General features: G+C 36.4%; 4 protein-coding genes and 1 long non-coding RNA gene across 5 annotated transcripts in view; all 5 read left to right on the top strand.

Annotated features, from left to right (window-relative positions):
* Positions 1-3,809, top strand: part of LOC139148590 (low-density lipoprotein receptor-like) — a 4,060-nt gene extending 251 nt beyond the window's left edge. Inside the window, exons 2-6 of the mRNA XM_070720075.1 lie at positions 428-580; positions 901-1,005; positions 1,866-1,997; positions 3,221-3,328; positions 3,505-3,809. Coding sequence (XP_070576176.1) covers positions 428-580; positions 901-1,005; positions 1,866-1,997; positions 3,221-3,328; positions 3,505-3,809 — 803 coding nt within the window. The remainder of the gene's footprint in view (positions 1-427; positions 581-900; positions 1,006-1,865; positions 1,998-3,220; positions 3,329-3,504) is intronic.
* An 11,166-nt stretch (positions 3,810-14,975) lies between these two features.
* LOC139148769 (amiloride-sensitive sodium channel subunit beta-like) lies at positions 14,976-18,845 on the top strand. Its single transcript, XM_070720224.1, has 7 exons — positions 14,976-15,058; positions 15,319-15,424; positions 15,612-15,684; positions 15,992-16,049; positions 16,263-16,333; positions 16,871-16,946; positions 17,998-18,845. Exons 1-7 carry the CDS (start codon positions 15,056-15,058, stop codon positions 18,154-18,156), a joined length of 546 nt encoding a protein of 181 aa, XP_070576325.1. The 5' UTR covers positions 14,976-15,055; the 3' UTR covers positions 18,157-18,845.
* A 16,746-nt stretch (positions 18,846-35,591) lies between these two features.
* LOC139148767 (uncharacterized) lies at positions 35,592-39,667 on the top strand. Its single transcript, XR_011556003.1, has 4 exons — positions 35,592-35,689; positions 36,757-36,900; positions 37,318-37,455; positions 39,533-39,667. It is a non-coding gene; the product is annotated as an uncharacterized lncRNA (long non-coding RNA).
* A 387-nt stretch (positions 39,668-40,054) lies between these two features.
* LOC139148589 (amiloride-sensitive sodium channel subunit alpha-like) lies at positions 40,055-47,499 on the top strand. The gene is made up of 8 exons (XM_070720073.1): positions 40,055-40,110; positions 40,976-41,107; positions 42,323-42,430; positions 42,607-42,907; positions 44,614-44,720; positions 46,664-46,827; positions 47,026-47,115; positions 47,377-47,499. Exons 2-8 carry the CDS (start codon positions 41,089-41,091, stop codon positions 47,497-47,499), a joined length of 912 nt encoding a protein of 303 aa, XP_070576174.1. The 5' UTR covers positions 40,055-40,110; positions 40,976-41,088.
* A 143-nt stretch (positions 47,500-47,642) lies between these two features.
* Positions 47,643-50,199, top strand: LOC139148766 (acid-sensing ion channel 5-like). Its single transcript, XM_070720223.1, has 5 exons — positions 47,643-47,720; positions 48,027-48,084; positions 48,300-48,370; positions 48,912-48,987; positions 50,028-50,199. Exons 1-5 carry the CDS (start codon positions 47,665-47,667, stop codon positions 50,184-50,186), a joined length of 420 nt encoding a protein of 139 aa, XP_070576324.1. The 5' UTR covers positions 47,643-47,664; the 3' UTR covers positions 50,187-50,199.
* The last annotated feature ends 21,890 nt before the right edge of the window (positions 50,200-72,089 follow it).

The following is a 72,089-nucleotide window of genomic DNA, read 5'->3' as shown; positions in this document are numbered from 1 at the left end:
ATTTATTATTACATATTGGGGTGATACAATAACGAGATTTCATTTTGAAAAGTACGAAATTTATTCTAGTATTGGCGGATTTTCGTTCTTGTGACACCACTGCTGATATCATTTTCTAAATTTGCATTATCGATTATTTATTGGTATAGCTGCTAATTGAATAAATGCTTTAATTTGCACAACTACTTCAACCTCAAATGAGCTGTTTCGTGAACCTTTAGTTTCAAGCATGGCCAAAATCGTTGGTGTTGCTTGTTTGTGCATTTGTACAGTACTATATCTTGTACTCTGTACTCAGTACTTCCTCGCTAAGATAAAGTTCTTTGCAGCAGGGACATTAACATTTCGTTCACGAGCATAACATTTTACCGCACGACGCAACTAATTCTGTACATTAAATATGCATTTGGTGTCTCTTTTACATCAGCTTGTGCCGTGGGGGAGTTTGATTGTGGTATAAGTGGTCTAGACTGCATTAAAAATGCCCACATCTGCGATGGAACACCCAATTGCAACGACGGAAAAGACGAACATCCGTCCATTTGTAGTGATAATTCTACCGCTGCCGTCAACAACACAAGTAAGTGTCCATCCACCTAGCGCTTTCCTTTCGGCTTCAGCACCAAAGTGTGCATATTCGTCAGCAAGTTATTCAGAGACAAAATTCATTTAGCTTCCCTGTTAAATTTTATCCGCGTGTAGAGTATGAATACTGGTACCTGTAGAAAATACAGATTATTGATATTTGGAAAGCAAAGGAATGATTTGAATGATGATTTGACATTAATGAAACGTCTTTCTGTGACTTTGACACAGGCAAGAGTTCAACGTTTTCTCGTCTGATTTCTGTGCCTTTGTTTCGTTTTCGTATCACATTTATCTTCATACGTTTCTGTCCAGACTTGTTTGTTTGTGGAAATGGCAATGCGATCCCCTTATCATACAAGTGTGATGGCTACTCTGACTGTTCAGACGGATCAGATGAAGATGAAAGCACCTGTGAAGGTAAGAAAGTAAGAGAAAGTGACAACCAGAAAATCCAGTAGGTTGATCTATCGATCGCAGAAAATCGATATGATGATATTTTGTGGCAATGTTTGCAAACTTTCCTAATCACGTTAACACGAAAATAGGTCTCAAAAGTGTAGATTAACGAATCAACCAATCAATCAATCGTATGATCGTTTATTATACTGATTAAAAGTGAAAATGTGACATGTTTAACTAAAATGTTAGTACTTTATAAAGTAATGTTTCATGGTTCCTAAACATCTGTCCAACACATTGTCTCAAAGCTATTGTGTACCCACAACCTCTCTTTTACGATATCGTTAAAATTCCAGACAGCAAGGTTATTGCCAAGAGTTGTTTTCGTCACTTGCTGTGTTCGAAATTCAGTATGCATTGAGTTGAACGTGACTAGATAATTACCTTCTATAACACTCAGACGTTCTGTACTAAAAGAATGATCCGTGGATGAGAAAATGTACACGGGGTTTTTGAGTTTCAATGAATTAAGAGACGATATATTTTCGCATGTATCGCTTCGAAAGCTATTTTAACGACAATATAAACTACGAACTTGTGCAACCTGTCGAACAAATATTATTTGTGATTTAATAAGTAGCTCGCTGATGTCTGGCGCTGGCAGCCTGTTATCAATGTATTAATAAAATATATTTATTACTGACATGGTTGGGTTTAATGCATGAGACTAAAAATTAACGTCTGTGGAGAAGAATTAATCAAAGTTCATTAATATCAAAATCTAAGCGACTGTATGAACACAACGTTTGTCATGATGGCTTCAACGGCATTTCACAATATAGTCGTTTACAGGCCTTTGTACTTGATATCTCTTGTAGGTTTGATCTTCACTTGTGCAGACCATTCCTCCAAAATCAATATAGCAAAAAAATGTGACAAGTTCAAAGATTGTACCGATGGATCAGACGAAGCTGAATGTGGAGACGACACTATGTTCAACTTAACAACAGGTTGTTAAAATTCCATCTTTGACGATAAAATTTTCATTTTTTACTACCCTTTATAAAAGAAAGTCATGATACGCACATCTTATCGACGCACTCGCAACATCAAACACACACAAATGCAGACACCGAGAGAGAAAATTACTCATATTCTAAGTTGTGCAAGTAATCATAATAATGGCTGTTAAACGAACCTGTGTGATAATTTATTTACTTTAACTTGTACCTTATTGTTCTTAAAGAAGTTTCTTCAGTTTATTTTAGGTTACCCCTTCCCATCTGGGTTGTCTGTATTGTCGCCGATTTTTTTTTGCCTAAGTTGTTCTCTTTGTCATGCCATTTTTGAACTTTCATAATGCCGCTTTTAATGATTTCTGAATCAATAAATAGATAAACGAATAAATAAATATACATTTATTTACACCTTACATGAACGTAAAATATATCTGTCAGTCGTATGTATAAATTAACGAGTAACATCAAACGACTGCATCTGATTGTCTCGGCACTGCAGATTTTTCAGGCTTGAAAAGATGACTCATGTAGGGTTGAACCATCATCCCTCGAATTCAGGTCGGATGCTTTACCAACTAAGCTGACAAATCGGTTCACGTTGATTTCACGTGCACTGTCCTTTTTGCCCTTTACTTCCCTTTAGGAGATCTAATATTTAGGCAAAGAAAAATAAAAAGTTTGTTTCTCATTCTCGCGCGCGTCAATTCAGACCTACCGTGTCAAACTTTTTTGTGCTCATGAAGAAATACAATGGAAAAACCCACAAAAATACACAACGATAGTGCATAACACAGTGCTGTATAAAAAGATCTGTAAACAAAATAACTGACACTAACATTCCATGCAGAACAGTACACACATATGTCACTGTTATATTAAGCGGTCAAAACTGTGCATTTCTGCACTAAAACTTGAACACAGAACAGTTCCTATACAAATACACTGAAGCAAAACTGCTGTGCATTTATCTCTGCGGGCACTCCAATGATGTTTTCATGTTTTATTTGCGCGTTCTTGTTGGTTGATGAATAAAAAAAAATCGAGAAGAAAAAAAGCCGCGTCATTTTTGCGATATGTCTTGGATGAAAGACAAACTTTTAATTATATATATATATATATATATATATATATATATATATATATATATATATATATATATATATATATATATATATATATATATATATATTATATAATGTATATCTTTCTAACAGGTACTTATTTCCGGTGCACAAAGAGTGGGGTTTGGATTCACTGGAGTCAATATTGTAATAAAGTCGTTGACTGCGAAGATGCAAGTGACGAAACCAATTGCCAGAAAGGTAACATTTCCTTTTCTCGACTGGAGTTTATTGACGTTAAGAGGCCAGAAGGTGCATTTGTTGTTAGTATGGCGTGGAATATTGGTAGTAAATGAACGGTTAATTGACGTTGTGCTGACTCATTGTTCTGTTCTTTGTGTATAGTACATGTATTAATGAAGTTTTTCTGTCGGCAGGTCGAAATGCCTCTCACACCCCAACTTTCGAAGAAATATTAAAATTCTACCCCAGCCTGAAGGAGGAGTACTCTCTTTTCGAGGACTTTATGGAAGAGTACTATGACGACCACATGTTTGGCAGAGTTAGTCGGGAAGATCCCCCTGACTGGTATGGTTTCATAGCCTACAGCAAGACCGCTGATTACAGTGACCTGGAAAATGTTCTGAAACTTACTAAAGACGAAGTCAAGACACTCGGTCATCAAAAAGAGGATTTCATTCTTGATTGTACCTTTGATGAAGCTAGCTGCAGCGCACGGTAAATGCACAATTTGTAATATATAAATGTTATATGACAAGCGGTTTATTGTTCATTTAAAAGTTGGTGGACGGCCTACCTGCTGAGCTTCCGACTCCCTGACTCTCAAATCCAAAAATTGCACAACAAAGCCTATTTCTAACTTTTAATGCTCAGGAATAGTTAATCAAAACATCACATTTTGCATATTACGTTAAAACCCATATGTTAAACAAGTCTTTACCACAGACATATAGAAAGACATACTAGCAATGCGGCACGCCGTTTGTTTATGGTCGTCTCGATTAACTATGGCCTTTTCATATTAAAATGAGCTTCACAGGTGTTAGACTTTTCGAAGACTTCGTTCGTGGTTAATAATTGCACGAGATTTTGCGAAAAGTAGGACAAGATGGCATCGTGCTGCCTGTCGCGTAGGAACCATACTTACTTTCTGTGCTCTCAGGGCAGAAAAACTGCTTCACGCCAATCAAAACATAACACGCCAGCAGTTTCATAAACACTTCCTCCCATGACGAACTTGTAAAAGACGATATGACTGACCGCAAATCATTGAGTAAAATCTGACAGTATCGATAAAAGACTTTCAAATTTGGTTCAAGCACACTCATTATATATTCATTAAAATGTGAGAGAAATTTTTAAATTGGTAAAACTAACCTACCCAAGGCTAAAAACTTTCCCGTTTTTGCCAGCTCGCCAATAACGCTAAGCACCACAGGACAACACTAAAACGAACTTTGCCGAACATATTTTTACTTAAAAATTGGCGAAAATCCGGAAACTACCGAAGGGTGCAGGGTCGGTACCCTCCGGAAAAGAGAGTCGAGAGCTGCCGGAGGCGAGGCGTACTTTGATGGGTTACGTAACGGCTTCACACCTTGAACAATACCCGTTGCTAGTATGTCTTTCTATTTGTCTCTGTCTGTACTAACTGCATGTTATAGTTTTCATACAAACCAATATGTAAAAATCTCAGAGCCAAAGATTTATGGGGGTTGAATCATGCATTGTGTTTACCTCAAATGCAATAAACCCTATTCCGAACAAGACGTAAAGTTTTATTACATGTTTGATAAATTCAATATTAAAGACAACGTAACGTCACACTTTTATCTAAATGTTATTACATTCTATCAGTACTTTCAGGCAACACACTTCTTTATAATCTGTTGCGCGACCCAAACACACTGTGAAATTTATCGGCAACGCAGCGAGGTTGGTCCAAAGCTTGTAAAAACATAAACAGAAGTAGGAAGTGACATTTAATTAAACATTCTATCGATCAAAAATCAAAATATTTTCAGCAATTTGTAAATCAAAGATGGAAATATTGGTAGCGTTTGTTTTTTGGTTTTTGGTTGGGAAAGATCTATGTGCAAATCACCTGATTTCGTGGCTTCCTTTTTGTATTCCGTTTTCAATATTTTAGAGATTATAACTCCGTTCTCGTTGGGTCTCATTGTCTCAATGTTCACATTTCATTCTTGAAATACTATTCGAAGTCACTGTTTTCCTATATAAATATTGAATATCGAGAAATATTGAAAAAAAGTGAGGTGGTGCTGTGCAACGCCGCCTTGAAAGGAATTTCGTTTGCAGTGAATTCGACAGTCCGAATGAATGTTGACGCCCTCAACCTAAACCCTGTTTCATTAAATGGTACAGCACTAATACTTCCATCCAACCTTTATTGATTTAACTTGTTTGCCTTTAAAGTGATTTTATCACGTATCAAGATGATGAGTACGGGAACTGCTTTGGGTTCAATCACTTGCAAGGCAATAATACAGTCATCTATACGACAAAGTCAGGATCCGAATATGGTAAGATGCTTCTTTACTTTTTCTCCACCATGCCTTGCCAAAAAAGCTACATCATTTTACCGTTCTTAATTTTCAGAAAACCTACTTTACTCTAACTTCCCTAGGAAATATATAGCTGCCAATCCTGTGATCGGGAACCGCTGAACACAATTTGGTGAGATTTGCTACAAATGTTGATCACAATAGGATATATCAGCCGTGACAAATATAGACGGGTGGCATGATTTGCACATTTAGCGAACTTTAATAATTAGGGATATATATCTGGATTGATTTGACTAAATTGACGAAAATTGCTATATACATTATAGATACAACATTATTGTATTAGCAAAATACACTTTTACATTTTCATGTCAACTAATCGATAATTTGCATTTTTAATGAACATTCAAAATTAGGCACATTAAACTGGAATGGCTTGAGCAAAGCTTTTGAAAGTTGTTATGTCGGCTGATGGTAATTCGTATATTTAATGAATTCTTCAAAATTAGTGAAAGGATGATAAATGCATTTTCGCGTCGGCTAATTTATAATTTGCATATTTAATGAGCTTTCACTGTTTGGCATGTAAGTTTGAAAGGCTTGTCTGAAGGCGATTACACTTGCTATGTAAAATGATAATACAATGACAGCAGTCAAAGAAATTTAGTATTTCATTTCAGCTAATTACATATTTGTATACTTAATGATTTTCGGAGTAAATCTACGGTGGATATTGTTCACAATATCGATGTTGATCATACCATTTTCAATGAAGTTGCAACTTGGGGAAAATTTAAATTTAGAGACAAATGCGATATATACTGAAACACGGAAGCATTTTAAGTTCTTACTAGTTGCTCTAGCTTGGCATAAGCAAATATAGCAAATGAAAGTATGCACACTCTCGAAACACACAGACGCTTCTTGAATCAAAACGGAAGTTCTGAGCGCAGAAACACTGCGAAGAAGATAATGAAAACAATATCAAAATTACAGATATTAAAGGTTTGCCCCGGCTACGACGATCAAAAACGGAAAAGCACTTTTACTTCTCCATGATGAGTACAAATTTCTGAAGCGAACCTGAAGTAAGAATTGATCAAGTATAATAATGACGCTTTACAACAAACATAGCCTTAATCATTGCTCAGATGAGATGTGATGTGATAATGCTCTCAACAATTATTTTTCTAGCATTCCTAAAAAACTCGACGTTTCTGTCGATGACAATCCCGACTTTTTTTTCTTGACGGAGTATCTCGATGAGAAACTTGACGGATCTTCACTCGCAATTCCTACTCTTTCTGTTGACTTTGTAAAGAAAGCTTTATCAGATTGTAAATCTACGGGCACCGATAATGTAAGCGCAAAACTACTGCGCATAGGTGCTTCGGTAATTTCAGATTCGTTGACAAAGGTGTTAAATTTAAGTATTGACAGTGCAGTCGTCCCTGATATTTTAAAATGTGCAAGAGTTGTTCCTATTTATCAAGGTTCTGGTTGTGTCACCGAAATGTCCAACTATAGACCGATTTCAATTTTACCTGCTATTTCTAAAGTTATTGAAAGACATGCACATTGTAGCTTTTATGAGTTTTTGTCTAGTAAGGATTTACTTCATAAGACACAATCTGGATTTAGAAGACACCATTCCTGTCAAACAGCTTTATTAAGAATGTGTGATGCATTGCTAGAAAATATTGACAATGGTCAAATTTCTGGTATTCTATTTTTGGATTTGTCAAAAGCATTTGATCTAGTTAATCACCAAACCCTTCTTAAAAGTTATCTTTATATGGACTAGAAATTAATGGGTTAAACTGGTTTAAATCGTTTTAATCAAATCGTTCTCAAGTAGTTACTTACATGGGTAAAATTTCTAATATTCAAAAGGTGACTGTAGGTGTGCCTCAGGGATCATTGTTGGGACCACTACTATTTACTATTTTTATCAATGATTTACCATTCACTTTGCATAATTCACAACTTGATATGTACGCTGATGACCAGACCCTTCTTACCTCTGGTATTTCTGTTCCGCATGTTAATGAATCCCTTCAAAATGATATACTGTCGTCAAATAACTGGATACGTAGTAATGGAATGATCATAAATGAGGGCAAAACGAAAGCCATGTTAGTCGGATCTCGTCAAAAAATAAAAGACGCTAATATTTCTGGTGAACAATTAGACATCTCTATTAATGACGACCAAATTTCATGTGTCTCCTCTGAAAGGATACTAGGACTAACATTAGACAGTTTTATTTCTTGGGACAAACATATTGATAATTTGTGTCTCACTTTGAGTCGGAGAGTTAGACTACTTAGGCGCCTGTGTAATTGTATTCCTTTGCACCTTAGAAAAGTTTTATATTACGGTTTGATTCAATCTGCCATTGATTATTGCTCTATTGTTTGGGGAAATACGACTTCTAAAAATACAGATAAGGTTTATAAAATGCAGAAGCGTGCCTTAAGAGTGATACTTAATGCTGATATACCCCAACTGAAGTACTTTTTGAAAGGTTCAATGTGCTATCTGTTAGACAACGTATTTTTTACTTTACTTGTATCATGGTGTACAAATGTTTCAGCAATACTACTCCAAGTTATCTTATCGAAAAATTGTTACGCTGAATGACGTTCATGCTTATCAAACACGAGGAGCCTCAACTTGTAAATTATTACTGCCTAAATTTCGTACTGAAACGGGTCAAAGGACTTTTACCATGCGTGCAGCTCGAGCTTGGAATTCTCTGCCTGATGTGGTTAGATGCAGTACGAACATGAATAATTTCAAATCCCAGTTGAACTCTTACATCAGAGACAATGTAAGCAGATAGACTTTTCGCATTTTAGCAGTTTTTTATGTATGTTTCTATCTGTAGTCGCTGCTCTTACATTTTACTTGTACTGATTTTATTTTTTATTTGATTTTTTATAGTTATTTTCACGTTTAAAACTTGAATATTTTATTCTTTATGTCGGACCCCATGGTAGATTACAACCTTATATGAGTCTTTACCCCTGTTTGAGTATGTGAATGGGAAATCCTTTAATGTGAAATAAATAAATAAATAAATAAATAAATAGATGTATGTCGCATATGACCGAACAGTGTACAATTTAAAACTCCATTATCTGTAGTTTTTTATATTTTTGCCGTAATTTCGGTCTGTTTAGGATCTGCAATTTTTGTTCGTAATCCAAAATCATGTCGAAATCCCTGTAATAATACAACATATTTTAGACAATGCATCCTGTCAGCAAGCCTGGTACTTCTACGTTACAAAGATTTGTTATCGAACAAAATTAAACGAGAAAATATCAAGAATTACAGTTATCACCTCTTTAAATCAAGAGGTTCCCTACGGCACACACTTTGGATACTATCACTGATTGAACTGTGAATCATTGTTAATTTTGTGAATGTCATTCTTGTCTACCATCACTTACACTCTTATTTGCGTACTTGAACGATCGTGATTGGATGAATGGATTTTATACGTTGATTGTTGCTATCTCTAAAGAAATGCAACAAGGCGTCTCCCATTACATTATCCTTATGGAAAGCCATGCGTGATATATTCTATACACTTATGGTAATTTTTCATGTGTCGCAAACTTTCAATAATTTGAATGGAATAGACGGTCTTTGGTTTTAAAGGCGCCCTTCTCAATCCCAGGTTCTCGCATTAGCAAACGTGTCAACAGCCCATTAACAGCTTGTCATTCTTTTGTTTTCTATTGAATATTTCATCAAGTAAATAATATTTCTATTAGATAAATCTGATAATTGAGTGGGGGTTTTAAGAATATTTTAGCTTCTTATAGAAAAGTGATTTTGATCTCTCTGTCTCTGTTTCTCTCTCTCCCTCCCCCCCTCTCTCTCTCTCTCTCTCTCTCTCTCTCTCTCTCTCTCTCTCTCTCTCTCTCTCTCTCTCTCTCTCTCTCTCTCTCTCTCTCATAGTTTATCCTTTGACCGATATGGCCGTTCATAATTTTCATGTTAAACATATCTTGCATATTATCTCAGGATTATGTGGTGCTTTTTTTTTCAATACTGCAGGTCTGAAGTTAATATTGTACACAGAACAAGATGAATACATCAGCTTATTTGGACGGTACTCCGGAGCGCGTGTTGTAATAAAACCACCTGGCGTACCCGCCATCCCTGCAAGTGAGGGGTTTACAGTCTCACCCGGTACAATTTCATCAGTGGGAATTCGAGAGGTAAGCGGTTGTAATGTCGGGAGTGAAATAAAACACTGGAACCGACTGAGTGTGTTGATATGAACTTGTACTTTATTTGGTGTGCATGGACTCCACCACTTGGCGGGAACAACCCATAATATTTCAATAATTGCTATGGCAACTAGTGGGTGATATCATAGAGGGCGTAGCTTATGATTGACAGTTTTAAACCTAGTTTGAACATTACATCCCCTTCCTTGTAGATACTAAGTCTCTGTTGTACTAAACTGATCTGGTAGCATGATATGGGGATTATTGTTCATTGATCAACAAACATTTATAACAAGTGAACTGAACTATAACTTTCAGGTAACCCAAACTCAGATAAATCGTTATGCAACTGTTAAAGTTCACTGATAAGAGTTCAAAGTGTTCAACAATAGCAACGCAACGGATATCAAACACTGTGGTAACGGTAACAGTCATTTACAAATCGAGTATCTTGCGCGGAGTGCGTCTTCTGGTTGATCTGCGCAAGGTAGGCGCAGACTTCAGTGAGTAATCATCACTGGCTGGTATGCCTTGGGGTTGAGGACTTATTACAGTCTCCTTGTTGTTATCTTTCATACTGTCCGGTTTGGGTACATTTGTTGGTGACGGCGGTGTGTTTGTAAGTTTTGGTTCATACTCACACAGGTTGTCATACGCGTCGTTACTTTGGTAGTTTTGAGGTGTCGACTTATCTAGCTTTTTGTAGAACGATGAGTTTCGCGTGACTGCATGCTCGTCATTCTCAGCTGTGATCATTGTGCCTCTCTTACTTGTAACAGTCATCGGAGTAGGTTCATACGCGGTAGAGCCTTTCGCTTTGTTGAACGGTCGTTTCACGAGTACTTTATCACCTGGTTCGATGTCAGCTGGTTTAACGTTAGACTTGCTGTCGGCACGGATCTTGATTTTCTGTTTCTGCAGCGAGTCATATTTGCGTACGATTTCAGATACTGGGTCGATGTCATTCATCTGCAGAAGCTTGTTGCGTATGATGCGCTTCAAGAACAGTGTCGCGGGTGGTATGCCTGTTGTTGCATGAGGCGTTGTGCGGTAGTTGTGCAGGAAGATTTGCAATTCTTTTCTCCAATTCTTTCCTTCCATTTTCGATGCTTTGAGGCACTTTTTTAGTGTTTTGACGAATCTTTCCACTTCTCCATTGGCTCTGGGCCAGAGAGGGGTAACTTTGCGGTGTTTGAAGCCTAATACACTAGCGAATCTCTCAAATTCTTCGCCGTTGAATGGTGGACCATTGTCAGATTTGGCTGTGCCAGGTAATCCAAAGGTAGCGAACAGGTTATGAAGCTTTGGTATGACACAACGTGCGGCGGTTGAGGTAACTGGTTCCACAAACGGGAAACGTGAATAGTCGTCGATAACTATAAGTAGCGTTTCTCCTTCGGGGTGTGCAAAGTCCATACTGATTTCGTCAAACGGATTGTCCGGTAATACAGACATGTGGAGCGGTTCGCGGATATAGCTTGGAGTAACTATTTGACATGGTAGGCAGGATTTGATTTTGGTTTCAACCATTTTGTCTAGACACGGAAACCAAACTTTCTCCCGCATGAGTGCTTTAGTCTTTACGATACCAAGATGTGCTTCATGTGCGATGTTTACAGTTCGATCTTGCAATGAGGCTGGTATTACTATGCGATTTGATTTCAGTACTATGGCGTCAGTACAGGTGAGCTCATCTTTTACGCGTTCATAACGGGATAGCTCAGATACGGAAACACCATGTGTGGCTTTGTGCCACTGTCCTGATCTGATGGCAGACATTACAGCTTGCAGGGTTGGATCATTCGCAGTTGCGGTTTCGATTTCTTGCAGCGTGATTGCTTTCGGTACTGCGTTTTCTGCTACGTACGATATGTACTCTTCAGTTATGTCGGTAAAGTCAGATTGAACTGGGTGACGTGATGCATAATCTGCTGGGTTGGACTTTCCTGGTTGGTATTCTACAACAAACTTATATTGTTGCAAGTCCATTAGCCATCTTTCGATTCGGGCGGTCGGTTTAGACGTTGGGTTATTGAACAGCGGAACTAAAGGTTTGTGGTCGGTGACAACTGTGAACTCTTTACCGTAGAGATATAGATGAAATCTCTTAATAGACCAATATATTGAAATGCTTCGCGGTCGATTTGCGGATATCTACTCTCAGTAGCAGTAAGCGGATAACTAGCAAAGTATAACGGTGTAACTTCTCCTGTAATTTCGTCTTTCTGGGTTAAGACTGCGCCTAGTCCGATTGGACTACCGTCGACATATAACGTAGTTGACTTCATTGGGTTGAAGTATCCAAGAGTTGTTTTCGTTGACAGTGCTGATTTGAGCGATTCGAATGATGATTGTTCCTTTTCAGTCCATTGCCATTCAGCACTGTCACGGGTAAGTAATCGAAGTGGACGGGTGATTAATGCGAAGTCCTTGATGAACCGTGAGCAAAATGCGGCAGAACTGAGCAAACTGCGTACTTCGGTTGCATTGGTTGGTGCAGCAACGTTTTGCAGCGCTTCAACTTTCTTCGGGTCTGGCGATATGCCTTTGCTTGAGAATGAATGTCCGAAGAACAGCATACTCGATGCACGAAATATACATTTAGGTAGGTTGATTGTGAGGCGATTGTCGTGTAGTCGTCTGAATACTTGCTCTAGGTGTTTATCTTGGTCGGCTTGGTCAATGCCACCTATGTAGATGTCATCGCTGATATTCTTAACTCGTGGTATTCCGCAGATTGCATCACTGAAGATCTTCTGAAATATTTCAGCAGCACAGGATAGACCGAAGTTGAGACGTTTGTATCGATACAGTCCGGTATGTGTCGAGAATGTGGTCAAATGTCTCGAGTCAGGGTGTAACGGAATTTGATGGTAGCCTTGGTTGAGGTCGATCTTACTGAAAACTGTGCAACCGTTGAGATCTGATACTACGTCATCGATTGTAGGGATCACGTGCCGTTCACGGATGATAGCTTTGTTGACTGAACGCATGTCAACACATATTCTAATTTCGTCGGGTTTGTGTGGTTTCGGGACTACAACTATTGGTGAGACCCATGGTGTCGGACCTTGTGCTCGTTCAATGATATCATCTCTTTCCAGCTGATCAAGTTTTTCTTCCACTTGTTTTCTCACATGGAAAGGAATGCGTCTGTGTGGTTGAGCGGTTGGTTTGACGTTTTCGTCGATATGTATGTGTACTGGTTCACATTTACATTCACCTATGCCTGTGGTCAAACTTGGGAAACTGTCAAGTGTTTCAGGCAGTCGATCAGGTGGTTGATTGTCTACTGTGTTGACAACTTTGATGAGGTGTAATCGCTGTGATGCTTTCCAACTTAGGATGGAGGTTGATGTGCCCTTTACTACATGGAACGTTTCTGTTGATGAGCCATGATTACTGGTAACTTTCGCTTGGAACTCGCCACTTAGATTTAACGGGCTTTCTGTCATATATGGATACACTTTGGTAGTACTGGTTGAAAGCTGTGGTGCTTGTCTAATTCTTATATAGTCTTTGTAATTCAAGATGTTCACTGATGCACCGGAGTCAGCCATTATGGAGATAGGGGTACCATGGATACTGACTTTGAATACTGGTTTGTTATTTGTGATTCTGTCACCTCTCCTCCAAACGAATATTCTCTGTTGCCATTTACTTCAAAGCTTTCGGCTGGTGTAGCAGGATCTGACGAGTTCTGGTCACTGACTGCTCTGGCATGATGTTTACTCGTTGGTCTGGTAGTGGTACTAGTTTTTTGTTTACCACGGCACACTTTGGCAAAGTGGTTGACTTTGTCACATTTATGGCAGCGTTTTCCTTTTGCTGGGCACTCTCTTTTGTGTGGGTATCTTCCACCACATAATCCACACTGTTTACTTTGGTTACTGTGTCTAAGTGTCGGTTTCATGTCCGTTTTGCGTTCGCTACGATATTTAGTAGATTTGTAACTTACTGCGTTGGATTGCTGTTTTTCGATTTCACTGGTTTGATCATCAGCGGTTTCCATTGCTCTAGCAGTTTTCAGGAGATTGGTTAAGTCAAGACTTTGTTCGATGGCTTTCCGTCGGAGACGTACTGATGTAGTGCCTTGAATGATTTGACGTTTGATCTCGACATTGACGTCCTCAAACTCACATTTGCGCGCCATTAACTGTAGACGTGTATAAAACTCTGAGACATTTTCGTCCGATTTCTGTACTTCTTTTCTGAACACATAAACATGGTGGTCGATACACTTCTGTGGCTCAAGGTGATTAGAAAATGCTTCTACTGCTACCTGGTATACATCTGTGCCGGCGGTTGGTTCTGGTAGGGTTAGCGTGTCAAATACATCGCAGGTTTCTTCACCAACATAGTGCAGTAGCATAGCTTTCTTTCGCCCGGGTTCGGTGACATTCATGGCAGCAAACAGATTATTCAGTCGCTTAGTATATTTCTCAAAACGGGTGGGAGCAGTTTCACGTGGACGGAGATCGAATTCGGGAAATACGGGTAGATTTAGAGCCATATTGATCAGAGACGATGCTGTCGGTAACGGTAGATAATAGAACGATATTGTTCAAACTTCAGTGACGGTATCGATGAGGGCAGGTAAACGGCATTCAACTTGTCTCAGCGTTGTAGATCGAGAATCTGGTACTCACTTAATTTACTTGTGGTTTCTTGAAGTGTTCATAATTCCTTCCATCCCATCCTCGTCGCCATTTGTAATGTCGGGAGTGAAATAAAACACTGGAACCGACTGAGTGTGTTGATATGAACTTGTACTTTATTTAGTGTGCATGGACTCCACCACTTGGCGGGAACAACCCATAATATTTCAATAATTGCTATGGCAACTAGTGGGTGATATCATAGAGGGCGTAGCTTATGATTGACAGTTTTAAACCTAGTTTGAACATTACAGCGGTGTTTCTTGTTTTTCTTCCTCAGGATTGTACGATTCTTTACCAGCTTTACTCACGTCAGACCCAATCTCTTCTTCTACTTGGTGTGCCAGTCAGTGTGTACGCCATACAAACACAAACATACATACATTGTGCATATAGGCTATACGTTCATACGTATATACGCGCCTTTATATCTTTAATCAATTTTAGAAAAGAATAAAGCGAAAACCGGACCCATACGGTAACTGCAGAACTGAAGAGAAATTCCAATCGATCTACGGAGACAAATATTCACAAATGGTAAGATTATCACGACCCCTTTCTTGAAATTCTAAATAAGATAAAATCTTTTTTGTTTTGTTTCCCTGAATGCATCGTTTTAAAGACCTTTTAGACCATGGCCTTCCAGGTTGTGCTATTATATACGGAGGTGTACAAGTGATTTACAAAGATCTTCAAACTAAATGTGACATCGATGTTAACCAGTTGGTAAGACAGTTTCTCATAATGCAGTGTTCTATTTAATTTTTTGTCTGTTTTTTCTCAATGATACACTCTAGATCTGTGAAGAAACCTGCGTCCAGGCGAAGATGTTTGGGAACTGCGGCTGTGTAGACACTATGTTGGTCAATGCAACGCGGTGTATGCTGCTCAACCGAGAACAAGGTATTGACACACAAAGTAGAGACGAGTCAGACAGACGGATAGACAGAGAGAGAGACAAACAGAAAGATAAACAGAAAGACAAATAGACAACTGAATCTCTACAGACAGACAGACAGACAGACAGACAGACAGACATCCAGCACGGTTTGTGAATGTCTAACATTTAACTTGTTTATTTTTGTTGTAGATGTTTGCAAGCAATTTATGTATTATCTTCTGAGCAGAGATAAACTTGACTGCAGTTGCAATCAGGCCTGTGCGTAAGTAACCAATGGAACTTAAGTAATAAACAAGTTCAATATATTTGCATATGACGTTCATGCTAAATTTAATTGAATAACGGCAAAGCGATTCCCTTTTCCAGACCAGCTGCCTTTAAGTAGTTGTACCGTCTCGTACCGTTGCGGCAATTTGTTCTCTGTTTATTTTCGTTTTTTCCCCTTGTGCCATATGTAATTAAGAGTGCTACAGAGAAGGTTAAGTCGATAAAATATTCACTGTACATTGATTTTTAATCTTGCCTTTGCTTAACTCAAAGCATTTTCGCATTTTTACATCATTTTTCAGAGAACAATGGTATGAGTACACTATCTCTCAGGGTCTCTGGCCGTCCGATACATACTTCGTGAGTAACCATCTAAATTGTTCAATTTTTGTTCATCACGATATAAATATATTAACGTCAAATTAATCTGACTTGTCATGTTTAGCTGATAAATCAACCGAAATTTCTAAAGACGTCGTTTGATCACCATTTCCACTGAAATTATGGAAAAATAGGGACTATATGTATGCGTTTTAGTATGAACTAGGTATTGTTCTTAATATTTATCTGTAGAAACACTTGGTTAAACAGGTTCACTTCAAGAATAACAAGACACGCAATTTGAACGACTTTGAGTCAGTGAGGTAAATATGAAACTTTTCTAACAATTCTCATGGCAACAATGACTGAGACATTATGCTGAGTCAGATGATAAGTGTAGACTCAACAGTCGGGGGAAGGGGCGCAACTTTTAACTAACTTGTCCACCACGGCTCCGACGTATTGTTCCATTCACTTGCGACCGCTGATGTCAAACTACTGTGGATGGATTCATTATTCACTGACATTTAATATGACTGTTTACGCTGACAGATGAAATCCGTTAAATTGAATCTCCCTGAAAAATGTTAAATGACCGTAGATGTCAGTACGAGCAAATTCAGAGAATCTAAATTCATGTGAAATTGTCTCAAACATAAAAATATTAACATGAATTCAAATGAACAATGATTTTACACAACAAAAACTTCGATCCTCTCCGATGACGTGGCGACCGAAGGCGGCTTCCATTCCACAATTGACGAATACAAACCTTTACATAATGCTTCTCGTAAACAATCGTTAAATTGGTTGAATATAGAACATGACAGTGTAACACCCCATTGATTTTCATCCTCCAGCAAAAACTTAATAAACCTTGAAGTATATTTTGATGAACTCAACTACGAAAACATTGAAGAAATACCAGCAGTCACGGTAAGTTGCAGATGACATCCAATATATCGATATTTCCAATGAAAACGAGCTAAACTGTTAAAAAGCGAGGACAAGCAAACCCTGTCTGGCGTGGAAAACTATGTATCTCGTTATCTGACCTAAATTCCTTCCAGCTGACACTTCAATTTACCACTATTGCTAATACCAGCGAGATTCTGAAAAAAGTTAAAAACTGGGATGATCCCCATTACATCATGCAGCTAAGAAACTAGATGTCTGTCATTTCGCAAGGTTAGAGGTGTTGTTCAGAAAAAGTGAAATTGTGCCCTAGCTATCCGTAAACTTAGTACTCAGAAGACAGAACAAGTGAGTATTTGAAAAAGTATGGTCAAAGACTAGAGAAACAAACAAAGCTCTCTTGGCATATCTGTTTTTATGTATTCAGTTCAAAAATTCATCTACCGGAAAACAAACCTTGCTTCTGCAAAGGCCACATGTATGCTTTTCAGGGAAATGTGCCTCAAAAGTGAAAGATTTAAAATTTTGCTCAGACTTTAAGCAGTGAAATTTTGAACCATTCTCTTACCAAATCAATAATAAAAGTCAGGGATAACTGTGCAAAGTTTGGTTACCGTACTAGAGAGACAAATTACCGAACGTTTAACAACATTTGAAATTCAAAATAGAAACCATCCCTGTGTTAGCTCTACGGAGATATCAATTTTATTAGTTACTTTTGAAATATCGTGGTTCCTTTACAGTCAATAAATAGAAATATATTTAAACGAATGCATAAATAAGTATAGAAGATGACATTGTAAGGCATCACAAAACAAAAGATTATCTGGCTTATCACCATTGCTCGTGAACTTCTCCAGAAAAAGTTTAATTGATTAATTGGTCCTTCAATGTCTATCAAAAGTATCTCAGCTTATAGATCAACTAAGCATTTACAGTCTCTGAGAGGAAAAATATCGGCGAGTTTTTAATCAGGTGAAGTTATATTACCAGAAGCATTCATATCAGTCTGTTTGGTCGTTTAGATAGTTTTATGAATTTGTACTTTTATCTTATTGGATCATTCTGACAGGAGGAAAGTCTGTTGAGTGATATTGGTGGAACTCTTGGTCTCTACTGTGGGTTTTCCTTCATTACTATAGTCGAGTTTCTGCAATTCTTCGTCGAGTTGATGTTCTTGACATACATAAAATATGTTCATCGACGACTCACTCCCACAATTACAGACTGATTCATCAACGATAGCCGCCGTCGATAACGATAGGAAAATCGGAGCCAATTGCTCTGTCTGATCCACCGCGACAATATGCTGCAGATAGTCTTTTGCCATGATTCGAACAACAACTGAACCTGCTATAGTGATCATTCACCAATCTTCAACAGTATATCGGTATTTACTCGGTGTGAAATACGCACTTTTTTCATAAGCAACTTATTTCGCATAAATTGAACTACAAAGCAGCAATTGCGAGCAAATTTAATATATGGGAATTACATTTCTTTTGAAAACAAGTGTGTGGAACCAAATAGGATTTTCTATGCATTATACTAAAGAATATTAGTACGAGCAATTTCAAAAAGTTTGACGTAACTTAAGTTTAGGCAATAACCGAACAAGGGAGAACTTTATTTGAATTTTTATTCATGTGAAACAGGTTTGCTCGTGCGTATGTTATACTTCTTGCTATGAAAGTCACTTTAAGATCATCAATGACAAAATTATATTTCATTAAAGTGCGTAATTGAGTGTCTGACTTTGAATATTAAAGGGCATTTTTCCTTATGACAATTAACTCAATTCACATCATCACGCGTAAACTAATATCGAGTTGCTTTATAGCAGTTTGCTTTGAAGCATTGGCATTACGCGAAGTAGACATATTGTCTAAATTGAGGAGTTGCCAACACTGTCAGGTGTAATTATCGGCTAAGCATTAATTCCTGTCAACCACACAGAAATCAACTCAGCCAAAGTTGAAATATTGTCGTGCAGCAGGTCAGTTGTAGTCAAAATAACTACACCTAAAAGCAAGTGATAAGACTTGGACAGTGCTTGGACATATGTGGTGGTGTTGTTTAGACTACGTCCGGCCGTCTGCTAGACAATATTTCAACTATTGCAGAGTTGATTCCTTTATAATCGATTCATGTTACCGCTTAGCTGTTAATCGCACTTGACAGTGTTGGCAATACCTCGATATGGCTAGTTCGTCTAATGCCACTGCTTCAAAGCAAACCACTGTAAATAGTGTTTTTTTCTATTCGTCTTTCCTTTTCGCTGATCAAGATTACCTGCAACTTGACTAGCTACGTCGAAGGCATTTTGTAGTTCAAAATGAATGTCTGAATATGAACTTTTATCCTGTCTTGACATTCATAAATATATAAATGATAAAAGAAAACTCATATTGGTAGACATTAGGCGATGTGATGTCACGTGACATTCTTTTTATCAGGGAAGCCTGACATTGATTAATGAGACAGTGGTTTAGCGATGTTAATGATATGTCTCGTGTTAGGAAGTTTTTCATTAAACAGTTCATAATATAATACTCATTCGTAGCAAAGGAATTTGAAAATTACCACCCGTGAATTCGGCAGTAGTATGCACGGCAAAATACTAATAACACTGTCACAACGACGGTGACAACAAGAATGATAAGATGATGATAATGATGATAATGACGATGACGATGGCAGATTGCCGTCTAACCTATGCCTTAGTTTCATATCAATCCCTTACCTACTATTATCATCCACAAGCACAATATCATCGTCATTACCATCATTACTACTCCTGTTCAATACCCTCATTGTCGATTCTGCTCATTCTCCAATCGTCATCAAATCAACCACAGGTGACAAAAGCTTATGACGATAACACAGCATCTTGATAAGCAATCAGCACTGTTTACACATGGGAATAATTGTTAAGCTTTGTGCCTAGACAAAGCTATCAAAACAACGAGGTCAATACAATAGTGCAATTGTAATGAAGATGGCAAAGTACTATGTGGTTCATTTGGTTTACAGGTGAATCCTACTTTGAATTTATATGTCTTGGAATGTAAATCGCTATGGCAAATAAAGAGAAGCTAAAACATCGCTCAGAAATCTCAAAACCTTAATAAGAGAGTAAAAAACTATTGGCTCCCAGTCATAAATGGTATCTGGTTTCAGAAATGAGTGAGCACACCCGACCTTGGATGTGACGGCCACAATATGTTAACTTGTGAGTCATTGGAGAAGATGGCTACATTTCAAAGACAAAAATCGTTGATGGCCTCACAGATCATTCGATGATAAGATATACCATCCTTATCTACTTGGACAAAAAAAGTAAAGTCCACATAAAAAACGCACACTATCTCCGGCTACAACATTGAATTTTAATGCCTTCGAGAGTTAACAGCTGATTTCGGGAAATTGTCACTACAAGTGTTTTGCCGTGAATATGTACTGTTCAAGGGTATCGTTAACGCCCACGTAATGCTACCTTTTGATGATAATTTCACCATTTTTATTTTGAATATGTACCATAATTCCTTCTTTTTCTCCCAAATCAATGTTTCCATAAACAGTATCCAGCTTGTCAACTCAGCCCGTATGTGTGTGAACTGCATTGTTATTGTTGAAAAGTGACTTCTGGTCCGAGCTACAAATCAAAGTAAACAATAAAAATGCATTTTACACATTTGAAAGTTGACAAGCTAAATAGTGGGCGTTTCGACATTTTTGGAGTAGAATAAGAGGATGCCATTGATATATAAAATAAAATAATGAAAAAAATCATCGAAAGTTAGCATTACTGAGGATTTCACGTAGTAACTATTTACGTAAAGTGGAGGCTACTCTGCCAACCACCGGAGCTTTTTATCAAAGTTGCTGGCGGAGCCAAAGACCGTGAAAAGAACAACAGAGTATTGTAAAACTCTCCCTAAATCATCTGATTTCGATGGGGGTGGGGTGGGGCCGGAGGAAATGTGTATGGTGACACATTTTTACCCATCTCTGCAGCAATATTTTTCTATGGCAACCTTGAAAACATTTTTTGTCCCGTAAAGTCTCAGTAATATTTTTCTCACCAAAAAACAAAAGCATTGTATACAGTCTTTGTCATGACAGTAGCTGTAACTATCGTGGAATGTTCAGTGTATCGACTACTGTTTCTTCTTCTACTCTTTAGAATTCATTGAAATGCCAAGTATTCAGCTTGTTAACACAATATGTATGTAATTTTAATAGTGCGCAATAGCAATACAGTGTACACATCAAATGACTTTAATTCTTGGTATGTCAACATGGGGAGTAAACAACGAACTGTAGACATACAGAACAAAGACAACCAGCAAATGTTACAGTTCTTTACTCTAACATAAAATTACTCAATTTATGTGAAAATATTATATGTTTGCACATGCACATTACTGACTTTACTTCAAAGGTACAAAACCTTCAAAGATGAATTCAGAAATACCTGTAGTTTAGTCAATATCCCTGCTTGATGTACAGCACATGGCCTTTAAAACACATTAGGGGATGACTGGGCTATTCCTTGCTGCAAGCCGCTGCCTTCTCTTATAGTTTCCATTTTGTAGCATCGCTAAATTTGGAAATGATCAGGACCAATGTTCAGTGTGTGGTTGCATCATACAGGCCTCCCCAAAACAGATCCTGGCACTTCTTGATTATCTTTCTATCTGGAATTTTCTATATGATTTTTCGGGTTTTTTTTTAAGTGATAGTTATACAATCTTCCATAGAAACAGTTTATGAAGTCCTTTAAAAATTCACTTTTCTTGTTCCTACAGATGTTGACATTCAGATACTGTAACTTGTAAGTTGTTACAAGATTAGTCGTGTCGATTTTAAGGTAGCTTTTCAGAATTAAACAAAAATATTTCTTAAGAAAATGCTTTTTCGATTGCTTGAAATTGGTGTTTGATACCAAACATTCCAAGAAATTAGCTGCGTTGTAAAATTTTTGTAGAAAATTGTTAAACAGAGGTATTTTAAGGGATAAAGCCCTCATTTTAATTTATTTTCTGATATACAGTTCAAGTTCTGATATCGAGTTCAACAAAGTTTTGTAACACGATTGGAACTAATTTTGGATAATGGGATGGCAAAGTAATATCGTTTTAATCTACAAATCTAATCTCACCCGCTTTTCTTTTACATTAAACACTTGTTTTTATGAGTAATTTGCAATATTGCAACATTCAGCTATAGACCATCTAACAGTTTTGAGAAATTTGAAAAAATGAAAATCCAATTATCCCAAATTAGTTCCAATCGTGTTTTGTATAGTGTGTATTTATTCTTCAAATATTTAGCCCAAACAAAATGCAAAATGTTATTGGGTTTAGCAAGATTTGCTTTCATGTAATGGTCTACTTTATTTTTATTTATTTATTTCTTTATTTATTTATTAAAATAGTATAAAATATTTCTCTAATGCCTGCACTAATAAGAATCTATATATGTACAATTATAAATATTCTTGACGTAAAAATTTGTGCATTGTTGTATTCCACTGGTAAAATTATGAACACACTTACGCATTAACTCGCCAAATGATAACACACAGAATGTAACAAACATAGTACTACCACTACATCGCCTAGAGTGATTAAAAAGCCGTCTAAACAGTTGTTGAATGCGACACGAATTATGCTGTATGAACTTAATTTAAACGACCAAAGATGACAACAATATAAATTTGTAATGAAAGACTTGAATAACTTAACTTTAACTTTGTTATTTATGGTTATTGGTAAGGATTAATGTATCTCATTATTCTCTCATTGCCTTAAAAGTTTTCACCAGTGTTGTAAAATGCACCATGTTAGCTTCATCAACAGGTCTTCTGTTATGCAGAGTAATATATGCAGACTGTCAGGATGTTGAAAATGTTTTCAGGTCATATCTTTTACAATTTGCACCATTCTTTAAAAACTAAGTCAATGTAAACATGTGTGACAAAGCCTGGAGTTAATGCAATTGCATGTGCAATCAATATCATAAAACAAAATTATTTACCGACATTTTAGTTGAAGTTGAAAAGTCTTGTGTTCTTCATTAACTATTTCATCAAATGATATAAAACATATATGTCATTAGCACAACCAGCACTTTCGTTTGCAATAAAAATCGATTCAAGAAGATTTGTTAGATTTTAACGTACATATAGTAATTACACTGATACTTGGCAAACATTAACTGATACTTGGCAAACATTAATAATGTGTTATCTGACGTTTAGCAGTAATGCATTTCCGAACAACTTGCAAATAAACAAATTAAAAGTACATGCATACTCATGTGTCTGCTTGTATATTTCCACTTGCCGATTAATGTAGGCATTGTAACGTGGCCTTGTAGATTGGTAGTTTGTTCGTAATCGTCCCAGTACGTATATTGTTCGCGGTAATCGGTGCTATTCCTGTTACTTGTGTAAGGAGCCGGTAATAACGCACATACAGGCGAGTGCTACACCATGAATCAGTTAGTCTAATCACGATACTTGTACATGGCTACAATGTCTAGAAAGGTCGGCTGTCTACAAAGACGTGGTTCATCACAGTCAAACAGACGGTGCTTCTCACTGAAGTCAGAGCGTCAGTCTCAGAGCGTCTATACATCTCTTTGTCTAGTCGAATGAGGGAATGCCTCTTGCTAGAAAGGGTGCAACTTAAATCGTCTCCAAATCTACATATTATCATGCCTTTGGTATGCATCTATAATTAACTAAAGGAGGGGAGGAAGGTCACTCCCATATAAGAACAGCTGTCAACACAGCGTCCGGTCAATCCTAATGACTTTTTGTTCCAAGACAAGAAATTGACCTTTTTAATCTAACAATTCTCTAGTGGTTAATAAGCTCAGATAACCTTACAAAAATCGGTTTTCCTATGTTTTGTCTGTTCTTCAAAATATCTGACTCAAACTTTCATGAATGCAAGCTGTCACAACGCTCTTCCAAAGCGTGTCTCGGATTTTTTATATCTTGCTTATTTTTTTTAGCACAATTTTAAAGGAATCAAATAGGTTGAATTCACTGCTCTTGAAGTTGTTCTGGCATAAAATTATTTTAGAAGGTTTAAAAAAATCAGAGACACACTTTGAAAGATCCTAAGGACAGCTTGCACTCACACAAATTTCAGTCATATCTCAAAGCATTGGAACAAAACATAGGGAAAACCAATTTTTGAAAGGTTATGCAAATTACCTGTCACATGATAGTCATGTAAACAATGATGACACTATGATAACCAAAATGTTTCTCTACATGTAGGCTTTCCGAAAATGTATAATTTGCGGGGATTCTGAGCTTATTAAGCACTAGAGAATTGTTAGTTTATAAAGGTTTATTTCTTGTCCTGGAATCTCAAGCAGTTGAAACAATAATCGGCTGCGTCAAAGGTCACGAAAATAAACCAGGGGAGATCTTCTCACCTTGCACCCCGTGCAGCGGGTTACTGTGGGTCAGTTCATTGTCAGTCATTTCAATTAAATTCAAGAGTAAAATCTAAGCCATTGTCGGGCCGTATCGCAGTATATTTCCTGTAACCAATTCATGCCATATATTCCCTGCTGCATATTAATTGTCCACCCATCTGTGTGCACAAAAAATGCACAAAATTTTCTCTATAAAGGTTTCGACGTTTCCCGTATCAGGAAGCATGGGAAAAGTCACATTCTTCCTTGAAGCAATTTTTGCCTTGCCCACTTAGAAGACGTTTTTTCCTATAAATGGCAAGAGCGATTTGTTCTTTTAAAAAATACTCCACCCCTTCCTGTAGTCAAATGGTCCACCCCTTAGTTTCCCTGGTTCCCTGAGTACACAGCAAGTTTAGATACGTGCCCTCAGCAGGTAGATAGTAGCAAATATTTCCCATACTTTGGAAATCTGGTTTTTCGAGTTGATCAAATCTTGCTCGCTCTCCACAAATTTTATTAAAGTGCTAAGTTGTCTTTGAATATGTAAGAAGCCTCACGACATTTTAAACTCGATCCCGTATACAATGCGATTACTATAAACTAACACAAAAAGCAATCCGGCAAAACAAAAAACACCCCTGCAGGTAACGCTACTTTTTGCATACCTTGTAAGCTGGGGATTATATGGTTCGATAGCTACATCTCTGTCAGATTCCCACCCCTGAGTTATTTCAAAGAGCCCTTGGAGCGTGCAGTTATGATATTGTCGCCAGGTAACTAAGGATACATAACTGAGCGCGCTTAGGAAACGTCGAAACCTCTACAATAAAAATAACGCTTTTTGCATTTCTTTGCACAATTTCGTTTATTGTAAATGGTGAAAAATTACTCCAAGCGCCAATATATCTATCGTTCTGCATGTTTAAGGAAAAGCATATGTTAGTGACAAATGTTTTTCAACAAAGTGAAAACTTAGACATTTCACTTATGTATGTTTATTTGGACTCGACAATGGTGCAATAAGATAGTGGTCATATGCAAATTTATCCAGCTTATGAGCAAATAATATTAGTGATATGGTAAAGTTTACCCCTAAGTAAATATTATACAAATATCAATGCCTGCACAAAATTTGATGAGAATTACTACAAACGTTGATCTCCCAAGAGAAATAAATATTGTATTCCATTCACTTGTTGTCTTCACATCTCTTTTTCCAACCGTTTCAAGCCACTTTAGCAAAAGTTGATCGTCAACACAGACAAGAAAATGAAAGGATATTCGAAACGACATAAAAGGTAAACAGAGTCATAACTTTTAGCAATTGATCTCCAACCGCATAATGATCCATCTCACGTCGACCTCTCACCTAAAAGAAGTATCTCATTAAAGACTTTAAAATGCAAAGGCTCACACGATCTCTAAGAAAACGGATAAATATCAAAATCAATCTCTTGGTCTCATTTTAAACATATCCGCTGAGCAAACGACAGTTAAAAGAGCAACAGAGGTAAAATGCGCCAAACTGTAAACGAAAAATGACCACTACTAGTACGAAAATGTATTGTCCATGTGCCCGCCCAATGACCGCTCATGAATTTCCGGGAACATCCTTTTACCTTCTAGGTACGGATATTAAAAAGCAGCAAGAATAGTTTTCTCTATTTTTTTCGTCTTTATAATCTTTCGATTTTAATAACATCAAACTTCAGATACTATATATCTTGCATTCTCAAGAGGTTATCTTTTAAATTTATTTGTATTTTACTTTACTACTCACCCAATAGGGGAAGCCAATTAAAGGTAGGTCTACAGACATTTATAAGCAAAAATATATCTGAATGATATATAAATATAAATGATTATATTTGTAACACTACAAGAAATGTTTGACTAGTTCTCGCTCCAAAATTAAGTAAACCATAACAGTATACTGTTTTCATTCTCCATGGCAACCAATAATTCACTGGCAATGCATTGTTTTTATATTTGTGATATTCTACTGTGGAAATGTTGACTTTTAGATGGAAGGTAAGGAACCATATTTCAAAATCCTTTGTACAAACAGGCCGTACATTTCTAAAGATAATTATGATTCCATTTTATACGGCCTATTGCACTATAATCATCTCTCAAGGTTGGACACTCTGGTTGTATTTGCTTTGAAACTTTGCCCTAAAAAAGTCGTATAGCGCAATGCATCATGAATAGAACATAATATGTTATAGTTATGGTTGCATTGTTTTAAAGAGCACTCTGACGCACAGAGTTTTATTCTGTCGTGATTCAGTCCACTGCAAATGTTTTTTCTTCGCCATTTTACTTCCGAAGTTAAATGGTTTCTGTTGGGTATGCGGGAAAGATAAATTTGCTTGGTTATTGTTTTGTTCTAACTATGAATGACACAATCTCTGAGATCAAGGAGAATCACAATATCTGACTTACCCTTGTGAGGGTGTTCAGGTAGCGAAAACGGACATTTCAATTTCCAAGAATATTTCCAAGAATTTCGAATATTTTTCGTTATCTAAATAGGTGTATGATCTTTTGCAAAAGAAGCGATGGTAAAAACCTCTATTTCACTGACGTCCTCCTGGTTAAGAATATTTGTTTCATTGTGCAAACGTGACCTAAAGAGTCGACTCTTTGCACATCCATCCATCCATATATCCGAATATACACACTGCCTTCGCTAAAAATAAAAGCACTAGGCCGGCACAAAAGCAGACCGTTGTAAACAACAATACATCAGCACGTTGCCAGAATTACATTTCACAGTTCAAGTACTTTGTGCTTACCGTAATGTATGTTTAAATATCCATAAGGATATGCATAGGTAGGCAGAGAATATTATCTTCTGTTGGTGAATAATCAATTGCAGATCAATGGCAGTCATTTAGGGTCATAAATACTTTGACTGTTGTTAACGACATCGTGACCGTTGTTATGGTAACAATCCTTACAGCAACAGGGTTTCCGTAATCGAGTACACTTTGTCTCATTACGACAATTTGTATATGCCACCGACAAATGGAAATTATATCCCGCTCATAGATCGACCTTGACAGGAAGGCTCGACTTGTGTCAGCTTTTACATGGTGTCTGATGAGACTGAAGATCAGATTCATAGGTATAAGGCTTTAGAGAGGTACAACTTTTTCTACCTACCGATTTCTAGGCAGCTATCATAATTTTTACTGTAGTTTTATATACTGTTTGGATTGTTTGAGTCTTCATCGATGCTTCTATTGTTATCTCTACCATTATTGTGTTCTTCGCTATTTGACCGCATTTTACTTGTATTTTACTGGTGACCACAGTTGCCATTATGTCAATATTAATATCCAGGAAATTGCCTTTATACTTCATCCTCCCGATTCGGGATATCAATTGGACTAAGAAAAAGAAAGGCTCCTCCTGCCGAATGACTAATATTGTATACATCTGAAAGTAAATTTCCACTCTGCTTAGCATATTAAGCTTAATCCCTTCCGCACATCTGATAAGAGGTAGGTATTTTCAACGCCGGATCAGAACATTTAGAATAATTATTGCATAGCTTCCGCATTTGCTTAGCGTTTTGCTTGCAACGATATCTCTTTCGTTAAACTTCAAATTAATTAGAAAGCACAGAGCTGTATTTGATGAAAGATAAAAAAGCACTATTTTGAATATAATCTATTAGCTTTAGTTGTGAAATATCTCCATGCATTGTCGTAATTTAAATTCTTTGGAAATTTTGAAATTGGGAGGAAAAAGAAGCCAGGAAATTGAGAGATTGCATACATTTGCATAAACTGATACTTTTGTATCATGTAACTTACAACTGCTTGACGAGCTAAAAGGTGAACCCTACCAATATATTTTAACCTTGGGTTAGCAAATTAATTAAAATTCAATGAATATTTGCGAAAAAGTGATTTTTGAACAAAATATGCTGTGTTTGGTGCAGCGCGCCCTTAATTACACTACCTGGTGAAGACCCGACAAGTGACGCCAAGAATTAATTTTATGCAAACAATTCTGAAATTCTGATCTCAGTCAAAGACCTACTAGTGACATATCCAAGAGGTGGATGCTACTACTGCCCAAAGGTCATATTTTGCTCTCGCAAAGACGGGGTATGGGCACCAACGTACGGTTGATAAGTTAGAAAATTTTAATTGGCACCACATGTTAAAGTCATATATATGGGGTCGTCATTATGGTGAAAGTAACACTCGAAAGTGTTGGATTGTTGTCTGTGTCGTTGTAATTCTATACATTCAATCAATCGGACATTAGTAGGATTGCTTCGAACTATTAGGGTCAATTACTTGCCGATGTATCACTAACCATTCTAATTGGGTCGGGTTTATGCGTGTTTCTTTATTGGGACCGTGTCTCTAGTGGCTCATTCACCAGTGTCACCTTCTATAAGCTGGCAATAAATGTCAAATATATCAGCTGATTCAAATGGATGAAATGTATATTATTTTGTACATCGATACTTTACCTATTTCACTACGAACATAGTTTTCGGACTTTCCTCCATCCGTTCCTTATATAGCACACCAGATACTAAACAGTTATTCGGCCATTTTGGTCTATTTTCGCAAGTTAGAGCTTTATCTTTGCTCCATAGACCTACACAAATAACGTCTACAGGTATTGCTTGTGGTTTACGATGATATCATTGTCACGTCTGAAATAGCTCGAATACGGCATTGTGTCAAAACACGTTTAAGAAGCAAGAGCCCTGAGAAATTATCATATCAAAATCCTGTCTGTGAGTTCAAATTACAACATATTTTCAGATAAAATACAAAACATATTTATTCTGGGGTATAGCACTGCTTACAGAATGACACTTTTTGACCTTCCGAGGTCTTCAAAGATGAATTTCTAGTTTTTTCCTGAAGCAATCATTGTCTTACAGTAAATGGGTTTACAGACCTTACTGAGTGATGCTATGTCTGGTATCAATATTTTATTATTCTAAAGTTTTCACTGAACAAAGACATTTGAAACACTAAAAGAAATTAAATTTTCGACTTTTTGTCTCTCCTGAATTAAGTTAACCATAGCGCGAATGTGTTTTTATACTCCATGGCAACCAATGATTCACTCGCGATACATTATATGCTATGTAATATCCTACTGCGGAAATGTGGACTTTTAGATTGAAGGTACAAGAGCATATTTAACAATCCTCTGTACAAACGGCTTTCGCATTCTAAATAACAAGTATGATTTCATTTTATCCTGGCGTATTACACAATTACAATCTTTCAAGGTTAGACATTCTGGTCGTATTTGCTGTAATTTACATACAACCTAACCATATTGATAGAGACTAAAGCTGAAAAGGAAAATTAATGTTAGTTAAGTTAAAAATTTCTTCCTACTGTCGTCTATATCTGTTAAGAAACGGCTAAAAAAGTCAATTTCTTTGTACAGATCATTCTTGTAATTCTTTGTAAAATCACCCAGGAAAAAGCATATCAATGCTTTCTTTCTCTGAAATCCTTGAGTTAGTTCGATTCGCTATCATTCAACAGCATATATTTAGTATCAGTCATTATTTTTTTGTCTTCCTGTTGTTACCTGATCACATTAGAAAAGACAATGTTCCAATGTCTCATCTTCTTTTCCACAGCAAGGACATGTATTATCATCTTCATTGTTTTCCCCACCTTCTCTTTTCATATTTCAGACCAAGAGTATATGATTTTGCCTTAAGCTTTAATCTAGCACATTAGTAATTAGTAGGTCATAATTAGGTAATAAGTTGGCTGTCGTTAAGCATGACAGTTGTTATGGTAACAATACTTAACGCAACAGAGTTTGTGTAATTAAGTTCGCCGTTTCTTGTCTACGGCATTTTGTGTATGCCGCCGACAAATTCATAACCCTCTCATAGATCGGCCTGGGCAAGAAGTTTCAGCCTTGGTTGGGCGTCTGCTGAGGCTGAAGGTCCGATTCAAGAGCAAAAGAGTTTTGAGAGGTACAACGTTTGCTACTTATCAATTTCTGGGCAGCTATCATCATCTGTATTTGTTTTATGCCTGTTTGGTGTGTTCTGAGTCTTCGTCGACACTTTTATCTTATTCTCTGCCATTAGTGTATTTTATTGCAATTTCACTAGATCTTGTTTATTTTACTGGTAACCACAGTTGTCATTATATCAATGACTACACCCAGCAAATTTTGTTCATATTTCATCCTTTCCATTCGTGATATGAATTTGGCGAAGGAAAAAAGGCTTATACTGAAGAATGATTAATACTATCTTCCTTTGAATCTGAATTTAGATAGTATACAGCAAATTAATGTAATGTCTCCTGCATTCTGTAAGGAGGAGTGGGTATTTCCAACGCCGCAATGGAACATGTCTAGATACCACGTCGTGATATATCAAGATATCAATTTAACCTTAAGAATTACTTATCTTTTTGCTTGAAATGATAACTTTCTCGTTAAACTTTCAATTCATTAGAAAGCACAGGTCTGTATTTGACAAAATACAATACTCGCACTATTTTGAATATAGTTAAATTGTCTACGCGATGATGATATTATAACCACTACAGTCCTTTAGCTTTATTTGTCGAGCATCTCCATGCATTGTCTTAAGTTTGGATGTAAAGTGAATCTAACTCTCATCTCTCTTTCTAATTTGTCTCTGGAAATTTAAATCCACGGAAACTATTTCTTTACAATGATGTCATATTTTTCATATATACGATATATATCGTCGTACTTCTTGCTGTGAGGATCGTTTGATGAATTCAAAATATAAGCAACAGTTTGGGACTTCATGTTTAGGAGAGAGTTTCTAGATGTACATGTATTTATTAAGCAGTAATTACCTTAAAAGGGGGAGGTTGTTGATCACACTGTTATCCTAAAACAGACAGCTTAACTTGATAGAACTTTCCACGGAAAACAATGGACAGATACCATTTAAATAGCCAATGTGACAAGAACTAGAGTGACAACCTGGGGTGAAGGCTGTTGCTCTTGGACGAGCGTGAATACTCCCAGTGTACGCTCACTATTGCAGAACCCACGTGGGAAATCTACAATTTTCAGCCAACGATGCCAAATTATCGAAATGCTTCTTTGGCTAATTGACACATCTAACAAGCAACGGTTTAATATTGCAAAGCGTAAAGAAATATAAAATGCAGTAAAACGCAACGTTGTCAATTAATCCTAGCACGATTGTGTTTTTTGAGAGTCGGCTATATTTATTTCATTATAAAAGCTGTCAAACTTACGAATGAGTAATATGTGTTGGATTTTGAGGGCCAGGAAATGTAGCTCTATAGGACTAATTTTCGATATGACTATACAAGAAATGAGAGGGTATTATTACGTGCTTATGTATGTTCGCGCGCGCATGTGTTCGTTTTCATAAGAAAACCATACAGCAACGCTTGTGAGGTTATCACTCAAATGATGCTCATTTCTGAAAATTATTTAACTCCAAGCAGCATCTCCTTAAACATTATGATTAGATCTACATGTAAATTTCCTTTGATGTCAACGAGGAAGTCTTCTTCTCTTCCTCCTCTCTCACTCCCTCACTTCCTCCTCCTGTCTCAAGTTTTGCGTTGATAGTCAAAAGGCTTCTAAAACAGCTATGAAACTTGTCCTTGTCATTCACAATTATAGAGTGTGGTAATCAGCCACATGATCGCCCGAACATGTCGGAACTACGACAACATTCATCGGGCGCCAAACCTCCTCGTCAAATGACGATGATACAGCCATTCAGCCCTGACGATGATGTTGCTAAAAAGGACGTTATGACGCACAAAATGCTCGCGAAAGACTTCGCGGCCAGCACCACGGCGCATGGGCTACCGAAGATCTTTGAGAGTCGACATGTCCTGTTGACGTTGTTTTGGACGCTGATTTTCATGACAGCCATGGGAGTGTCTATATGGCAGAGTTCCAAACTAATCAAACAATATGCCGCAAGAGATGTCAATACAAGGGTAAGCAAAGCACATACATACATACATACATACATACATACATACATACATACATACATACATACATACATACATACATACATACAGACATACAGACATACATACATACTTGATTACCATATCAAATTAATACTTCTATATAAATAAATATTCTTCAGTTAATAAATCTGATAAAATACACCTAATATACACACATTTATTTTACAGTAAAGCATTTAGATTTCATTTTGATGGAAAACATCCGTCCCTAACAAATTGTTTTTCCCTCAGTGCAAAAGATACTCTTACATCATAGATACATAGGCTCCAGGAGATTCGTCTACCGTTTTAGGACTCGCCGCTAAAAGATTCATGGAAAGTGTCCAATAGGTCAATTTTAGATGTAAGTGTAAAGGACTTCCCAAGCGCATCCGGTGACCTCAGGGCGTCGTCTCACCACAGACAATGAACTCCTTGTCTGTGGTAAGGAGTTTTGAAGCTCCAAGGGCATTCAAAAGCCAGGGTAGGGATGAATCCCGAACTCATGGAAACAACACACTGGTATAGGTCTTGAACTGAGGCGACACCACTTTGAGAATGGTTAGGCTCAGGAACCTTTTAACCTCTCCTTTACCGAACCTGCAAAGGGCAACAATGTTTAGTATTGGGAGTCTATTCTTATTTAGTTTGCATTTGAATTTTGATTACATAAGGCATAACGGTGATAAAGTTAATGATAATTATTTGTAATGTTATCAGGGCAATACATTTTCATGTCATATCACATCATATCACATATACCTTACACGTAATATAGCATACACAGGATAGTAAAATGTGTGCTTTCATAAATGAAATTACAGTGGCAGAGCAAATTCTGTTCAACACCAGAATTTGAGATATTGGATATAGAGCTGCTAAAGAAGGCGCTTTTCTAAACTTGTGACTTTCTCAGAAAACTGGAAGTTTCTTGCACACATGAAGAAATTCTCGTAGGAGAATCAGGAGCAGCAAAATATTCCACGCAAAAATGCGTTCACTCGAGTGGTTTCATGGCGAGAGTGGGGCATTTGTTCCGCAGCAGACAGAGAGGGGATAGACTTGCACATTGTTCATTCTCCCGGCAGGGAGTAGAATTTTCTTGTTTGTCAACTTTAAGGGCAAAAAGTGAAGCAGAGAATGGACAGTAGGGATTTTTGTGATGTCGAGAGGACTGGCGGTCACTGAGATGGCAGTTTTAGAAACGTAACGGGAAGGCAATTGCGAACAGGTTTTCTTTCCTTCCAAAATACTTTACTGATTCAAACTTGTATGGGCTCAATTTGAAGTTAAATCGAAGTTATATTTGCTTCCATAAAGGTTGATTGCGACCATTTTGAATTTCACGTCGATTGTTTCTGTGGTACTAAAGCTTGCAAATCTACTCCAAGTTTTATTCTTGACTTTGAAGAGAACGGTTTGGTTGAGCCTTGTCTTTGTTTTTGTATGAGCAACATTGTATTTTCATCAGGGCAAAGTTGGAAGGTCAAGCCATGTTACATCACGTCTATCTCTTAACTGACCGTGACATCTTTTAACCTTTCTCCTTAGATTGAAGTTGTCACGGCGAAATCTCTCCCTTTTCCAGCTGTGTCCATATGTAACACTAACAAGCTGAGAAAGTCAGCGGTTGAAAATTCCAAGTACACTGACCTCGTTGCAGTTGATACGGAAATCGTTAGACCATACTACGGTGAGACTTCCTCTTTTTGTAAAAAATTACACTTTAGGCTACCTTAAACATAGTAAATATCATGAATTTTGTTGAGTAATTTTCTTGAAATGGGTGACAGCAGCCAGAGGTCCTGTCGTCATTACCCATTTTCCAGCAAATTCGCGATTTCAGTCATGAAGTGAATAAAATACTCTGGATTTTGAGGGCAGCTGGGTAGCGCGTGTAGATAGGGATACTTCTTGGGCTCAAGAATGCCAAATTTGGGGCGAAAACAGGATTTGGAACAGGCCGACAGTGATCCATAGTTGTTGGTTCAAATGTCACAAACATTACGGGTCTGAAAAAAATTGCAGGCATGAAAAAAATAACAGGCATGAAAGAAAAATTACAGGCATGAAAATTATGAAGGAAAAATAAGAATTACTTTGAAATGGAATGGTTTAAAGTTTCCATGCGGAAAGTTTACGCAAAAGTTAAAGACTTCTAATTTCGAGGCTCATGCTACCTTATTTTGCTCAGTCTTCAACCTTCAGTTAACATCGATTATATGCAATGGCTAGAAGAGCTTGGCCTGTCGGTGGCAATATATCTGTCCGTAAAACACAAGGTATCTGAAATTTTCCTCTGCAGCTTCTGAGTGTCTGGATGGAGATTTCCGTTGTAACAACTCAGGTTGTATCAAGAGTTACCTGAAATGTGACGGCTATGATAACTGTAGAGACAAAAGTGATGAAGTTGGTTGCAACTATGGTAGGCAGTTCGCTTTTGTGGTAATCTCTTGGAGTAAATTTTCGAAACCATTTCCTGCTTCCAATGTGTAACGTTCATACAATTGCGCGTTGTGTGTGCGTTGTCACTAAAAGGTAGGGACTTAGAGAATATAATTTTTATTGCCATTCGTGTTGTTAGAATGATGGTATTATTAATGTGCCATATATTTTTCATATTATTGTCGTGTTTGATAAATTCAGAGGCCCGTAGAAATGCCAAGTATTAAAATTTTCACTGCAGTCAGTATGTGTGTTGAGTCAAATGGTAATTTCAGCAAGTGTATGAATTTAACCTCTGACGAGAATTCATTTTCGTCGTAAATCGTCACCCCAATTTTGATTATTTCCTCCTATCTCGTTGCAAGGTGACTGCGGCGTAAACCAATTCAAATGTAACACCGGAGGTGACGATGGCGTGTGCATTGATCGACGACATATGTGCGATCGAGTTTTAGACTGTTATGGCGGAGAGGATGAAGATAGATGCGGTACGTTTGGTATGAGTATATATCTGAGATCGGAGAAGTGATGATTTCTGCTCAAGTTATCAGTTTGATGCCTTCCATTGTTAAATCTGTGAATAAAACATTCTTTTGTAAATTTTCGACAACGAGCGGGCGCTGTAACAGCGGCTGTCACAAAAGCCGCGATTTGCTTCCCCTACCTGTCAAACATGTGCGCTGATTGGTTCACGATTTGAAACAGCTGTGATATGATTTGTCACGCGATTTTCCTTTCTTTGTACTTGCATTTTTATATCAGTGTGTAAATCTAAGACAGAGTTCAGCTGTTCAACTAGTGGCCGATGCATATCGAACGACAAGTTGTGCGATGGCGTCTCCGACTGCCCCGATGGTAGCGATGAAATCAGTTGTGAGTAAAGCTGTCATTTCATACCTTATGGATTCTGTACATAAGGATCAGTGCCGCCTCTCATTCTCCACAAACCACGTTGAATTCAGTTTGCTTGTTTTCGCCTCATTGTTTTAATGAATGCATTAAGTATACCAAATATCAAACCTGTCCTTGTCACAATTGAAGAGACAAGAATTGTTACCTTCAAGTCACTCACTACTCCTATTGGACATATTTTTAACAGAATTGAGTATTTTGAACATCTATAATGAGTTTGAATATCAGATTGGGATTTTCATTCGTGACCTTTTGTCAAGTAATCTATTGCATACCTATAGCGCCAATGACTAATTTTCCTTTCATACTCATAAATATACCACAAGATCAGTTTCTACCCCGTCCTTTCAATTACTGAAATGCAATCTTCACCTCAGTCAATTCTCTTTCAGTTATCACGGCGCTAAATTTTGGAATAGGCTTCCACTTTTCATCAGAAACATTTCACATTGAACACAGTTCAGGCATGCTCTCAAATCTTTCATTATCAACAGATCCTGATTTCCACGTGTTAGTTTTGCCCCAATACATTGTTTTCTTTTGTTTTCGAGACTTAGCTATTGTCCTTGCAGAAGCCACATTAACATAACTTATTTCTAGCTCCCAATCACATTTCTGACTTATGAACCTGTAAACTGTTTTACATTTCTTATCTATTTTCTATTGTAAGCTTATAAATATAAATCAAAAATTGTATTGTTGATTCATTAGTTAAAGATATTGCATTAACAACAATGTAGTAAAGACAATGGAAATTTAACAAAATGTGACAAAAAGAAGTAGTGTCTCGCAAACACACGGAGATAGAGGCCATCAGGCGTAGAAAGAAATGATCTAATGAGAGTTCCACTTTTGAAAAAAATAAGAACAACTTGTGCACCGCGACGAGCAATATCTAAATTGGGGTACTGTCCGCCTGATGTAATAGGTTAATGTTGGGAATCTCTCGATGTTACACCTGGGAAGGACACAGATGCTGGATAATACCTCTATGAAAATGACACCGTAATGGCGTGTGATATTTACAGGTGTAGGCTTTGGCAATTACTGTCCTGAAGACTATGAAAAATGCGATAACGATAGAAAATGCATCGATCCAAAGTGGAAATGTGATGGAGACAATGATTGCACTGACAGGACAGATGAAGAGAATTGCGGAGATGAAGCTCCATGTAATTATTCTATTTGACTTAAGTGTTTTTCTCCTATCCATCCGTAAACAATTAATACATCCATCCCTTTATCAATCCGTCTATATGTCTATCTGACCGATTATCTATTTATTTTTATCTTTGACAAAAACTGGCCATCCGTTCGTCCGTCATTCATCCAAATACCTAGCTACCTAGCTACCTAGCTACCTAGCTACCTGCCTACCTATCTATCTATCTATCTATCTATCTATCTATCTATCTATCTATCTATCTATCTATCTATCTATCTATCTATCTCTTTATTGCTAGGCGTGGAACGTGTAGTTAATTAATAGTGTATAGCTAATTTATAATATATATATATATATATATATATATATATATATATATATATATATATATATATATATATATATATCTCTTCTGCGTCCGCAGCCAAAGTATGTACAAGCCGTGAGTATCAATGTGATGCCAGGACATGTATACGCAATTACTTTAGATGTGATGGCCATGAAGACTGTAGGACTGGTTCTGACGAGACATTGTGCTATGAATCATTCTATTATGTGTTTTGTAAGTTATCTTTAAAGATGTCGTTTGTCTTTTAATAATTTTCATGAAATTTTGACGAATCTTAGATTGCATGGTGGCCAACAACACGTGAAGCTTTTTGATGAAACTGAAGAAACCGATATATATTCAAGTCAGTAAACTTACAAACACACTAAACATAGGTGCACCCTCAGGAAGTATTTACATTTCAATATAAGTAACGTTGTGTCCTTATTTTGTTATACAGTGGCAAATATCCGCCGACACACATTTCTTTTCATGGTTTAGCTGTTATAGCTATTATAATAATACTTATAGTAAAATATATCATAATAATTCATTACAGAAATTCTGTAACAAGTGTAAACGGTAAAGTTATGATTACAAGCTGAATTTCTCTGTTTATGTTGATCAGATAGTTCAATAAACAACTATATGTAGTGTTCTTTGTCTGCAGAAATAATGTTAGTTGCAAGAGGCAATTCATACATTTTGTATGTGTTTTTTTGATGGGCGTGACTTTTTATTCTGTAGTTAATCAGAAAATCGTGACTGTGTTTCTATTTGCGTAAGCAACTCTGGTGATTTTCGAGGGCTTTAAACAGTTTCCGTGTATTTTTACATTTTGCTCTGTTTATTTACCGATGAATAATGCAAATACAAGTATACAAATCCAACTGGCAGAGATCATAAGCAGTTCACTTATCTGAACTAGCTCTGCTGAGAAATTATCAACAATAGTGCAAGTTCCTGGTCGCACAACGATCAGACCACGCCAGCAAAGGGTCACATCATTTACTTGTCTGCTTTCATGTCGAATTTTCATGGTCAGCAACATTTATAAAAACCAAGACAAAATTGGTGTAAACATTAAAGCAACTACCAATACATTAATATGTTGCATAATATCACAATTTAATGCACGAATAAGCATGCGATTTTTTCAAGACATAAATGTGATCAGACGTAAATAATAATAAGAACAACTGCAAAAATATAATAAAATTGTGAGAGGCTGAAATGACCAACTTTGATTGAATGAGAATACTTGCAATTGGTTTTGAAAAGCATATTATATAGGATAGAAGGGATAAATATATCTATTTTTGGTATTCCCTCGAAAATAAGTGACAATACACAGTATTTGGGTAAACATTCTATTATTAAACTCTGTATTGATAATGCTCATAAATTTTTCTTATGTATTGGGTTAAGCTATTACGTATAAACTTTCCATGCGTACTCTATGGTAAATTTATTACATATTGGGTTAACACAATATGTAATACACCTTCAATGCACACTCTATGGTGAATTTGTTACATATTGGGTTAACCAAATACATGCAGTGTGTGTGTGTGTGTACTTTTATGTCTTGTGTGTGTGGAGATTGCATTACGTATTTGGTTAAGTGTTATTGCATATTGAGTTTATGTTGCAATTGGGTGAAGTTTTATAACATATTGAGTTGATTAAATATAATTTGTCGGTATTACATATTTCCCCAATAAATTTATCAGAACCAAATTGCGCAATAAGTTTAGGTCAATTTTGATACTGAATACAATGTCATCTCCAAAATGTGTTTGTTACTGAGTATCATTTGACGACATATTTCCAAAAGTTCAGTAGAAGGGGTATTTCACATTTTAATGTTGGCCCATATTTTTCATTTATTATTAAATATTGGGGTGATACAATAACGAGATTTCATTTTGAAAAGTGCGAAATTTATTCTAGTATTGGCGGATTTTCGTTCTTGTGACACCACTGCTGATATCATTTTCTAAATTCGCATTATCGATTATTTATTGGTATAGCTGCTAATTGAATAAATGCTTTAATTTGCACAACTACTTCAACCTCAAATGAGCTGTTTCGTGAACCTTCAGTTTCAAGCATGGCCAAAATCGTTGGTGCTGTTTGTTTGTGCATTTGTACAGTACTATATCTTGTAGTCTGTACTCAGTACTTCCTCGCTAAGATAAAGTTCTCTGCAGCAGGGACATTAGCATTTCATTTACGAGAATAACATTTTACCGCACGACGCAACTAATTCTGTACATTAAATATGCATTTGGTGTCTCTTTTACATCAGCTTGTGCCGTGGGGGAGTTTGATTGTGGTATTAGTGGTCTAGACTGCATTAAAAATGCCCACATCTGCGATGGAACACCCAATTGCAACGACGGAAAAGACGAACATCCGTCCATTTGTAGTGATAATTCTACCGCTGCCGTCAACAACACAAGTAAGTGTCCATCCACCTAGCGCTTTCCTGTCGGCTTCAGCGCCAAAGTGTGCATATTCGTCAGCAAGTTATTCAGAGACAAAATTCATTTAGCTTCCCTGTTAATTTTTATCCGCGTGTAGAGTATGAATACTGGTACCTGCAGAAAATACAGATTATTGATATTTGGAAAGCAAAGGAATGATTTGAATGACGATTCGACATTAATGAAACGTCTTTCTGTGACTTTGACACAGGCAAGAGTTCAACGTTTTCTCGTCTGATTTCTGTGCCTTTGTTTTGTTTTCGTATCACATTTATCTTCATACGTTTCTGTCCAGACTTGTTTGTTTGTGGAAACGGCAATACCATCCCCCTATCATACAAGTGTGATGGCTACTCTGACTGTTCAGACGGATCAGATGAAGATGAAAGCACCTGTGAAGGTAAGAAAGTAAGAGAAAGTTACAACCAGAAAATCCAGTAGGTTGATCTATCGATCGCAGAAAATCGATATGATGATATTTTGTGGCAATGTTTGCAAACTTTGCTAATCACGTTGACACGGAAATAGGTCTCAAAAGTGTAGATTAACCAATCAACCAATCAATTAATTAATCGTATGATCGTTTATTATACTGATTAAAAGTGAAAATGTGACATGTTTAACTAAAATGTTAGTACTTTATAAACTAATGTTTCATGGTTCCTAAACATCTGTCCAACACATTGTCTCAAAGATATTGTGTACCCACAACCTCTCTTTTACGATATCGTTAAAATTCCAGACAGTAAGGTTATTGCCAAGAATTGTTTTCGTCACTTGCTGTGTTCGAAGTTCAGTATGCATTGAGTTGAACGTGACTGGATAATTACCTTCTGTAACACTCAGACGTTCTGTACTAAAAGAATGATCCGTGGATGAGAAAATGTACACGGGGTATTTTGAGTTTCAATGAATAAAGAGACGATATATTTTCGCATGTATCGCTTCGAAAGCTATTTTAACGACAATATAAACTACGAACTTGTGCAACCTGTCGAACAAATATTATTTGTGATTTAATAAGTAGCTCGCTGATGTCTGGCGCTGGCAGCCTGTTATCAATGTATTAATAAAATATATTTATTACTGACATGGTTGGGTTTAATGCATGAGACTAAAAATCAACGTCTATGGAGAAGAATTAATCAAAGTTCATTAATATCAAAATCTAAGCGACTGTATGAACACAACGTTTGTCATGATGGCTCCAACGGCATTTCACAATATAGTCGTTTACAGGCCTTCGTACTTGCGATCTCTTGTAGGTTTGATCTTCACTTGTGCAGACCATTCCTCCAAAATCAATATAGCAAAAAAATGTGACAAGTTCAAAGATTGTACCGATGGATCAGACGAAGCTGAATGTGGAGACGACACTATGTTCAACTTAACAACAGGTTGTTAAAATTCCATCTTTGACGATAAAATTTTCATTTTTCACTACCCTTTATAAAAGAAAGCCATGATACGCACATCTTATTGACGCAAACGCAACATCAAACACACACAAATGCAGACACCGAGAGAGAAAATTACTCATATTCTAAGTTGTGCAAGTAATCATAATAATGGCTGTTAAACGAACCTATGTGATAATTTATTTACTTTAACTTGTACCTTATTGTTCTTAAAGAAGTTTCTTCAGTTTATTTTAGGTTACCCCTTCCCATCTGGGTTGTCTGTATTGTCGCCGATTTTTTTTTTGCCTAAGTTGTTCTCTTTGTCGTGCCATTTTTTAACTTTTATAATGCCGCTTTTAATGATTTCTGAATCAATAAATAGATAAACGAATAAATAAATATACATTTATTTACACCTTACATGAACGTAAATATATCTGTCAGTCGTATGTATAAATTAACGAGAAACATCAAACGACTGCATCTGATTGTCTCGGCACTGCAGATTTTTCAGGCTTGAAAAGATGACTCATGTAGGGTTGAACCATCATCCCTCGAATTCAGGTCGGATGCTTTACCAACTAAGCTGACAAATCGGTTCACGTTGATTTCACGTGCACTGTCCTTTTGCCCTTTACTTCCCTTTAGGAGATCTAATATTTAGGCAAAGAAAAATAAAAAGTTTGTTTCTCATTCTCGCGCGCGTCAATTCAGACCTACCGTGTCAAACTTTTTTGTGCTCATGAGGAAATACAATGGAAAAACCCGCAAAAATACACAACAATAGTGCATAACACAGTGCTGTATAAAAAGATCTGTAAACAAAATAACTAACACTAACATTCCATGCAGAACAGTACACACATATGTCACTGTTATATTAAGCGGTCAAAAGTGTGCATTTCTGCACTAAAACTCAAACACAGAACAGTTCCTATACAAATACACTGAAGCAAAACTGCCGTGCATTTATCTCTGCGGGCACTCCAATGATGTTTTCATGTTTTATTTGCGCATTCTTGTTGGTTGATGAATAATAAAAATCGAGAATAAAAAAAGCCGCGTCATTTTTGCGATATGTCTTGGATGAAAGACAAACTTTTAATTATATATATATATATATATATATATATATATATATATATATATATATATATATATATATATATATATATATATATATATATTATATAATGTATATCTTTCTAACAGGTACTTATTTCCGGTGCACAAAGAGTGGGGTTTGGATTCACTGGAGTCAATATTGTAATAAAGTCGTTGACTGCGAAGATGCAAGTGACGAAACCAATTGCCAGAAAGGTAACATTTCCTTTTCTCGACTGGAGTTTATTGACGTTTAGAGGCCAGAAGGTGCATTTGTCGTTAGTATGGTGTGGAATATTGGTAGTAAATGAACGGTTAATTGACGTTGTGCTGACTCATTATTCTGTTCTTTGTGTATAGTACATGTATCAATGAAGTCTTTCTGTCGGCAGGTCGAAATGCCTCTCACACCCCAACTTTCGAAGAAATATTAAAATTCTACCCCAGCCTGAAGGAGGAGTACTCTCTTTTCGAGGACTTTATGGAAGAGTACTATGACGACCACATGTTTGGCAGAGTTAGTCGGGAAGATCCCCCTGACTGGTATGGTTTCATAGCCTACAGCAAGACCGCTGATTACAGTGACCTGGAAAATGTTCTGAAACTTACTAAAGACGAAGTCAAGACACTCGGTCATCAAAAAGAGGATTTCATTCTTGATTGTACCTTTGATGAAGCTAGCTGCAGCGCACGGTAAATGCACAATTTGTAATATATAAATGTTATATGACAAGCGGTTTATTGTTCATTTAAAAGTTGGTGGACGGCCTACCTGCTGAGCTTCCGACTCCCTGACTCTCAAATCCAAAAATTGCACAACAAAGCCTATTTATAACTTTTAATGCTCAGGAATAGTTAATCAAAACATCACATTTTGCATATTACATTAAAACCCATATGTTAAACAAGTCTTTACCACAGACATATAGAAAGACATACTAGCAACGCGGCACGCCGTTTGTTTATGGTCGCCTCGATTGACTATGGCCATTTCATATTAAAATGAGCTTCACAGGTGTTAGCCATTTTGAAGACTTCGTTCGTGGTTAATAATTGCACGCGATTTTGCGAAAAGTAGGACAAGATGGCATCGTACTGCCTGTCGCGTAGCAACCATACTTACTTTATGTGCTCTCAGGGCAGAAAAACTGCTTCACGCCAATCAAAACATAACACGCCAGCAGTTTCATAAACACTTCCTCCCATGACGAACTTGTAAAAGACGATATGACTGACCGCAAATCATTGAGTAAAATCTGACAGTATCGATAAAAGACTTTCAAATTTGGTTCAAGCACACTCATTATATATTCATTAAAATGTGAGAGAAATTTTTTAATTGGTAAAACTCACCTACCCGAAGCTAAAAACTTTCCCTTTTTGCCAGCTCGCCAATTCCGCTAAGCACCAAGGGACAACACCAAAACGAACTTTGCCGAACATATTTTTACTTAAAAATTGGCGAAAATCCGGAAACTACCGAAGGGTGCAGGGTCGGTACCCTCCGGAAAAGAGAGTCGAGAGCTGCCGGAGGCGAGGCGTACTTGGATGGGTTACGTAACGCCTTCACACCTTGAACAATATCCGTTGCCAGTATGTCTTTCTATTTGTCTGTGTCTGAACTAACTGCATGTTATAGTTTTCATACAAACCAATATGTAAAAATCTCAGAGCCAAAGATTTATGGGGGTTGAATCATACATTGTGTTTACCTCAAATGCAATAAACCCTATTCCGAACAAGACATAAAGTTTTATTACATGTTTGATAAATTCAATATTATAGACAACTTGACGTCAAACTTTTATCCAAATGTTATTACATTCTATCAGTACTTTCAGGCAACCCACTTCTTTATAATCCGTTGCGCGAGCCAATCACACTGTGAAATTTATCGGCAACGCAGCGAGGTTGGTCCAAAGCTTGTAAAAACATAAACAGAAGTAGGAAGTGACATTTAATTAAACATCCTATCGATCAAAAATCAAAATATTTTCAGCAATTTGTAAATCAAAGATGGAAATATTGGTAGCGTTTGTTTTTTGGTTTTTGGTTGGGAAAGATCTATGTGCAAATCACCTGATTTCGTGGCTTCCTTTTTGTATTCCGTTTTCAATATTTTAGAGAATATAACTCCGTTCTCGTTGGGTCTCATTGTCTCGATGTTCACATTTCATTCTTGAAATACTATTCGAAGTCACTGTTTTCCTATATAAATATTGAATATCGAGAAATATTGAAAAAAAGTGAGGTGGTGCTGTGCAACGCCGCCTTGAAAAGAATTTCGTTTGCAGTGAATTCGACAGTCCGAATGAATGTTGACGCCCTCAACCTAAACCCTGTTTCATTATATAATACTTCCATCCAACCTTTATTGATTTAACTTGTTTGCTTTCAAGTGATTTTCTCACGTATCAAGATGATGAGTACGGGAACTGCTTTGGGTTCAATCACCTGCAAGGCAATGATACAGTCATCTATACGACAAAGTCAGGATCCGAATATGGTAAGATGCTTCTTTACTTTTTCTCGACCATGCCTTGCCAAAAAAGCTACATCATTTTACCGCTCTTAATTTTCAGAAAACCTACTTTACTCTAACTTCCCTAGGAAATATATTACTGCCAATCCTGTGATCGGGAACCGCTGAACAAAATTTGGCGAGATTTGCTACAAATGTTGATCACAATAGGATATATCAGCCGTGACAAATATAGACGGGTGGCATGATTTGCACATATAGCGAACTTTAATAATTAGGGATATATATCTGGATTGATTTGACTAAATTGACGAAAATTGCTATGTACATCATAGATACAACATTATTGTATTAGCAAAATACACCTTTACATTTTCATGTCAACTAATCGATAATTTGCATTTTTAATGAACATTCAAAATTAGGCACATTAAACTGGAATGGCTTGAGCAAAGCTTTTGATAATTGTTATGTCGGCTGATGGTAATTCGTATATTTAATGAATTTTTCAAAATTAGTGAAAGGATGATAAATGCATTTTCGCGTCGGCTAATTTATAAGTTGCATATTTAATGAGCTTTCACAGTTTGGCTTGAAAGGCTTGTCTGAAGGCGATTACACTTGCTATGTAAAATGATGATAAAATGACAGCAGTCAAAGAAATTTAGTATTTCATTTCAGCTAATTACATATTTGTATACTTAATGATTTTCGGAATAAATCTACGGTGGGTATTGTTCACAATATCGATTTTGATCATTCCAATTTCAATGAAGTTGCAACTTGGGGGAAATTTAAATTTAGAGACAAATGCGATATATACTGAAACACGGAAGCATTTTAAGTTCTTACTAGTTGCTCTAGCTTGGCATAAGCAAATATAGCAAATGAAAGTATGCACACTCTCGAAACACACAGACGCTTCTTGAATCAAAACGGAAGTTTTGAGCGCAGAAACACTGCGAAGAAGGTAATGAAAACAATATCAAAATTACAGATATTAAAGATTTGCCCCGGCTACGACGATCAAAAACGGAAAGGTACTTTTAATTCTTCATGATGAGTACAATTTTCTGAAGCGAACCTGAAGTAAGAATTGATCAAGTATAATATATGACGCTTTACGACAAACATAGCCGTAATCATTGCTCAGATGAGATGTGATGTATGTCGCATAGGACGGCACAGTGTACAGTTTAAAACCCCATTATCTGTAGTTTTGATGTTTTTGCCGTAATTTCGGTCTGTTTATGATCTCCATTTTTTGTTCGTAATCCCAAATCATGTCGAAATCCCTATAATAATACAACATATTTAAGACAATGCATCCTGTCAGCAAGCCTGGTACATTCTACGTTACAAAGATTTGTTATCGAACAAAATTAAACGAGAAAATATCAAAAATTACAGTTATCACCTCTTTAAATCAAGATGTTCCCTACGGCACACACTCTGGATACTATCACTGATTGAACTGTTAATCATTGTTAATTTTGTGAATGTCATTCTTGTCTACCATCACTTACACTCTTATTTGCGGACTTGAACGATCGTTATTGGATGAATGGATTTTATACGTTGATTGTTGCTACCTCTAAAGGAATGCAACAAGGCGTCTCCCATTACATTATCCTCATGGAAAGCCATGCGTGATATATTCTATACACTTATGGTAAATGTTCATGTGTCGCAAACTTTCAATAATTTGAATGGAATAGACGGTCTTTGGTTTATAGAAAAGTGATTTTGATCTCTCTGTCTCTATTTCTCTCTCTCCCTCTCCCCGCTCTCTCTCTTTCTCTCTCTCTCTCTCTCTCTCTCTCTCTCTCTCTCTCTCTCTCTCTCTCTCTCTCTTTCTCTCTCATATAGTTTATCCTTTAACCGATATGGCCGCTCATAATTTTCATGTTAAACATATCTTGCATATTACCTCAGGATTATGTGGTGTTTTTTTTTCAATACTGCAGGTCTGAAGTTAATATTGTACACCGAACAAGATGAATACATCAGCTTGTTTGGACGGTACTCCGGAGCGCGTGTTGTAATAAAACCACCTGGCTTTCCCGCCATCCCTGCAAGTGAGGGTTTTACTGTCTCACCCGGTACAATTTCATCAGTGGGAATTCGAGAGGTAAGCGGTGTTTCTTGTTTTTCTTCCTCAGGATTGTACGATTCTTCACCAGCTTTACTCATGTCAGACCCACTCCTTTCTTCTACTTGGTGTGCCAGTCAGTGTGTACGCCATACAAACACAAACATACATACATTGTGCATATAGGCTTTACGTTCATACGTATTTACGCGCCTATACATCTTTAATCAATTTTAGAAAAGAATAAAGCGAAAACCGGACCCATACGGTAACTGCAGAACTGAAGAGAAATTCCAATCGATCTACGGAGACAAATATTCACAAATGGTAAGATTATCACGACCCCTTTCTTGAAATTCTAAATAAGATAAAATCTTTTTTGTTTTGTTTCGCTGAATGCATCGTTTTAAAGGTTTTAGACCATGGCCTTCCGGGTTGTGCTATTGTATACGGAGGTGTACAAGTGCTTTACAAAGATCTTCAAACTAAATGTGACATCAAGGATAACCAGTTGGTAAGACAGTTTTCTCATAATGCAGTGTTCTATTTAATCTTTTTTGTATGTTTTTTCTCAATGATACACTCTAGATCTGTGAAGAAACCTGCGTCCAGGCGAAGATGTTTGGGAACTGCGGCTGTGTAGACACTATGTTGGTCAATGCAACGCGGTGTATGCTGCTCAATCGAGAACAAGGTATTGGCACAAAGTAGAGACGAGTCAGACAGACGGATAGACAGAGAGAGAGACAAACAGAAAGATAAACAGAAAGACAAATAGACAACTGAATCTCTACAGACAGACAGACATCCAGCACGGTTTGTGAATGTCTAACATTCAACTTGTTTATTATTGTTGTAGATGTTTGCAAGCAATTTATGTATTATCTTCTGAGCAGAGATAAACTTGACTGCGGCTGCAATCAGGCCTGTGCGTAAGTAACCAATGAAACTTAAGTAATAAACAAGTTCAATATATTTGCATATGACGTTCATGCTAAATTTAACTGAACAACGGCGAAGCGATTCCCTTTTCCAGACCAACTGCCTTTAAGTAGTTGTACAGTCTCTTACCGTTGCGGCAATTTGCTTTCTGTGTATTTTCTTTTTTTCCCATTGTGCCATATGTAATTAAGAGTGCTAAAGAGAAGGTTTAGTCGATAAAATATTCACTGTACAATGATTTTAATCTTGCCTTTGCTTAACTCAAAGCATTTTCGCATTTTTTCATTATTTTTCAGAGAAGAATGGTATGAGTACACTATCTCTCAGGGTCTCTGGCCGTCCGATACATACTTTGTGAGTAACCATCTAAATTGTGAGGTTTTTTGTTCAACACGATAGAAAACATATTAACGTCAAATTAATCTGACTTGTCATGTTTAGCTGAAAAATCAACCGAAATTTCTAAAGACGTCGTTTGATCACCATTTCCACTGAAATTATGGAAAAATAGGGACCATATGTATGCGTTTTAGTATGAACTAGGTATTGTTCTTAATATTTCTCTGTAGAAACACTTGGTTAAACAGGTTCACTTCAAGAATAACAAGACACGCAATTTGAACGACTTTGAGTCAGTGAGGTAAATATGAAACTTTTCTAACAATTCTCATGACAACAATGACTGAGACATTATGCTGAGTCAGACGATAAGTGTAGACTCAACAGTAGGGGGAAGGGGGCGCAACTTTCAACTAACTTGTCCGCCACGGCTCCGACGTATTGTTCCATTCACTTGCGACCGCTGATGTCAAACTACTGTGGATGGATTCATTATTCACTGACATTTAATATGACTGTTTACGCTGACAGATGAAATCCGTTAAATTGAATCTCCCTGAAAAATGTTAAATGACCGTAGATGTCATTACGAGCAAATTCAGAGAATCTAAATTCCTGTGAAATTGTCTCAAACATAAAAATATGAACATGAATTCAAATGAACATTAATGATTTTACACAACAAAAACTTCGATCCTCTCCGATGACGTGGCGACCGAAGGCGGCTTCCGTTCCACAATGGACGAATACAAACCTTTACATAATGCTTCTCGTAAACAATCGTTAAATTGGTTTAATATAGAACATGACAGTGTAACACCCCATTGATTTTCATCCTCTAGCAAAAACTTAATAAACCTTGAAGTATATTTTGATGAACTCAACTACGAAAACATTGAAGAAATACCAGCAGTCACGGTAAGTTGCAGATGACATCCAATATATCGATTTTTCCAATGAAAACGAGCTAAACTGTTAAAAAAGCGAGGACAAGCAAATCCACTCAGGCATGGAAAACTATATATCTCGTTATCTGACCTAAATTCCTTCCAGCTGACACTTTAATTTACCATTATTGCTAATACCAGCGAGATTCTGAAAAAAGTTAAAAACTAGGATGATCCCATGACATCATGCAGCTAAGAAACTAGATGTCTCTCATTTCGCAAGGCTAGAGGTATTGTTCAGAAAAAGTGAAAATTGTGCCCTAGCTAACCGTAAACGTAGTACTCAGAAGACAGAACAAGTGAGTATTTGAAAAAGTGTGGTCAAAGACTAGAAAAACAAACAAAGCTCTCCTGGCATATCTGTTTTTATGTATTCATTTCAAAAATTCATCTACCGGAAAACAAAGGCCACATGTATGCTTTTCAGGGAATATGTGCCTCGAAAGTGAAAGTAAAAGATTTAAAATTTTGCTCAGACTTTCAGCAGTGAAGTTTTGAACCATTCTCTTGCCAAATCAATAATAAAAGTCAGGGATAACTGTGCAAGTTTGGTTACCGTACTAGAGAGACAAATTACCGAACATTTAACAACATTTGAAATTCAAAATAGAAACTATCCCTGTGTTAGCTCTACGGAGATATCAATTTATTAGTTACTTTTGAAATATCGTGGTTCCTTTACAGTCAATAATAGAAATATATGTAAACGATGCATAGATAAGTATAGAAGATGACATTGTAAGGCATCACAAAACAAAAGATTATCTGGCTTATCGCCATTGCTCGTGAACTTCTCCAGAAAAAGCTTGATTGATTAATTGGTCCTTCAATGTCTATCAAAAGTATCTCAGTTTATAAATCAACTAAGCATTTACAGTCTCTGAGAGGAAAAATATCGACGAGTTTTTAACCAGGTGGAGTTGTATTACCAGAAGCATTCATATTTGTCTGTTTGTTAGTTTTGATAGTTTTATGGCTATGTACTTTTATTTTATTGGATCATTCTGACAGGAGGAAAGTCTGTTGAGTGATATTGGTGGAACTCTTGGTCTCTACTGTGGGTTTTCCTTCATTACTATAGTCGAGTTTATGCAATTCTTCGTCGAGTTGATGTTCTTGACATACATGAAATATGTTCATCGACGACTCACTCCAACAATTACAGACTGATTCATCAATGATAGCTGCCGTCGATAACGATAGGAAAATCGGAGCCAATTGCTCTATATGATCCACCGCGACAATATGCTGCAGATAGTCTTTGGCCATGATTCGAACAACAACTGAACCTACTATAGCGATCATTCACCAATCTTCAACAGTATATCGGTATTTACTCGGTGTGAAATACGCACTTTTTTCCTAAGCAACTACTTTCGCATAAATTGAACTACAAAGCAACAATTGCGAGCAAATTTAATATAGGGGAATTACATTTCTTTTGAAAACAAATGTGTGGAATCAAATAGGATTTTCTATTTATTATACTGAAGGATATTAGCATGAGCAATTTCAAAAAGTTTGACGTAACTTAAGTTTAGGCAATAACCGAACAAGGGAGAACTTTATTTAAATTTTTATTCATGTGAAACAGGTCTGCTCGTGCGTATATTATACTTCTTATGAAAGTCACTTTAAGATCATCAGTGACAAAAATATATTTCATTAAAGTGCGTAATTGAGTGTCAGACTTTGAATATTAAAGGGCATTTTTCCTTATGACAATAAACTCAATTCACATCATCACGCGTAAACTAATATCGAGTTGCTTTACAGAAGTTTGCTTTGAAGCATTGGCATTACGCGAAGTAGACATATTGTCTAAATTGAGGAGTTGCCAACACTGTCAGGTGTAATTATCGGTTCTGCAGTAATTCCTGTCGACCACAGAGAAATCAACTCAGCCAAAGTTGAAACATTGTCGTGCAGCAGGTCAGTTGTAGTCAAAACAACTACACCTAAAAGCAAGTGATAAGACTTGGACAGTGCTTGGACATATGTAGTGGTGTTGTTTAGACTACGTCTGGCCGTCTGCTAGACAATATTTCAACTTTTGCAGAGTTGATTCCTTTATAATCGATTCATGTTGCCGCTTAGCTCTTAATTGCACCTGACAGTGTTGGCAATACCTCAATATGTCTAGTTCGTCAAATGCCACTGCTTCAAAGCAAACCACTGTAAATAGTGAACCACTGTAAATAGTGTGTTCTTTTTCTATTCGTCTTTCCTTTCCGCTGATCAAGATTACCTTGACTAGCTACGACGAAGGTATTTTGTAGCTCAAAATGAATGTCTGAATATGAACTTTTATCCTGTCTTGACATTCATAAATATATAAATGATAAAAGAAAACTCATATTGGTAGACATTAGGCGATGTGATGTCACGTGACATTCTTTTTCGTCAGGAATTCTGACATTCATTAATGAGACAGTGGTTTAGCGATGTTAATGATATGTCTAGTGTTGGGAAGTTTTTCAGTAAACAGTTCATAATACTCATTCGTTGCAAAGGAATTTGAAAATTTTGTCCCGTAAAGTCTCAGTTATATTTTTCTCACCAAAAAACAAAAGCATTGTATACAGTCTTTGTAATTACAGTAGCTGTAACTATCGTGGAATGTTCAGTGTATCGACTACTGTTTTTTTCTTCTACTCTTTAGAATTCATTGATGTGCCAAGTATTCAGCTTGTTAACACAATATGTATGTAATTTTAATTGTGCGCAATAGCAATACAGTGTACACATGAAATGACTTAAATTCTTGGTATGTCAACATGGGGAGTAAACAACGAACTGCAGACACACAGAACAAAAACAACCAGCAAATATTACAGTTCTTTACGCTAACATAAAAATTATTAAATTTATGTGAAAATATTATATGTTTGCACATGCACATTACTGACTTTACTTCAAAGGTACAAAACCTTCAAAGATGAATTCAGAAATACCTGTAGTTTTGTCAATATCCCTGCTTGATGTACAGCACATGGCCTTTAAAAAACATTAGGGGATGACTGGGCTATTCCATGCTGCAAGCCGCTGCCTTCTCTTATAGTTTCCATTTTGTAGCATCGCTAAATTTGGAAATGATCAGGACCACTGTTCAGTGTGTGGTTGCATCATACAGGCCTCACCAAAACAGATCCTGGCACTTCTTGATTATCTTTCTATCTGGAATTTTCTATATGATTTTTCGTTTTGTTTTTAAGTGATAGTCGTACAATCTTGCATAGAAACAGTTTATGAAGTCCTTTAAAAATTCACTTTTCTTGTTCCAACAGATGTTGACATTCAGATACTGTAACTTGTAAGTTGTTACAAGATATGTCGTGTCGATTTTAAGGTAGCTTTTCAGAATTAAAAATATTTCTTAAGAAAATGCTTTTTCGATTGCTTGAATTGGTGTTTGATACCAAGCATTCCAAGAAATTAGCTGCTTTGTAAAATTTTTGTAGAAAAGTGTTAAACAGAGGTATTTTAAGGGATAAAGTCCTCATTTTAATTTTTTTTCTGATATACAGTTCAAGTTCTGATATCGAGTTCAACAAAGTTTTGTAACACGTTTGGAACTAATTTGGGATAATTGGATGGCAAAGTAATGTAGTTTTAATCTACAAATGTAATCTCACCTGCTTTTCTTTTTACATTAAACATTCGTTTTTATGAGTTATTTGCAATATTGCAACATTCAGCTATAGGCCATCTAACAGTTTTGAGAAATGTGAAAAAATGAAAATCCAATTATCCCAAATTAGTTCCAATCGTGTTTTGTATAGTGTGTATTTATTCTTCAAATATTTAGCCCAAACAAAATGCAAAATGTTATTGGTTTTAGTAAGATTTGCTTCCATGTTTATTTATTTATTTATTTATTTATTCATCTTTACACTGCTTAGCTCCCTCAGTCAAAAAATGTACTGATTTCCAGGGAGGACCAGTGTAAAATAAAATAAAACATTGTAATAAATAAAACTTAAATAACACTAAGGGGAATAAAAAGCAATATACATAACAAGATAGGCAAAGTAAAAATCACGTGGCAACAAAAAGACAGCAATATACCAAATGTATACAATACTGCAAAACGTACACATAATCACACTGGAGGATATTTTTTAAGCATTTGTTTAAATTGGCATACAGAGGTGATATCGTGAAAAACAGCAGGTAAACTGTTAAAATAATTTATTGCACGATAAATAAAGGAATTACGTGCTGTAGTTGTTCTATAAGAGGGAAGAATAAATCTGTGAGAATTTCTTGTCTGATAACGATGTGTTGATTTATAGCAATCGAAAAGGGTTTCTAAGTATGGTGGAACAATGTCCCCTTGATTAGAATTTAAACATTTAAACATCATGACATGTGACACACATGGCCTCGACGTCTCGACTCAATGGTATTCCAGCCAAGAGTAGCCAATAGCTGTGGCCCAGCTTTAACAAAATGATGTCCGTTTCTTGCAAAATCGTTCAGAATAATACGGGCTGCTCTATGCTGAAGTGATTGTAACCTATCAATATCAGTTTTGTTTGCCCCGTCCCAAATAATATCACAGTAATCAAACAATGGTTGAATTAAAGCGTTGTACATCAAAGTGCAAGTTTTAGTATCGACATTCGGTCTGATACGACGTAACACACCGAGACGGGCAGACGGGCATGTAATGGTCTACTTTATTTTTATTTCTTTATTTCTTTATTTATTTATTAAAATAGTATAAAATATTTCTCTAATGCCTGCATTGATAAGAATCTATATATGTACAATTATAAATATTCTTGACGTAAAAATTTGTGAATTGTTGTATTCCACTGGTAAAATTATGAACACACTTACGCATTAACTCGCCAAATGATAACACACAGAATGTAACAAACATAGTACTACCACTACATCGCCTAGAGGGATTAAAAAGCCGTCTAAAACAGTTGCTGAATGCGATACGAATTATGTTGTATGAACTTAATTTAAAACGACCAAAGATGACAACAATATAAATTTGTAATGAAAGACTTGAAAAACTTAACTTTAACTTTGTTATTTATGGTTATTGGTAAGGATTAATGTATCTCATTATTCTCTCATTGCCTTAAAAGTTTTCACCAGTGTTGTATAATGTACCATGTTAGCTTCATCAACAGGTCTTCTGTTATGCAGAGTAATATATGCAGACTGTCAGGATGTTGAAAATGTTTTCAGGTCATATCTTTTACAATTTGCACCATTCTTTAAAAACTAAGTCAATGTCAACATGTGTGACAAAGCCTGGAGTTAATGCAATTGCATGTGCAATCAATATCATAAAACAAAATTATTTACCGATATTTTAGTTGAAGTTGAAAAGTTTTGTGTTCTTCATTAACTATTTTATCAAATGATATAGAACTTATATGTCATTAGCACAACCAACACTTTCGTTTGCAATAAAAATCGGTTCAAGATCTGTTAGATTTTAACGTACATATAGTAATTACACTGATACTTGGCAAACATTAATAATGTGTTATCTGGCGTTTAGCAGTAATGCATTTCCGAACAACTTGCAAATAAACAAATTAAAAGTACATGCATACTCATGTGTCTGCTTGTATATTTCCACTTGCCGATTAATGTAGGCATTGTAATGTGGCCTTGTAGAGTGGTAGTTTGTTCGTAATCGTCCCAGTACGTATATTGTTCGCGGTAGTCTGTGCTATTTCTGTTACTTGTGTAAGGAACCGGTAATAACGCACATACAGGCGAGTGCTACACCATGATTCAGTTAGTCTAATCACGATACTTGTACATGGCTACAATGTCTAGAAAGGTCGGCTGTCTACAAAGACGGGGTTCATCACAGACAAACAGACGGTGCTTGTCACTGAAGTCAGAGCGTCAAAGTCTCAGAGCGTCTATACATCTCTTTATCTAGTTTAATGAGGGAATGTCTCTTGCTAGAAAGAGTACAACTTAAATCGTCTCCAGATCTACATATTATCTTGCCTTTGGTATGCATCTATAATTAACTAAAGGAGGGAAGGAAGGTCACTCCCATATAAGAACAGCTGTCAACACAGCGTCCGGTCAATCCTAGTGACTTTTTGTTCCACGAAAAGAAATTGACCTTTTTAATCTAACAATTCTCTAGTGGTTAATAAGCTCAGATAACCTTACAAAAATCGGTTTTCCCTATTTTTTGTCTCAGTTCTTCAAAATATCTGACTCAACCTTTCTTGAATGCAAGCTGTCACAACGCTCTCTCAAAGTATGTCTCAGATTTTTCACATCTTCCTTAGTTTTTTTGAGCACAATTTTAAGGGAATCAAATAGGTTTAATTCACTACTCTTGAAGTTGTTGGGGCATAAAATTATTTTGGAAGGTTTAAAAAAATCAGAGACACACTTTGAAAGATCCTAAGGACAGCTTGCACTCACACAAATTTCAGTCATATCTCAAAGCATTGGAACAAAACATAGGGAAAACCAATTTTTGAAAGGTTATGCAAATTACCTGTCACATGATAGTCATGTAAACAATGATGACACTATGATAACCAAAATGTTTCTCTAGGCTTTCCGAAAATGTATAATTTGCGGGGGTTCTGAGCTTATTAAGTACTAGAGAAATGTTAGCTTATAAAGGTCAATTTCTTGTCCTGGAACCTTAAGTAGTTGAAACAATAATCGGCTGCTTCAAAGGTCACGAAAATAAACCAGGGGAGATCTTCTCACGTTGCACCACGTGCAGCGGGTTGCTGTGGGTCAGTTCATTGTCAGTCATTTTAATTAAATTCAAGAGTAAAATTCTAAGGCATTGTCGGGCCATATGGCAGTATATTTCCCGTAACCAATTCATGCCATATATTCCCTGCTGCATATTAATTGTCCACCAATCTGTGTGCACAAAAATGCACAAAGCGTAATTTTCACTATGAAGGTGTCGACGTTTCCCGTATATGGATGCATTGGAAAAGTCACATTCTTCCTTGAAGCAATTTTGCCTTACCCACTGAGAAGACGTTTTTTTCCCTTTAAATGGCAAGAGCGATTTGTTCTTCTAAAAAATACTCCAACCCCTTCCCTGTAGTCGAATGGTCCACCCCTTAGTTTCCCTGGTCCCCTAAGTACACAGCAAGTTTAGATACGTGCCCTCAGCAGGTAGATAGTAGCAAATATTTCCGATACTTTGGAATTCTTGTTTTTCGAGTTGATCAAATCTTGCTAGCTCTCCACAAATTTTATTAAAGGGTTAAGTTGTCTTTGAATATATAAGTAGCCTCATGACATTTTAAACTCGATCCCGTATGCAATGCGATTACTATAAACTAGCCAAAAAAAACAATCCGGCAAAAGAAAAACCACCCCTGCAGGTAACGCTACTTTTTGCGTACCTTGTAGGCTGGGGATTATATGGTTCGATAGCTACATCTCTGTCAGATTCCCACCTCAGAGTTATTTCAAAGAGCCCTTGGAGCGTGCAGTGATGATATTGTCGCGAGGTAACTAAGCATATATAACTGAGCGCGCTTAGGAAACGTCGAAACCTCTAAAATGAAAATGACGCTTTTTGCATTTCTGTGCACAATTTCGTTTATTGTGAATGGTGAAAAATTACTCCAAGCGCCATTATCTATTGGAAGTGTGACATTTCAGATCGTTCTGCGTGTTTTAGGAAAAGCATATGTTAGTGACAAATGTTTTTAAACAAAGTGAAAACTCAGACATTTCACTTATGTATGTTTATTTGGACTGGACAATGGTGCAATAAGATAGTGGTCATATGCAAATTTATCCAGCTTTAGTCCAGTCAATCTACGAGATTTTTGCACCTAACCCACCACAAATTGCAACAGAATTTTTTTCTCCAGAATGCATTTTAGAGAGGTACCCAGAACAACATATTAAAAGTTTACTCGAATCCACTTTGGGGAAATATGCCTAATTTGCATAAATCAAATATGGCGGCCAACCATCCAACAAAATAACATAATTGGCTATATATCACATGTTAAACAAGTTATTTCAGTGATTTCAAAATATGACGCTAGTTATTTGGCTCAGGGAATCATTGTGGAGGTATAATGTTTCACATAGGCACTTCATTAATTTGCATAATTCCAATATGGCGGCCAACATTCCTACAAAAGACATTTTCGGTCATATACAATGTATTAAACCAGCTATTTAAGTGATTTTTAAGTTAAAAGTATATTTCTTTGGCATGGACTAACGATTTTCGTGATGCTATGATTTGCATAGGTAATTTGTTAATTTGCATAAATCCAATGTGGTGGCCAATATACCTACAAAAGACATTTTCTGTCATATACCACGTATTAACCCTTTGAGCGCCAAAGTCTATTTTTATCAACTTTATAAAATATACCACAGTCAATTTTTGTGCTACTCGCCAAAATTTTGACAAAAAACTGTAGCTGTTGAAAAATGTATCCATTTGGTCCAAAATTATTAAAAAGTACAGAAAAGTGCACAGAAATTGGTAAAATATTGCATAAAAATTTTGGTGTAAAAATTACAGCAGCCAAAGGGTTGAACAAGCTATTTCTCTGATTTCAAAATAAAAAGTATATTTCTTTGCCATGGACAAACGATTTTCGAGATGTAATGATTTACATAGTAACTTCGTTAATTTGCATAAATCAATATGATGGTCAATATACTTACAAAAGACATTTTCTGTAATATACCCCGTATTAACCTTTTGAGCGCCAAAGTCTATTTTTATCAACTTATAGAATGTTCCACGGTCAATTTTTCTGCTTTTACCAAAATGCTGATAAAAAACTGTTGCTAATGAACTATGATATCACTTTGGTCGAAAATTATGAAAAAAAACGTACAGAAAAATCAAAGAAATTGGTAAAATATAGCATTAAAATTTTGGTGTAAAAATTACAGCTGTCAAAGGGTTAAACAAGCTATTTCTGTGATTTTAAAGTTAAAAGTATATTTCTTTCTCATGGACAAACGATTCTTGAGGTGCAATGATTTGCGTTGGCACTTTGTTAATTTGCAAACATCCAATAGGGCGGCCAATATATCTACAAAAGACATTTTCTGTCATATATCATGTATTAAACAATCTATTTCAGTTGAAGTTTAAATATATTTCTTGAGCATGAAGAAAAACCTTTGTTTTTAAAAGACACTCTGATAACTTTCATAAATTTTAATTAAATATGGCTTCCAAATTAATGTTCAAATAGCTTCTAATATAAATAAAGTTCTGGTAGAGTTTTAAGCACTAGGAATATCAAGAAGAAACCGTTCAGAGGACACTGCGCCCAACAAAGCGTATTTTGCTCAAAATAATTTTTTTTGCAAATATTCATTCAATCGTGATTAATTTGTTAACTCAAGATCAAAAATTGGTAAGGTGCACTTTTTAGCTTGGCAAGCAGTCGTAAGTTGCATCATATAGAAGTGTTAATGTATGCAAATGTATGCAAATCACCCGATTTTCTGCTTCCATTTTATCCCAACTTTAAGATTTCTAAAGAATTTAAACTCCAGTCTGGCAGGGTCAAATTTTCTGATATTTTCAAATTACATTCTTTAAATACTATATAACAAAACAAATATATTGCTTTGCAATAAAGTTCCTACATGTTGAATAAGAGGCATTTTTATTTTGCTTATCATGATTTTAAGCACTTTTTTGATTGTCATTCTTTCAGCCCATGCCATTTTAGAATGAAGATAGATAATGAAAAATAAAATTGTCGGTTTTTCCTATATATTTCACCGCACAAAATAGATTCTATGGATTTCCTTGTCATCTTAGATAGGAAATAATCCTTTGAAAAAACTGTTTTGGCAATGTGCAGCTCAACCTTAAGTCCTTGAACTTTTTTAATTTTTTTTTAATGTGGAAAATATACTATAAATGTACTTACAATAACGATCCATTTAAGAATGAAAGTTTATTTTTATAGGTGTCTGTGATACTTGAATTTGTTGAAATACTCCATAAATATATTGTATTTTGAAAAGAGTGTTAAAGCGAATTTGGTAGACTTACATATGACTTCCAAAGGGATTAAAATACGTATCTGTTTATGTGCGTTTACTATTGAGATGTAAGAAAGTCATGCAATTTTAATTATTATGTGATTTTTCTATATATGACAACCGTACCGTTAATGATTGTTAGTTGTCCAATAATAATCTCTTTTTAAATATAACATTGGATTCATCTGTGTATTATTTATGATTTTTTTAATGACGACAGGAACTAATTGGGGATATTTGGATTTTCATATTTTTCAAATTTCTTAAAAAATACTAGATGCCTTATAGCTGAATGTTGCAATGTTGCAAGGCTAGCGCTTAAAATACAACTCATTAGCCCAACAGAATCCAACTGCTACATGATACAAACATGTACATCTGGAAAAATGAGACTTGGAAAAATGACTCATGATGTACTTGTTTGTATTGTGTAATAGTTAGATTCTGTGTTTGAATTTATTGTAAGCTTTTGCTAAAGCATGCAGATTTCAGTTTTTGTGAGTTTGTGTGTCCATAAAGTTTTTTATGAATCTGACATTGTTTGCAATATATCTAAGTTTTAATTTGTGGGTATTATAGCATTTTTTATTTTGGTCATATCATTTTTTCTGTTGTTTTTTTTAGCTTTGTTGTGTTTGTTGTATTTTTGCTGATATGTGTTATGACTTCTTGCCTATCATCTTGGGGGATCTTATAAAGAGATGCACCCATCCATAAGAAGAGGGTTCAGTCTAAATTAAAACTGAAGATTTTGGACACGTCTTTTTTCAACAGTAAACATTACAGATTACATGTTTCGACACTGTACAGTGTACACCCATGCAAATAACAAAAATGCCGTACACAGATGAATCCAATGTTATATTCAGAAAGAGAATATGTTATTCAGAAGACTGTTACGTGCAGAGAAAACGAACAAAAGGGTGAACTCAGCAGTTAACGTTTAAACAAAATTTATTACGAAAATAAAACTAATTGCTAAGTCAGGGATAGAATACAAGCTTTAAAGTGTACAGACTACTTATCTCAGCTGGGACGGCAAAGCTCCAGTCTCAGAGTTGTAACCGTCAGTCGGATGAATGAACAGTCCTTCGGCTTGCAGGCTTGTAGTTGCACAAAGTCCAAAGAGTAAATCCAGCGTTGGCAGTGAAGGTCTTGAAAAGTCTTGAGAATGACTACTGCTGGAGTTTAGTAACACACAAGAGACACGATCCCAAAAGTCTGACTGGAAGCTGTGCACGTCCCCTTTTATACACATGCGCTTACATAAGGGCATATAAGAACAATCTAGAACTTTTATTGACATGCTAATTACTGTTCTAAAATTATCTCTCTTACACAACTAACTAAATTTCTAGAACATTCCAAACATTACTAATTGAATTCAAGGTTGTGAGGTCAAGTGACCTTGAGAATGTTCTAGACTAATTGAACTCAGGTCATGATGAGTGTGGGGGGAAATGACCTACATAACAAGACTAACAATTATTAAGAGTCGTCATATACAGAAAATTCAAAATGTTAAAAATTAATGTACAGGGACTTAACACTTTCTTCTTGATAGATTCCTAGTGCTAAATACTAAACCAAACCCTTATTTATATTATAAGCTATTAGGCAACGGGGCATTAACATGGCAGCCATATTTAATTTATGCAAATTATCAAAGGGCCTTTGTAAAAATTGAACCACTAAAAGTGTTTTTTCATACCTAAGAAAAATATTAAAACTTTAAAATCACTGAAATAGCTTGTTTCATGCGTGGTATATGACCCACAATGTCCTTGAATGTTGGACACCGTATTGGATTTATACAAATTAATAAAGTGCCAATGCAAATCATTGCATCTCGACGATCATTTGTCCAGGCCAAAGAAATACACCTTTTACTTTAGAATCACTGAAATAGCTGGTTTAATACGTGGTATATGACCGAAAATGTCTTTTGTAGGAACTTTGGCCGCCATATTGGAATTATGCAAATTAATGAAGTGCTCATATAAAACATTATACCTCCATAATGATTCCACAAGCCAAATTACTAGTGTCAGGCTTTGAAATCACTGAAATATCTTGTTTAACATGTGATATATGACCAATTATGATATTTTGTCGGATGGTTGGCCGCCATATTTGATTTATGCAAATTAGGCATATTTCCCCAAGGTGGATTCGAGTAAACTTTTAATATGTTGTTCTGGGTACCTCTCTAAAATGCATTCTGAAGAAAAAAATTCTGTTACAATTTGTGGTGGGTCTAACCCTATTTTGACTGGACTACTTATGAGCAAATAATATTAGTGATTTGGTAAAGTTTACCCCTAAGTAAATATTATACAAAAAATCAATGCCTGCACAAAATTTGATGAGAATTACTACAAACGTTGATCTCCCAAGAGAAATAAATATTGTATTCCATTCACTTGTTGTCTTTACATCTCTTGCCAAACCGTTTCAAGCCACGCTATCGAAATTTGATCGTCAACACAGACAAGAAAATGAAAGGATAGTCGAAACGACATAAAAGGTAAACAGAGTCATAACTTTTAGCAATTGATCTCCTACCGCGTAATGATCCACCTCTCGTCGACCTCTCACCTAAAAGAAGTATCTCATTTAAGACTTTCAAATGCAAAGGCCCACACGATCTCTAAGAAAACGGATAAATATCAAAATCAATCTATTTTCCCCTGGTCTCATTTCAAACATATCCGCTGAGCAAACGACAGTTTAAAAGGGCAACAGAGGTAAAATGCGCCAAACTGTAAATGAAAAATGACCACTAGCTAGTACGAGATTGTATTGTCCATGTGCCCGCCAAATGATCGCTCATGAATTTCAGGGAACATCCTTTTACCTTCTACGTACGGATATTAAAAAGCAGCAAGAATAGTTTGCTGTATTTTTTCGTCTTTATAATCTTTCTTTTTTAATAACATCAAACTTCAGATACTATATATCTTGCATTCTCAAGAGATTACCTTTTTTAATTTATTTTTATTTTACTTTACTACTCACCCAATTAGGGAAGCCAATTAAAGGTAGGTCTACAGACATTTATTAGCAAAGATATATCTGAATGATATATGAATATAAATGATTATATTTGTAACACTACAAGAAATGTTTGACTAGTTCTCACTCCAAAATGAAGTAAACCATAACGGTATACTGTTTTCATAGTCCATGGCAACCAATAATTCACTGACGATGCATTGTTTTTATATTTGTAATATTCTACTGTGGAAATGTTGACTTTTATATGGAAGGTACGGAAACATATTTCACAATCTTTTGTACAAACAGGCCGTACATTTCTAAAGATAATTACGGTTCCATTTTATACAGCCCATTGCACTATAATCATCTCTCAAGGTTAGACACTCTGGTTGTATTTGCTTTGAAACTTTGCCCTTAAAAGTCGTATAGCGCAATGCATCATGAATAGAACATAATATGTTACAGTTATGGTTGCATTGTTTTAAAGAGCACTCTGACGCACAGAGTTTTATTCTGTCGTGATTCAGTCCACTGCAAATGTTTTCTCCGCCATTTTATTTCCGAAGTTAAATGGTTGCTGTTGGGTATGAGAGAAAGATAAATTTGCTTGGTTATTGTTTTATTCTAGCTATGAATGACACAATCTCTGAGGTCAAGGAGGATCACAATATCTGACTTGCCCTTGTAAGGGTGTTCAGATGGCGAAAACAGACATTTCAATTTCTAAGAATATTTCACTGACGTACTTCTGGTTAAGAACATTTGTTTCATTGTGCAAACGTGACCTAAAGAGTCGACTCTTTGCACATCCATCCATCCATATATCCGAATATACACACTGCCTTCGCTAAAAATAAAAGCACTAGGCCGGCACAAAAGCAGACCGTTGTAAAAAACAATACATCAGCACGTTGCCAGAATTACATTTCACAGTTCAAGTACTTTGTGCTTCCCGTAATGTATGTTTAAATATCCATAAGGATATGCATAGGTAGGCAGAGAATATTATCTTCTGTTGTGAATAATCAATTGCAGATCAATGGCAGTCATTTAGGTCATAAATACTTTGACTGTTGTTAACGACATCGTGACCGTTGTTATGGTAACAATCCTTACCGCAACAGGGTTTCCGTAATCGAATACACTTTGTCTCATTACGACAATTTGTATATGCCAACGACAAATGGAAATTATATCCCGCTCATAGATCGGCCTTGACAGGAAGGCTCGACTTGTGTCACCTTTTACATGGTGTCTGATGAGGCTGAAGATCAGATTCAAAGGTATAAGGCTTTAACGAGGTACAGCTTTTTCTACCTACCAATTTCTAGGCAGCTATCATAATTTTTACTGTAGTTTTATATGACTCTTTGGATTGTTTGAGTCTTCATCGATGCTTCTATTGTTATCTCTATCATTAGTGTATTCATCGCTATTTGACCGGATTTTACTTGTATTTTACTCGTGACCACAGTTGCCATTATGTCAATATTAATATCCAGCAAATAATCTTTATACTTCATCCTTCCGATTCGGGATTTGAATTGGACTAAGAAAAAAGAAAGGCTCCTCCTGCCGAATGACTAATATTGTAAACATCTGAAAGTAAATTTTTATTCTGCTTAGCAAATTCAGCTGAACGTCTTCCGCACATCTGATAAGAGGTTGGTATTTTCAACACCGCATCAGAACATTTAGAGTTGCTTAGCTTCCGCAGTTGCTTAGCTTTTTGCTTGCAACGATATCTAGCTCTTTCGTTAAACTTCAAATTATTTAGATAGCACAGAGCTGCATTTGATAAAATATAACATTAGCACTATTTTGAATAGTTAAGTTGTCTATACGACGAAAACCTCTAGAGTCTATTGGCTTTAGTTGTGGAATATCTCCATGAATTGTCATAAGTTTGGATACAAAGTGATTCTGACTCAAAAACTTTCTTTTCACATTTGTCATGTTTTTCATGTATATCTTTGTACTTCTGGCCCTGAGAACTATACGAAGGATTCAAAATGTGTCAGTGAATCAGCACAATAATACCTAGCTTAATCTACACCATAGTGATTTAAAGCCATGGTGGCAAACTTGATATAACACACATACACACAATCAGCACGGCACAGATAGACAAATACAAGTACCGTTCCACACAACAAAGCCAAATCCGTAACATAAAAATATATCGAACTCCGGCAGAGCCAACCGAGAAGTAATGTAAGGTGCTCCGAAATTCGAAAGCGCATTCTGTCCCACATATTGCACCCGCCATGTATCAATATGTAAGTCAAAACAGTGAACGAATAGGAGCATATACACTCCATATTTTGTAATTTGTTATGCGATCAAGTATGGGCGATAGGTGTCTATTTTGCGTCCGGAACTAATTATTACCTGTTCTAGTGTGATACTCAGGCTCAGACATGATGGCTTAGACAGTTCCATTTTACACTTACATCTAACTTACAGCTGAGTTATTGTCACAAAGTACATTTACTATAACATGTTGGCATCTACACGTTGCTATAACTGAAATTAGTTATTTACGAAATAAATATCGTATTATATATCCACTCATTATATGCACTTTCTCAAAATTCGATCGTCAACACAGACAAAAAATTGTAAGGGTATTTGAATGAAATCAAAGTTTTACAAAGTGATCGCTCCTTAGTCGACTTGGTTTCCCTTTCTTCTCATAGAAATCTTCCATTTCATTTTTCGAATACAAAGGCTCCCAATGTTCATAGGAAAATCATATTAATAAAGCGAACACTTCTCTTTTCCCGTCCCTGGTCTCATTACAAACATATTCGCTGAGCGAACAACAGTGAAAAGGGCACGAGGAGTAAATTTTGTTCAACGTGACATCAAATTATTTCCATCATTCGTTATCATTCAAGTATATCACCAGATCAGAAAAAAATGAAAAAAACACTGACAAACTCAGTAGTGCAATCTCGAACAATTAGTTAAAATGGTGGTATCAGCTGTCCTTAATGGGTGAGCGTACCCTGCTAGCATACTACAGCCGTCAAGATTGAACTAAAGTGTCAAAGTAATTGTACGGTAATTCAGCTAGCTGCCAAATTACTGTTGTGAGGTAATGTCAGGAACACTGTCTCTCATCATTTGAGCAACACATTGTAACATTTGGATATAGGGTCTCCATATCTATCGCAGAACTTCTTTAATGACCTAGCCTGTCTTCTTTGTGAAAATCCCTGTCTCAATAGCTCCAAAACTAAAAAAAGTGTGTCTAGCATGGAAGTCTTCATATGAATCACAAGCTCTACATTACCTCAGGAGTTATGAAATGTATACACCATAACCTGGACCCGACGGAATATTACTGGTTGAGTAGGGAAAGTTTGATAAGAATAAGTTCATACCTATGACTGCTATGATTTCAAAAGTATAATTGTCTTTTTGTCATGCAGCGTATTCCGCAATTTATGTTGTTTAATTTCAAAAAAAGATCAAGGTATGACACTGAGTTCACCATTTCTGTTGTTTCTTTTGTTTCTAATTCATCTGGATAAACGTGACAGAGTAATTAGGAATACCGGGATTGTTACAACTAATCAAATCACCAATATAGCTATAGGTGTTATTAAAACACTTTGAAACTCTCTTGCATCTATACCTGTGAAGATACTGCATGAACTCAGCTTCATATGTACACAAAGTAAGTCTCCAAGAAGTAGGGCATAGTTTTTCCTACTAAAAATGCATTTAGTTTGTCTGAGTGTCATTCAAGCAAATGTGATATATATGTTGTCAGTTAGTAAGTGTAACCTCTTAATTACTTCCGTGTCAGTGTATTTAGCATCACTGTTGTTTCTTAAATAGCCCGAGTTGTGTTTGATAAGAATGTGTTCATACCTATGACTGCCATTCTTGTGAAAGAAAACTTCCTAAACCAGTTATGACAGCCTAGCTATAAGCTTGGTTTGTAAACCAAAAAGACCACTAGCTATAGTACGGGAATGTATTGCCTGAATGCCCGGCTAATAACCGCTCGTGAGTTTTCGTGAGCATCCTTGCCACCTTCTTCTGACCTTCCGTACGAATATTGAGAAACAGCAAGGCTCCTTTTCCATATTCTTTTTACTGTTTTCATATATCTGTTTTAATGCCATCAAAGTTCAGCTACACTGTACCTTATTAAGCTTACTGCCAAAATAACATTGTAAAGTCTCTGTGAAAACAAAAAAAGACATGAACATGACTTAATTACAATACCTGGTGAAGACCCGACAAGTGACGCCCAGAATTGATTTTATGCCAAACCATTCTGAAATTCTGATCTCAGTCACAGACCTACTAGTGACATATCCAAGAAGTGGATGCTACTCCTGCCCACAGTTCATATTTTTTACTCGCAAAGACAGGGTTTGGGCACCAACGTACGGTTGATAAGTTAGAAAATTTTAATAGGGTCACATATGGTCATATATGGGGTCTTTACTATGGTGAATGTAACAGTAAAGTCGTGGATTGTTTTCCTATGTCGTCGCAATTTCATACATTCAATCCCAAACTTTTTACACTTCAGAATATCTCTGTAAGGCCAAACAAATCGGACATGAGCAGGATTTTTTCAAACTAGTAGGGTCAATTACTTGCCGATACATCACTAACCATTCTAACTGGGTCGGTTTTATGCGTGTTTCATTATTTGGACCGTGTCTCCGGTGGCTCATTCATCAATTAATGTCACCTTCTATAAGCTGGCAATAAATGTCAAGTATATCAGCTGATTCAAATGGATGAAATGTATATTATTTTGTACATCGATACTTTATCTATTCCACTTCCATCATACTTTTGAGACTTTCCTCCATCCGTTCCTTATATAGCACACCAGATACTAAACAGTTAATCGGCCATTTTGGTCTATTTTCGCAAGTTAGAGCTTTATTTTCGCTCCATAGACCTACACAAGTAACGCCTGCAGGTATTGCTTGTGGTTTACGATGATATCTTTGTCACGTCAAAACACCTTATCATAGAAGCAAGATCCCTTAGAAATTATCATATCGAAAACTTGTCTGTCTGTGAGTTCAAATTACTATATATTTTTAGATAAAATACAAAACACATCAATTCTTGGGTATAGCACCGCTTATAGAGTGACACTTGTGACCTTACAAGGTCTTCAAAGATGCATTTCTAGGGGTTTTTTTTCCTGAAGTAATAATTGTCTTACAGTAAATGGGTCTACAGACCTTACTGAGCGATGATATGTCTGGTATCAATATTTTATTATTCTAATGTTTTCACTGAACAAAGACATTTGAAATACTAAAAGAAATTAACTTTTCTACTGGTTGTCTGTCCTGAATTAAGTAGCCGTAGCGTGAATGTGTTTTTATACTCCATGGCAACCAATGATTCACTCGCGATACATTATATGGTATGTAATATCCTACTGCAAAAATGTGGACTTTTAGATGGAAGGTACAAGAGCATATTTAACAATCCTCTGTACAAACTGCCTTCCTATTTCTAAAGGCCAAATATGATTTCATTTTATCCTGGCGTATTGCACAATAGCATCCTTCATCCTTGCAGTTTTCGAATTTTAGGTGATACCTCCCCTGGATTTTGCCGGCCTACCCCAGCCGTAATAACTGAATGCTCCATAAATGTTTTTCATTACAGCCAAGAGGGTAGAAGGGTCACTTGATTTTCATCGACGTCTAACCAGTCAAGAACATTTGTTTCTTTGTGAAAACGTTTCCTTGACAAAAGCAGATTCTCATACGTACACACATACATACATAATACATACATACCATGCACGCATGCATACATACATACATACATACATACATACATACATACATACATACATACATACATACATACATACATAAGTACTCGGTTGGCACAAAAGCAAAGAGTTTTGAAGAGCAATACACAGTCATCAGTTATAAAGTAGGTCACGTGACCGTTGTTCTGGTAACAATCCTTAACATGATAGAGTCTGACACTGTGTAATTAAGGGCACTGCTTCTTGTCTACGGCAATTTGTGTACGCCGCCGACAAATTCATAACCCTCTCATAGGTCGGCCAGGACAAGAAGGTTCGACTTCTGTCAGCTTCTGATTAGGTCTCTACTGAGGCTGAAGATCAGGTTCAAGAGCAAAAGAGTTTTGAGGTACAACTTTTGCTATATTTATTCCTATCATCATTGGTATGATAATTTATTCCTGTTTGGTATTTTGTGAGTCTTCGTCGATACTTACATTCTTATTCTCTACCATTAGTGGATTCATTGCAATTTCATTATATATTGCTTTAATTTATTGGTACCCTCGGTTGTCATTATATCAAAAATTGCACCCAACAAGTTTTGTTCACATTCCATCCTATCCATTTGAGATATGAATATGGCGAAGACAACTGACAAACGACTAATACTATTTTCATTTGAAACTGAATTTAGATAGTAAAGAGCAAATTAAGTGTAATGTCTTCCGCACATCTAATTCTGTAAGGACAGGTGAGTATTTCGAACGCCGCCATGGATCATGTTTAGATACCACGCCCTGAAATTTGTGGTCAAAGTTTGACCTCTAGGTTAGTTTTACCATGCATAACTTAACTGAAGGTTATCGCAAAGTCGGCACAAAGACTCAAAGGATATTTACAGAAATGAAAGATAAATTGGTCGGTTTGTTTTTCTGAACACAAAACCAAATGTAGCACTTCGAATTGGTTAAAATTTGTTCTGTTCTGTTCTGTTCTGTTCAGGCTATTTCACGATGGGCTATAGGTAAAGTCGGCGATTACGTTGAACGTTTCCTTGTCCTAAAAATTGCAAATATCTTCAACACACATTGTCTGTCTGTTTCGTTTAAAACAAGTTGCCCAGGAGATAAATGCATGGTAAATATTGAAACATACAGTTCTCCCAAGGCATTGTATTGAGGCACTTGTATGTACACTAAAACGAGAGTCTTGGCAAAATGTGCCTCTTGGACGAATTTCCGATTCTACGCTCGTCTGATGTTTATGGGGACTAATGTTGTGATCAGTTGTGGAAAGTGTGTTTTAGCCACCATGTTCGTGTTCAGAATCGCAGTCATTTTGAATTTCTTCTCAGTACACTGAGGAAATGTGTCTCTTTTTTTGAGTTGTTTAAGGCTTATCATTACGTTTTTGTCTCTGTCGTAATTATTAATAATCTAAGTAACCTTGAGCAAAACGTGAACAAGAGTTTGATACGTCATTTTTAGGAGAGAGTTCCTAAATGTGCATGTATTTATTAACCAGTAACTACCTTAAAAGGGCAAGGTTGTTAATCAGCTTTATCTTCAGACAGACAGCTTGATAGAACTTTCCACGGAAAAAATGGACAGGTACCATGTAAATAACCAATGTGAACAAGAACTAATGTGACAACCTGGGATTGAGGGCTGTCGCTCTAAGACGAGCAGAAATGCTCCGAGCGTATACGCTCATCATTGCAGAACCCACGTGGGAAATCTACAATTTTCAGCCAACAATGCTAAAGTATCATAATGCTTCTTTGGCTGATTGATGCGTCTGACAATCGATGGTTAAATTGCAAAGCGTAAATAATAAATAATAATAAATAAAAAATTTATATAGCGCCATATATCCAAAAAACTGCCCATAGGCGCTTTACAAAACAACAAAGTCTTTACATGTATGATTTGTAAGCCTTAGTGTATCAATAAGTTTTCAGTTCTATTTTAAAACTCTCAATTGACGTATACAGCAAAATGCGCGATCTCCAAAAGTTTTAGAAGTGCATCTAGGAACGACCAACAGATATTTATTTCCAGATCGGAGATGTCGATTGGGTTGGTAGATGCTTAACAGGTCACTAATGTATGACGGAGAATTACCGTGTAAGGCACGGAAAGTAAGCAGCAAAACTTTGTATTCAATCCGCTGACAGACTGGTAACCAGTGCAGCTTGGCTAAAGCACTGGTAATGTGGTCAAATTTCCTGGTTTTTGTAATAAGACGGGCTGCAGTGTTTTGAACAAGCTGCAGTTTACTCAAATTAGTCTGGCTGATGCCTGTTTCCATAATCGATCCGAGATGTCACCAGTGTGTGGACAAGATATTTAGCAGTGTCCTCTGTAAGGTACTTTTTGATCAGACTAATACTTCTAATGTAAAAATAGGCGGTTTTACTGGTTTCTGTAATGTGGCGATCCATATTCATGAGACGATCAAATTGAACTCCAAGATTTCCGGCTGTTGCAGTTGGCATAATAGTACAACCATTAATTTGAATATTCGGAAATTTGAAAAGGGAAAGTTTAGGTCGTGATCCAAAAAATAGCAGTTCAGTCTATTAGAGTTTAGCTTCAGGAAATTAGAAGTCATCCATCTGTGTAATTCAGCAATTGTGTCCTCCATGTAAGAGATGCTCTTGTGAGTGTCCCTTACTTTGAAACTTAAATACAACTGAGTATCATCAGCAAATAGATGGAACTGTATATTGTGTCGCCGGATGATATTTCCAACTGGAGTCATGTATATAAATATAAAATGCAGTAAAACGCAACGTTGTCAAATAATCCTAGCACGGTTGTGTTTTTTGGGAGTCGGCTATATTTATTCCATCATAAAAGCTGTCAAAATTACGAATGAGTAATATGTGTTCGATTGTAAGGGCCATGAAATATAGCTCTACAGGACTAATTTTCGATATGACTATGAAAGAAATGAGAGGGTATTATTACGGGCTTATGTATGTTCGCGCGCGTGTGTGTTCGTTTTCATAAAAAAACCATGAAGCAACGCTTGTAAGGTTATCATTTCAATGATGCTCTTTTCTGAAAATTATAAACTCCAAGCAATATCTCCTTATTATGAACTCCAAGCAACATCTCCTTAAACCTAATAATTATATCTACAAGTAAATTTCGTTTTATGTCCATGAGAAAGTCATCTCCTTCTCTTCCCCTCTCTGTCTCCCTCAATTCCTCCTTCTGTCTTAAAGTATTGAGTTGATAGTCATTTAAATTTCCAAAAGGCTTCTAAAACAGCTGTGAAACTGATCCTTGTCATTCACTATTGTAGAGTGTGGTAATCTGGCACATCATCGCCCGAACATGTCGGAACTACAACCACGTTCATCAGGGGCCAATCCTCCTCGTCAGATGACGATGATAGAGCCATTCAGCCCTGACGATGATGATGTTGCTGTTGCTAAAAAAGACTTTATGACGCACAAAATGCTCGCTAAAGACTTCGCGGCTAGTACCACGGCGCATGGTCTACCGAAGATCTTTGAGAGTCGACATGTCCTGTTGACGTTGTTTTGGACGCTGATTTTCATGACTGCCATGGGAGTGTCCGTATGGCAGAGTGCCAAACTGATCAATGAATATATCGCAAGAGACGTCAATACAAGGGTAAGCAAAGCATACATACATACATACATACATACATACATACATACATACATACATACCATATCAAAATTAATACTTCTATATCAATAAATATTCTTCAGTTAATAAATATGTTAATATACACCTAATATACACACATGTATTTTCTAGAAAAGCGTTTAGATTTCACTTTGATGGAAAACATCCATCCCTGACAAATGATTTTACTTTTTACACATTGGCTTCATGAGATTGTTTACCTTTGAAGGACTCGCCCTGAAAAGATTCATGGAAAGAGTGTCCAAATGTCAATTTTTAGATGTGAGTGTATTGGAGTTCCCATGGGCGCCAGGTGACCTCAGGGCGTCGTCTGACTTTGAAGTTTCAAGGACATTCTAAGACCAGGGGTAGAGATGAATTCCGAACTAATGGAAATAACTCACTAGTAGGTCTTGGACTAAAGCGAGACTTTTGGAATGGTTTGGTCCAGGAACCGTTTTACCTCTCTCTTGCCGGGCCCGCATAGGGCAACAGTATCTAGTAATGGGGGCCTATTCTTGTTTAATTAGTATTTGAATTTGAATCACATAATTAAAGGCATAACGGTGATAAAAGTAATGATACTTATTTGTAATGTTATCAGGGCTCAATATTTTCATGTCACATCAC

Source organism: Ptychodera flava, chromosome 13 (genome assembly GCF_041260155.1).
Source record: "Ptychodera flava strain L36383 chromosome 13, AS_Pfla_20210202, whole genome shotgun sequence".
Lineage (NCBI taxonomy): Eukaryota > Metazoa > Hemichordata > Enteropneusta > Ptychoderidae > Ptychodera > Ptychodera flava.
The sequence above is the reverse complement of the archived record's forward strand: the minus strand, read 5'-3'. Positions and strand labels throughout refer to the sequence as shown.

Coding starts and splice junctions, on each gene's coding strand:
- LOC139148589 (XM_070720073.1), top strand. Junction 42,431..42,606: donor CGAAACCAATTGCCAGAAAG/GTAACATTTCCT, acceptor TTCTGTCGGCAG/GTCGAAATGCCTCTCACACC. Junction 47,116..47,376: donor GAGACAAATATTCACAAATG/GTAAGATTATCA, acceptor GATACACTCTAG/ATCTGTGAAGAAACCTGCGT.
- LOC139148766 (XM_070720223.1), top strand. CDS start 47,665: ATGTATTATCTTCTGAGCAGAGATAAACTTGACTGCGGCTGCAATCAG. Junction 48,085..48,299: donor GGCCGTCCGATACATACTTT/GTGAGTAACCAT, acceptor ATTTCTCTGTAG/AAACACTTGGTTAAACAGGT. Junction 48,371..48,911: donor AACGACTTTGAGTCAGTGAG/GTAAATATGAAA, acceptor TTCATCCTCTAG/CAAAAACTTAATAAACCTTG.
- LOC139148769 (XM_070720224.1), top strand. Junction 16,334..16,870: donor AACGACTTTGAGTCAGTGAG/GTAAATATGAAA, acceptor TTCATCCTCCAG/CAAAAACTTAATAAACCTTG. Junction 16,947..17,997: donor AAGAAATACCAGCAGTCACG/GTAAGTTGCAGA, acceptor TCATTCTGACAG/GAGGAAAGTCTGTTGAGTGA.